Source organism: Miscanthus floridulus, chromosome 13 (genome assembly GCF_019320115.1).
Source record: "Miscanthus floridulus cultivar M001 chromosome 13, ASM1932011v1, whole genome shotgun sequence".
In the NCBI taxonomy this organism is placed as follows: Eukaryota; Viridiplantae; Streptophyta; class Magnoliopsida; order Poales; family Poaceae; genus Miscanthus; species Miscanthus floridulus.
This window is the reverse complement of record NC_089592.1, coordinates 74,426,181-74,485,730: the sequence shown is the minus strand read 5'-3', so window position 1 is coordinate 74,485,730 and position 59,550 is coordinate 74,426,181. Positions and strand designations below refer to the sequence as shown.

The following is a 59,550-nucleotide window of genomic DNA, read 5'->3' as shown; positions in this document are numbered from 1 at the left end:
AGTGTTATCGTTCTTGTTTGCTACTCGTGTCCAATTGAGACTTGCGGGATAAGGCTATAAGAGCCGAACCCCTTCGTTCTTCCTTCTTGGGGCTCGACTTCCAATCCCCATCAAGTCAATGACACCGGATCGAAAGAACGTGAGCCGTGATGTTTGCTATGAATGAGCTCTGGCTTAAACCGTTTATCGTAAAGTCGTACTGGCTTGGCCATGGCATAAGCTTGTGCATAAGCAAACCATCACTTGTGTTTATTGGCCCAAGGAAATCAGACAACCGCCGAGAGGGCTAAGCTGTGAATCCTTTAGTGTGCCGTTGGTGTTATTGGATCTTCTTGCGTCTTGTCATCTTTTTGAGTGTGGTGTGTTCTCTAGCCTTGCGTGTCGCTTCACGGAGTAGCTAGTGATCGGATCAAGAGAACAGAAACAACGGCAAGGACTGTGGACTAGAGTCGACTCAGGAGGAGATGACCTCGCTGATTGAGCACCAACAGATGGAGAAATGTACCACTACTACCTCTACATCGCAGGTGTCATGGCAGCACCCTCTTTTAGAGAATCCTATTAGACATTGCATAATATCTAGAACTGCTAGCGCTTATAATTATTCCTTTGATAGTACTTTTATGCATGCTACTACCTGAGCCATTATTACCCTGATGCAACCCACTCTACCACATCACCCTGCTTTGCGCATTCGCTCGCTTATATATGCTTACTTGCCTGCTTGCTTGCATATTACACCACTATACTTATTATTAACTCCACTTCGCATTATATCTGGGATGTGATGCTGGTGGTGAACCCTGGGAATGGTTTGGCTATGGGTGCCGGACTTGGTGGTGTGAGCGTGCTGTGTGTGTCTTGGGTGCGTGGAGAGTGAGGGTTGTGTCGACCGAGCTGGAATAATGACGAGCCTAGGGCGAGTCTTGCCATGTGGTGCTACCTGGGCACTTGGATGTGGAATACCTGTGGTGGGTAAATGGTAATTGAAGGTGTCCTTGGGTGTGAACCTCGGAGAGGTGGAGCCCGGGGTAGAGGTGCTGTGGTGGCACGTAAAATGGAAACCCTGATGGAGACAATCTGGCTTGGTCAAACCCTAAGGACTTACTAGTACTCAGACTCACCGGGAATCCTTTACATCCCACTCGCCCTATATGGTGCAGGACGGTCGGACTACTTGGTAGAACAATGCCACTACTGCTAGGCGAACGTGTGCAAGGAGGTACGGGGCGCGCGGTTTCCCCCACACCCTTCAGAGACTTTAGGAGGCCTTGTGGACATGGCTCTTGACATCCGGAGGGCCCTGGCTCTGTCTACGACTCACAGTATCAGCCATCCCAGACTAGACTTGGGATGTACCTGGGCTGAGAGGTAGGGTGGCATCGTTCTAGGCTAGCAAGCGGCCGGAATCTGCCTAGACGAGGCACCGTCGAGGATGGCTATCTTGTGGGTATGTAAAACCTCTGCAGAGTGTTTAGTTGATCGATCGATACATATGCCGACTTGTCGGCTATGGACCTTTCCTGGGTTTCGCTTAAACTAGATAGGGGATGAGTCCTTCTTTCCTCCCTCCAGGGTTTGGGGTATTTTCCGGCCGTGAGCCAGGGGCTACGGGCCGTTGAGACAAGTGCCGAGAGGGAGTCGGCCTGTTGACCTGAGTGTGTGAGGTGAGATGTGGTGATGGTGGTGTGGTTATGGTTGGGATGGGATGGTGGATGGATATGGATGGATGTGGATGTGTGTGGCCGGGAATGTGTTAAAAAAACTGGATATTATTATTACATTACTACTGTTACTTACTTCTCATGCGCTAAGGATGCAAACCACAGCCAAATGTTAGGATCGCCAGATCCTCTTATGTTATCTTTTCCACTAAAGCTCATCGGTGCTGACCATGGCCTGCACACATCTGGCGGTGTGCAGATTTTCCTGCTTCTCAGAGATGCTGACTTTAGAGGGATTAGGAGGTCTCGTGCCTACGCTCAAGTTTGGTTCGGAGATGGAATCTACGCTGCGCTACGCCAATTCTGATGATGACCCGTGAAGGAGGAGCCTTCACTCGACAGTCCTCCGCTAGATTAACTCTGTAATAGATGTGTTCCCTAGTGATGTAATATCTTGTATTCTTGTAATCTTACGATGTTTGACTGTGATATCGACTGATATATGATAATATGATGGAATCAACTATTGGTTTCATCATATTATAATTCATTCTGTGGATTTTTCCTTCGCGGAAAATTGAGGATGTTTCATGCGTATGCCCTCCAAGTAGGCCTCGACGAGAGTGCTAAGAGACAGTTCTGGGAAGACTTAGATGGCCTGATTAGAGTTGTACCTAGCAGTGAGAAGCTTTTTATAGAAGGGGATCTTAATGGGCATGTAGGTACTACAAGCGCAGGTTTCGAGGTAGTTCATGAAGGTTTTGGGTATGGTAGTAGGAATCAGGAGGGGGAGGAAGTTCTGGACTTTGCGGTAGCTTTTGACCTGATGATAGCCAACGCTTTCTTTAGAAAGAGATAATCTCATCTAGTGACCTTCAGTAGCGGACAACACTCTAGCCAGATTGACTTTGTCCTCGTAAGAAGAAAGGACAAACGAGTATGCTTGGGTTGCAAGGTGATATCAGGGGAGTGTGTTGTTTCTCAACATAAGCTTTTGGTGGTAGACTATCATTTTCAGGTGCGTGCCCATAGGGATAAATAAGCTAAGATTGAAAGAACAAAGTGGTGGAAACTGAAAGGGGAGACGTTAGAGGTATTTAGGGAAATGGTTATCAAAGAGGGCTCTTGGAAGGAAGAAGAGAACATAAACAACATGTGAGAGAAGATGGCAACCAACATTCAGAAGGTGGCCTCAGAGGTGTGTGGAGTAACCAAAGGAAGTGGAGGCGAGGCTAAAGATACTTGGTGGTAGAACAAGGAAGTCCAAAGGGCTATTAAGGAGAAGAAAGAATGCTATAGACGCTTGTACCATGACAGGAGTCTGGACAACATAGAGAAGTACAAGGCTGCAAAGAAGACTACAAAGCGAGCTATAAGTGTGGCAAAGGGTAAAGCGTACAATGATCTTTACCAACATTTGAGTATGAAGGAAGGAGAGAAGGATATTTATAGGATGGCTAGGGTTCGTGAGAGAAAGACAAGGGACTTCAACCATGTTAAGTGCATTAAGGATGAAAGGGAGCATCTCTTGGTGAAGGAGGATGAGATCCGACATCGATGGCAAGAGTATTTTGATAAATTGTTCAATGGTGAGAATACGGACATAACCTTTTAGTTGGATGACCCTTTTGATGACATCAATAGGCGATTTGTGCGGAGAATCCAAGAATCTGAGGTAAGAGAGGCGTTGAAAAGGATGAAAGGAGGTAAGACGATGGGACCAGATGGTATCCCAATCGAGGTGTGGAGATGCCTCGGGGACATAGCTATAGTATGGCTAACCAAGCTGTTCAACCATATTTTTTGATCGAACAAGATGCCTTATGAGTAGAGGAGAAGTATATTGGTACCGATCTACAAGAATAAAGGAGATATTCAAAGTTGTACTAATTACCGAGGAATTAAGTTGATGAGCCATACTGTGAAGCTATGGGAGAGAGTTATCGAGCATCGCTTGAGAGCAATAACACGGGTCTCTATGAACCAATTTGGTTTTATGCCCGGAAGATCAACCATGGAAGCCATTTTTTTAATAAGACAAGTTATGGAGCGGTATAGGGAGAAGAAGAAGAAGAAGGACCTACATATGGTTTTTATTGACTTGGAGAAGGCTTATGTCGGTGTTTCAAAAAACACTGACTAGTAAATTTATATTTGTTACGCGTTAGGCCTGGATGGTGTACTAAATGACACAAGGTTTATACTAGTTTGGGCAGAATGTCCCTACGTCCAGTTTGCTGCTGCTCGTGTTATTAGCACCAAAAAAGATTCATAGTAGGAGGTACAAATGGTCGAGAGAGGGATAGGTCCTAAGTCTCTGATAGAATGGTCGAAAGGATGCCAACAGCTCGGTTGCTGCTTGGTTGTGTGTTATGTGTTGTGTGTGGAATCGATATGTCCCCTTAGTGGGGTGCCCTGCCCTGCCTTTTATAGACCAAGGGGAGCAGGGATTATAGATGGGAGAAAGAGGAAAAAACCAGAGGTAGAGAAGGTCCTTCGAAGGTGTCGGGTCTTTCTTTTCCCTTGAGCCTGCTCCACTGACATGGCAGACGGTGCCAGGGATAGCACGTTCGTCGATCCTGATAGGGTCGTGCTCTGGCTTCATTCAGCAAGTGGTCACGTCCCATCCTACTCTGACGGACGGTGCGGCGTGCCAGGGTGCCGAGCCATGACCCAACGGCGAGCAAACGGAGAAGTGACCATACGTCCGTTATTGTAGATGATGTGAGTTCCCTCCTAGATTATAGTGGTTGTCGTATGCTTATTTTAGGGTCCACGTCCGAGGGCAGATGGCGGCGCCCACAACACTGTAAGGCAAAAGTCGACGCCTACAACACTGTTCAGGCTCTATCATGCCTGGAAGGGCTTAAAGTGCTCGTCCCGTCGTATCCTAACGGTACCTTCCCGTAGTCGTGCAGGGTATGGTCCTCGGTACTACGGTTGACCTAAGTGTCCTGTCTTACCCTGTGCTCATCATTATGAAGGAGCAGGGTGTAGACGTCGGTCGAAGCAGAGCCTGTCCTCAGACATCGGGCGAGGCGGAGCTAGCTCTAGGACATCGGGTGAAGCGGAGCCAGCCTTCGAACGTCGAGCGAGGCAGAGCCAGTCCCGGGACGTCGAGCGAAGCGGAGCCTACCCTCGGATGTCGGGTGAGGCGGAGCCAGCCCTCAACCGTCGGACGAGGCGGACCCAGTCCTCGGATGTCGGGCGAGGCAGAGCCAGCCCCTAGACGTCGGGTGAGGCAGAGCCAGCCCTCAGCCATCGGGCACGGCGGAGTTTGGCCCCAAACGTCAGACGAGGCGGAGTTAACCCCGGGACATCGGGCGAGGCAGAGCCAGCCCCAAGAAGTCGGGCGAGGCGGAGCCTGCCCTTGGACATCGGGTGAGGTAGAGTCTAGCCCTCGGAGGTTGGGCGAGGTGGAGCCAACCCTTAGGGGTCGGACGAGGCGCAGCCAATCTTCGGTCGTATGGGTAAGAATTGTAGATGCTCTCTCATCTGTTCGGAAATATTAGTGTTTGATGGTTATTAGCTCCCCCTCATTGGGTACCCCAGTATTAGGTCCCCGAGAGTGGCCCCCCGAGTGATTCAGATAGAATCGTCTGGGGTGATTTGACTTGCCGGAGGGTGCGCACGAGCGCACCCAATGGGTGTAGCCCCGAGCCCCCGGGTGATTCGGATAGAATCGCCCGGGGGGTATTTTGATTCGCTAGAGGGTGCGTGCGAGCGCACCCGATGGGTATAGCCCCTGAGCCCCTAGGTGATTCGGATAGAATTGCCCGAGAGGTATTTTCATTCGCCAGAGGGTGCGCTCACGTCGGGTGTAGCCCCTGAGCCCTCGGGTGATTCGGATAGAATCGCCTGGGGATAGTTTGGACCCTTCGTGGGTATGGCTGTGAGATTTGGTGTTTGACAACTGGATAGTTTAAATGGAACCCTGGTATCCCGTTCGTAGGGATTCATCCAGGCCTAGCCCGGTTGAGACTCGATTGTGGATCGAGACTCTCTTGAGGCTCGTGCGCCTGAGTTTTGGCTGCTCATGGGCCCATCCCTCGTTGGGATGGCCGTCGAAACTATTGGGCCAGCCCTCTAACTCCTAGGCCTAGGCGGGCCAGAGAAATGCTTTTTTGACCCGTATCCCCTTTGCAGGAAAAGAGTCCTGGTCTGCCCAGGAAGGCGAAACGTCCGGTGTGACTTTGGTGGGAAAGGATAGGGATCACAGGCACATATCCCGCGATGTGACATGGTGGTGTATCGTGGTAGGCACGGAGATCTAGGCGGATGGTTGCCCTTCTCACATCCGTCGCCAAAACCAAGGGGTTCACCCCCAGGGTTTCGTACTTTGCCTCCTCGCCTTTGCATCTACAACCTCCGCCGCCAATCACCTAAGCCTCCCGCACCCATGTCGTAGCCATCGTCAAGCTCGCATCCAACCACCCCCATCATCTAATGGAGCAGTGGTGTAGATCCGACGTCAGCCTCCAGCGCCTAGAGGGCCTCGTTCATCGTGGCCTTCTTTGCGCGCGGACTGCCACCGAGGAGTGGCGGCTGCCCGGCAATGAAGACGCGTCGTCGCCGCCCGAAGGCTACGTTGTGTCCTTCGCTCACTTTCACGAGTAGGGATTCGCCACCCCCGCCCACAAGTTCCTACAAGGTGGAACTGCAGCATCGTACTCCCAATGGGGTCTTGCACATTGCGGCGTTCGTTGCCCTATGTGAGGGGTTCTTGGGGATTAGTCCCCACTTCGACCTATGGCGGCATCTCTTCGCCGTCACCCTCTTGAAGAAGCGAGAGCTGAGCGTGCCGATGGGATGCGCCGGCATCTCGCTCCGCAACAATCGGGTCAATGAGTACCCTATAAGGAAAATGGACCCTAGGCCCATTTACTTTGTATTTTAGTGTTTGATGACCAACACAACCAAGTTGGACTAATGAATTTACAAGTGATTGTTTTGTAGTTCAATAGGGTGCAAGGCGTGGCTTGGACAAAGGCGACATGATGATCTGATGATCAATACCATAAGCAAGACCCTAGGAGCACAAGAGAAGACCCAAGATATCAAACGAAGTCCAAGCACGAAGATAGAAACCAAGCCGTACGCAAGATCGCAAAAAAACGAGCTCACAAAGGTGACCGGACGCTGGCGAAAAGTGACCAGACGCTCCGATCAAGAGGCTTGGCAACAGCAAGCGTCAGCAGCAGCGACCGGACGCTGAGTACTGAAATCGACCGGATGCATTGATGGTATTGTTCATCATCACCAGCAATATATTCAGTACTAACTGGACGCTGGAGGTAAATTGACCGTACACAGGACTACAGCGTCCGATCAAGTATAGAAAGGTTTCAGAGCAGCGAAATTGCGACCGGACACGTTCGGTGGCATGTGACCAGACGCTGGCAGCGTCCGATTAGTTGATCGCAGCTCTAACGATCGGGCGACCGGACGCGTCCGGTCAGGACGTGATCAGCGTTCAGTCAGTAGCAGAAAAGCGGGATTTCATCTCCAACGGCTACTTTTTCAGAGGGACTTATAAATACAACCCCCAACCGGCCAAATGAAGGGTGTGGAGCCGAGAAAACATATCAAGTGTGTTGATACACTATTTTAGTGATCTCCACTTGCATAGTGCTTAGTGATTTATTAGGTGATTAGCGTATGTGCTTTGCGAAGTGCTTAGGTTGATTAGACCATCACTTATGTGCTAGCTCTAGGTTTAGGCCTAGTGTTTAGTGAGATTTGTATATCTCTTACCACTCGGTGCTTGCGCACCATTGTTGTACATCGAAGGGGTTTGTAGTCTTACGAGATCACACCAACCGTATTTGTGGTGTGGCCGCCACCGTGTACCAGAGGGAACAAGCTTGATAGTGAAGACGGCGGGGAGCATCTGGGAGAGGCTTGCCAAAAGACACGTCGGAGACCCACTTGCTCGTGGGGAAGGCCTGAGGCTTTCCACGGAGTCACTTGACCGGGAGCTTGGCCCTTGCGAGCGATTCCTTGCGAGGGGCTCCAACGAGGACTAGGGGGAAGCTTGCGCGCTTCTTGATACCTTGGTAAAAATACCTGAGTCATCGACGGGAGTTTGCATATCTCTACCTTGCTCTTTAGCTTCTGTATTTACATTGATTGTATTACTCCTTTTGCATTGGTTCTACGTCAAGAACGACGCAGCCGCCCTCTTGCCAGCGTTCACCGGACGCCTCATCGAAGAGGTCCCGGAATCATGGAGGATGTGGGGGTACCAGATAATGACAAGAAGAAAATCTAGGACCGTCTCGCCGCCCTCCAAATTCTAAAGGAGAGGGGCGTGAAGGGGTCAGAGATCATCGGCGCCTACCATACGCGGAGGGTGGCGTCGCTGATGAGTCACGCGCTTTCCCTGTACCTGATGGTGCCCGGAGTGTCCCTCGATGGGAGAGCGCTCTCCCCCTCAGAAGTGGCGTAGCGCATCAAGGAGGCGATGGAGCCTTCGAAGGATGACGTCGACGTCGTTCTTGATTTCGTGTATCCGGTGCCGGGGCATCCCCCAATGCGGCCGGAACCGGGGTACATCGACTTCATAAGTTCTCTTTCCCCATGCCTCCTTTTTACTTGAATTCCTGACCCCTTGATGCTGACCTTGGGATAGCAGGACTAGCCGAAGAGACTCGTCTTCATGGATAGCTCGGCTCCACTACCGAAGGACCCACTCGTGGCGGCGGCGAATCGCACTGTGGCCGAGTGGGAGAAGAAGACGAAGGAGTTCAAGAGGAAGAAGAAGCAGCAGAAACAACAGGCATGGGAGCGAGGAGAGGAGACAGACAGCGATGACGATGATGAGGAAAATGACGAGGTATTCGCAGACATCGAGTGGGGTGACCTGGGAGGCGAGGACGCGCTGACAGGTACCCACTCATCAATGTAGGGACCCTTCTCGTTCCATGCGAGGGAAGGTACGGCCGTGAGGCCAGAGGAGGAGGTGGGCTGGACCGTCGGCCCATCCTTAGCACCATCAGGGGTGGGCGGATCTGTCGCCACGCCTGAGGTGCCAGCAGGAGCGGGCAAACCTGTCGCCATGCCCTAAGAGCCAGCGGGGCTGGGCGGATCTCTGTCGCGCCCGAGGTGCCGAGAGAGGGGGTTGGCTCCACCGCCATGCCACTAGAAATGAGGGAGGTGAGCCCCTCAGCCCAGGAGTAGGGGATGGCCTCAAAACGGTCCCGCCCCAATGAAGTGGAGCAGGGAACTAGGGGTTCGTCCCCTAAACGTCTCCACCGCGCAACAGCGCCGACATAAGTTGTCGATTCCTTTGTTTTTCTCTATTTTTCATAGTGACTCATGCCTTTTGTTTCTTCTATAGCGTCGGGAGACGGGTCAGATGGGGCACTTCCATAGCGCTGGCGCCCAAGAAGAACGTCGCCCCTCAGGCAAGGCGGGGGCCGCTGCTAGACATCGCTCCCATTTCGGGCGATAGCGGAGCCGGTGTCACAGCCTCGTCGGCCGGTCTAGCATCGCCTGCGGTGGTGCCCATGCCCTTGATGGGTCAAGCTGTCAGCGAGGCTGAGGAGGCGCCCTCAGAGGTCGCCGCTCAATTAGCAATGGAAGTGATGCCACTGCCAACGTCGGGTCGGGTGGAGCTGTCGGCCGCACCCATTGCGTCGACCACGGCAGGCGCGGCACAGCCGGACAAGGTCCCACCGACGGAGGTGGAGGTGATGGTGGCTACGATAGACGGGTCGTAGCCAGAAGCTATGGTGGTGATGCCTGAGGCAGCGGCGCGTCCCGTGCTACCGGTAGCCCCAGAGACGACGTCGACCGTGGGCAAGACGAGCGGGTCATGGCCCAAGGTCCCTCGGACACCGCGGCGGTTGCTAAGGAGACTAGCAGGGAGTTGTCCCTGGTCCTACCATCGGAGGGCCAACACCTGCTCCGGTGGGTGAGTCCGTGGGACCCATCGTCGAAACTCTTCACCCTCGACGATGCCGCCGAGGGCATGGAGCAGGAGAAGCTTAGTGAGGGGTTCACGGCCACGCTGGAAGCTCTGAACTAGGACAGTGGTGCCCTTTGAGATGTAATCTTTCCCACCGGTCGGGTATTCACTTGGTCTTGCCTCTCGATCTCTTTTTTCTTCATCAATTTTTGTTTTCTGACCTCCGTCTTTTTTTTAGTCTCTTATTGCTCGCAACCGGGAGAAATCATGGTTCCTTCGTTATCACAGGGAGGATTCGGACCGCCTCGTCGATGAGGCATGGCTGCATTGGGATGTGACCACCTAGCTCTGCTAGAGGGTGGCTGAGTTGACTCCCCTTGCCGCAAAGGCGGACGATCTTCGACGGTGGGCGGCCGAGGCCCACCGGGATGCTGAGGACACCGAGAAGTCTTTTGATGAACTGACGGAGAGGGTACGGCGGGATTAGGAGGAGGCCACCAAAGTGCGAAGGGAGTGGGACGAGCTGCTCCAGTGGGATGCCAAGACCCGCTAGTAGGTCATCGACCTCCTAGCTGAGGCCAAGAGGGAGCGGGATCTTAGGCTGGTGGCCGAGGAGAGGTCCGTGGCCCAGCAGAGGGCGAAACTAGACATCGAGATGGTCGCCCGGCTATGCACAGAGCAAGATGAGCTACGCCATACTACAGAGAGGCTCCGCTCGGAGCATGGCACGGCCTACGGGGAGCATGACCAGGCCGTCCGAGAGCGCGACGAGACGCAACAGAGGATCAACTCCCTCTAGGCTGAGCTAGAGACCGCGAGAGCCTAGAAGCTAGAGGACGAGGGAGCCGCTGCCAGACTGGCCATGGATCTCGCTGAGGCGAGGAGTCTTCTTCGGGTGGACAGCAACGAGCTCGATATCCTGAAGGTTGCCTTTGGCGTAGTCTGCGATGACCTACAGGTGGTGTAGGCGGAGGGGACTAGCTCGCTCACGGCCCATGCCACAGATATCATGGCACGAGTACGCCAGCTGGAGAAGGAAGCTCTTCCCTCAGGGATCACCCAAGCCTTCGCCATCGCCCGCTCACATTACGACGACAACATGGATTTTGAGGTGATGAGCCTCGGTTTCGCGCCTGGTTATGAACCCTCCGAGCTGGATGACATAGAAGCGACGGTGACTCCTTTTGCGAAAACCCTAGCGAGCAGAATTGAAGATATGGTTCTCCCCGAGAGGGGGTAGTTAGTCGAATGAGTCTGAGGGACATTTATCTGTAATCTATGGACAAGTGTCGGCACTTTCATTTTTTCAAAATAGATTCATAACTTTGTTTCGTTAAACAAATTCACAATTTCGTTTCGTTTGATTGAACTTGCTTTATTCCCTTTTTTGCATTAAAAAAAAGGTGCTCATGCAATCCGACCTTTCCGTTTGTTAAGGCCATAGGGCCCGAGGTGTATAAGAGGGGAATTTTGATTATGCTGGTGAGCAAACTTACCATAGCCCGGGTCATGGGTTTTTTTGCAGTCTTACCAGGTATGCTCGGTTATTTGTTCCCACAAACCTTGCCGCTAACCTTAACGTGAGGAAGAGGTCCGACGCAACGACTGTTTCAAAAAAAGGAGGTATTTATACCTTTATCAGCCCCCGAGTGAGATCCGACCCCTTGCGGTCACTGGGGCCAGATGTTACTGGAGACCGAAGCGAGGGAAGTGAACTTACTCTTGTATTCACACGTACCCCTTACTTAGGATTTTACCTATTGTTCTGTGACCGTGCGTTCGGTCTCATTGCAAGTCCAGCCTTCCCCGAGCCCCCGCGCGTGGCGGAGAATCGGTCAAGGGTCAGCTCATTTTGTGACTGTCGCCCCGTCTGTGGTTTTTGCAACTAGAGAGGTTGAGGTGACGTCACTTGCCTCGACGGCTCGAGTGACGTGCTTGATGAGCTCACTAACGGGAATGTTCGAACAGAATCCAGTCCCATCGCTCATGACATGGTCGGCAAAGCCCTTGGGTGGCATTCCGTTGCTCCTTAACCCGCCTTCCAATAGATTCCCCCTCAATGGGGATTCTATGGGCTCGGCTAGAGGCTAGATTGAACTAGAAGGTTGAGATGACCCTATCCGCCTCTATGCGGGTTGGGCGAAGGCCGCAGAGGCTCATCTGCGTTTGCTCCCCTAGCCCTTGTTCGACGCGAGGCGGCCTCGGGTCCTTCGCGGGCCGGCCTTCGAACCTCGGTCTCTCGATCTAGGATCGGACGGCTCGAGCCCTCGAGCCCCTTGGGGTCTGATAGGGCTCGGCCATGTTTCACACATCACCCCGTCCTCGGTTTCCGCAGTAGGAGGTGCTGAGCAAACGATACTTGCCTCGACGGCTCGAGTATCGCGCTCAATGAGCTCGCTAACAGGCATGTTTGTGTGGGATCTGGGTCCGTCATCCGCTGACGGGGTCGGCAGAGCCCTCATGTGGCAATCCACTACTTCTTAACCCGCCTCCTAGCAGATGCCCGAGCCATTTGATAGGCTCAGGTGGCCCATTGGCCTCTCCTCGACGGAGATTATGTGGGTTTGGCTTGAGGTTAGAATCGATCGAGAAAGGTCGAGATGTCCCTGTCCGCTTCTAAGCAGGGTCGGGCAAGGCCGCTGGGGCTCATCTCGGTTTTTCTCCCTGGCTCTGTTTGACATGAGGTGGCCTCGAGCCCTTCGTGGGCCGGCCTTCGAACCTCAGTCAGTTGCCGCTCATATCGAATGAGGTGACTACCGCTTCATGACGCGATGTGTAGCGTTGAGATGCAGCAATTACATATGCAACGTTTGGATGTATGGGATTAATGTATGATTTAATGGAAACAAAAGCGGGGATTGGTGATGTTACCTCAGTGGCATGAGTGACGGGAAGTTCTTACCGGACATGTCCATATGAGGTTCGGGTCCGACGTTTGCGACGCGGCCAGCGTAACCTGCACGAGCATCGCAATTTTTTTGTTTCTGTCTCTCGGCGGCGATCCAAGCCGTTAGATTGACTTAGGCGGCCTGACAGCTTCTCCTTGAAGGAGATTCCGTAGGCAGACCTCTCTAAACCCTTCTCGAGAAGGCGGGTGCTAAAGCTTAGGGTGCGAGGAACTATGAATTTGATTATGCTGGTGAACAAAAATGTCCTAGCCGCTGGGGCGTAGGGTCTAGTGGTTCGTCCAGTTTTACTTAAAGTTTTACACCCGCACACCGCGCCTCCGGTTTTTAATCGTAAGAAGGGGTCGGGGGAAGAGAATGTCTAAATAAGTAGACACTCTCGGTAGCCCTCGAGCGATGTCCGCGCCTCTGTCGTTGCAGGGGTCGGTGGCTCGGTAGTAAAATTGACACGAAAAGTAAGTAAACAAAGGTGCTTATCTTTCGGCGGCCGTTCATTCGGCGTTCACCTGGGCCGTTCGATTGACCCAGGAGGCCCATTTGGCTCCCCTTGATGGAGGTTCCGTCATTGGGTCCTTCCAGGTCCTACCTGGGAAAGTGGAGAGTCGCCTGCATGCGGATGCACATTATTTCTCGCACCCGACGTGCGGTAGTGGTGGGCCATGCCCAAGCTATATCCCGTTTGACCAGACGCCATCTCATTGAGCAGGGCGCGTCTCGTCGGTCTAGACATGTCCCCTCGAATTCCCATCAGCATCGAATTCCCATCTGCATTGAATAGGGGAAGAGAGTTTTTTGTCCCAACCTTTTGCCTTTCTCCAATTGTTGCACCTCCTCCTTAAATAGTGGAAGGGAGAGGGTTCTCGTCCCATTCCTCTGCCTATTCCTGGGCTGCTGCCTCCCCTCCTTCTTCCTTTTCACCGAATGCATTCATGCATCGCAGCGGTTCCTAAGTGAGAGAGGGTAATGCCAGGGAGAGGAAAACTCATAGATCCGCTCATGAATCCGAAGCGCGATATCAAGCTAGAGGTCATCCAACGTAGATGAGATGGTGCCGGTCGCCTTCGCCGAGAAGGGGCCGCTTCTGCTGAAGGAGGAGGTGCACTGGAGGGTGCTGAGCGTCGTTAGCTTTGTCGTCGTCCGTGAGGCCTTCGTCGGGATAGAGCCGTGCGGGGACCTCTTCCGGCAAATCTTCTTCGGGCGAGCTTTGTCGGTGGAAAAGCCGCCTAGGACTGCTTCGATGGGGGGCTTTGCCCTTGCAGCTGCTCAGATCAGCCAGTTCATGAAGTTTGATGAGATGTCAGAGACATCCATCAGCCATGGCGGCCATTCTTCGGCGGGCAGCGCCCCCCGTTCAGGTGCTGTTGTTAGGGTTGCGGCTGATCACGATGGCGTAGTCTCTAGACACCCTGGCGAAGACACCATGGTCACCGACGTGGTGCTCGACGTTGCAGACGATGGCACCCTCAAGGATCCCGTGGAGCGGTAGGACGTTGCCGATGGAGATCGTGGCACGGCGATCGTAGTAGTATTTAGAGTAGAACTGGTCAGAAAATATAATCGTTTAAGTTGTGGGGGGAGCCCCCCATGGGAACAGTTTTTTGTTTTGAAGAATACATTAGTCCCTTTTCATGATGAAATCACTTTGTAAGCAACGGATTTGGGAAAAAATGAATAAGTTCTCAAATTTCTTTACGGCAAATAGCTTTTCAGCTCTCCTCCATCTTTTTATGAAAGAGGTTCAGTGCCTTCCGACCCTTCCCACAGTTAAGGTCGCAAAAAGCTCGGAGTGCGGGCGAGCCAATTCTGATCATCCTGGTGAGCAAGGAGACCATAGCCGTTGGGGCGTGGGTTTCCCACAGTCCTACCAGTTATACTCAGAGTTTGTTCCCAAAATCCTAGCCCTTAGGACTTACCATGGGAAAAGAGGGAAAACACAGAGAATGTTTGTAAGATAAATGTACTCATACCAGCCCCCGAGTGAGGTCAGAGTACTTCCGTGATGACGTACGGCCCCTCCTAGGGCGAAGAGAGCTTGTGGGGGGTCTTTGTTGCTCTACACGAGGTGGAGAACTAGGTCCCCAACGTTGAAGGGTTGGTCCCACACCCGTCGGCTGTGGTACCGATGCAGCGCCTGCTAGTACTTGGCTGAGCGGAGGAGGGCGATATCGCGAGCTTTGTCTAACTGGTCCATGGCATCTTCATGGGATGCCTCGGCTCCCTGTTTGTCGTATGCTCTGATCCTTGGTGCTCCTTAATCAAGGCCGGTTGGGAGGACGGCCTCGGAACCATAGACCATAAAGAAAGGTCTGTAGCCGATGGCTCGACTAGGAGTTGTCCTTAGGCTCCAGAGCACTGCGGGGAGCTCAACGACCCAGCGTGCGCCAAATTTGTTCAACTGGTTGAAGATCCTAGGCTCGAGGCCCTGTAGGAGCATGCCGTTTGCGCGCTCGACCTGCCCATTTGTTCGGGGGTGCGCGATGGCGGCCCAATCAACCCGGATGTGGTTTTCATCATAGAATCGAAGGAACTTCTTACTAGTGAATTGTGTGCCGTTGTCTGTAATGATGGAGTTCGGTACTCCAAAGCGATGTATGATGTCGAGGAAGAACAACACGGCTTGCTCGGATTTGATCACGGAGATCGGCCGAGCTTCGATCCATTTTGTGAACTTGTCTATGATGACAAGCAAGTGGGTGTATCCTCTGGGTGCCTTTTTGAGAGGCCCAACAAGATTGAGCCCCCAGACCGTGAAGAGCCACGTGATGGGGATCATCTGGAGTGCCTGGGCCAGGAGGCGAGTTTGCCGAGCGTAATACTGACACCCTTCGTAGGTGCGCACGATCTACTCGGCGTCGGCTACTGCAGTGGGCCAGTACAAGCCCTGTCGGAATGTGTTCCCAAACAAGGTTCTAGGCATGGTATGGTGACCACAGACTCCACTATGGATATCACCCAGCAAATGCTTCCCCTGTTCGATGGGGATGCAGAGCTGTAGGCTTCCGGTGTGGCTTCGTTTGTAGAGTTCTCCCTCTATAAGAACGAAGGACTTGACGCGACGTGCGAGCCATCGAGCTTCCATCTTGTTCGTCGGTAGTGTGTCACGGAGGAGGTAGTCGAGGCAGAGTGTTCTCTAGTCGACCAGAGGGTTGAGCTCTGTCGCTGGATCCTCTTCAAGGTCCATGACCTCGGGGCCGGATGGAGCCATCGGTAGGTTAGCCCTCGAGGCTGGATCGGGCAAACCATCGTCGGCCTCGTTCTGACCCTTCATAGCACACCGAGGGCTTGTGTTGGTTGCTGGCGAAGACACCTGTTGGCATAGGCTCTCAGCCAGATGCCACCTTCACAAGCACGTCGGCCGCCTCGTTGAGGCACCTTGGGATGTGATTTAGTTCGAGGCCGTCGAATTTATCCTCCAGTCATCGGACTTCTTGGCAGTACGCAACCATCTTGGCGTCGTGATAGCTTGACTCCTTCATGACTTGGTTGACAACCAGCTGGGAGTCGCCTCAGATGTCGAGGCATGCCCAACTCAATGGCAATGCGTAGGCCGTTGATGAGCGCTTCATATTCAGCCACATTATTGGATGAGGGGAAATAGAGATGGACCATGTACCTCATGCGTACCCCAAGGGGCGATACGAAGACTAGTCCCACGCCGGCGCCCTTCTTCATCAGTGATCCATCGAAGTACATCGTCCAATACTCTTGATCGACGACCGCCGGTGGTGTTTGGACCTCGATCCATTCCGCGATGAAGTCAGCCAACACCTAGGACTTGATCGCCATTTGGGAGGCATACGTAATGCCCTGATCCATCAACTCGAGCGTCCACTTTGCGGTTCTTCCTGTGGCATCCTAGCTTTGGATGACCTCACCGAGGGGGAACGACGTCACGACCGTCACCGGGTGTGACTCGAAGTAGAGGCGTAGCTTCCTCTTGGTGATAAGGACAGCGTACAGGAGCTTCTAGATTTGGGAATAGTGGGTTTTAGAGTCAGATAGTACCTCACTGATAAAGTATATAGGGCGCTGCACCTTGAGGGCGTGCCCCTCCTCCCACTCCACTACCAGGGTGGCGCTAACCACTTGCATGGTGGCCGCTATGTATAGCAGAAGGGATTCTCCATTGGTTGGAGGAACCAAGATCGGGGCCTTTGTCAGAAGCAGTTTGACCATGTCAAGTGCCTCCTGGGCCTCGGATGTCCACTCGAAGCAGTCGGCTTTCTTTAGGAAGCGATAAAGGGGGAGACCTTGTTTGCCGAGGCGCGAGATGAATCGGCTGAGTGCGGCGAGGCACCCTGTGACTCGCTGAACCCCCTTTATGTTCTGAATCGGGCCCATCCTTGGAATGGCTAAGATTTTCTCCGGGTTGGCTTCGATGCTACACTCAAAGACAATGAAGCCGAGCAGCATGCCCCTCAGGACCCCAAAAACACACTTCTCAGGATTGAGTTTGATGCCATTCGCTTAGAATTTCACAAAGGTCTGCTCAAGATCGCAATGAGGTGGTCAGCCCGTTTGGACTTAACTACGATGTCATCACCGTAGGCCTCAATGGTCTGCCCGATGAGGTCCCCGAAGCATTTGAGCATACAACGCTGGTATGTAGCCCCAGTGTTCTTCAGACTGAATGATATAGAAACATAGTAGAATGATTCGATGGGGGTGATGAAAGATGTCATGAGCTGGTCGGACTCTTTCATCATGATTTGATTGTACCCAGAGTAAACATCAAGGAAGCAGAGGATTTCGCACCTCGAGATAGAGTCGACTATTTGGTCTATGCACGGTAAAGGAAACAGATCCTTTGGGCATGCCTTGTTGAGACCCGTATAGTCTACACACATCCTCCATTTCCCACTCTTCTTTCATACAAGAATAGGATTGGCTAACCACTCTAGGTGGTATACTTCCTTGATGAATCCGGTAGCCGATAGTTTTGCTATCTCTTCACTGATGGCCCTGCACTTCTCGTTGAAGCGATGCAGGCATTGCTTCACCGACTTGGAGCCTAGGTGGATCTTCAAGGTATGCTCGGTGACCTGCCTCGAAATGCCTGGCATATCCGAGGGTTTCCACGCAAAGATGTCTTTGTTGTCACGGATGAAGTCGATGAGCGCGCTTTCCTATTCGGAGGAAAGCATGGTACCAATGCGTACCGTTTTGCCCTCGGTGCTCCCGGGGTCTATGAGGACTTCTTTAAAGCCTTCTGCTGACTCGAACGACCTAGTCGACTTCTTGGCATCGGGCACTTCTTCGGTGACCTTCTCCTTGAGGGTGGCGAGCTCTCCGGAGGCGACGATTGTTGCGGCGTGCCCGCAGCACTCGACCTCGCACTCATAGGCGCGCTGGAAGGAGGTGCCAACGGTGATGACCTCGTGGGGGCCCGTCATCTTTAGCTTGAGGTATGTATAGTTAGGGATGGCCATGAACTTCGCATAGCATGGATGTCCTAGGATGGTGTGGAAGGTTCCGGGGAACCCAACCACCTCGAAGGTGAGGGTTTCAGTCCTGTAATTGAACTGATCCTCAAAGGTAACGGGCAGAACGATCTGCTCGATTGGCATGGCTTGCTTCCTAGGCATGATGCCATGGAAAGGTGCTCGGGTTGGGCGGAGACGTGTCCGGTCGATGCCCATCTCGTTGAGCGTCTTGGCGTACATGATGTTGAGGCCGCTGCCTCCATCCATTAGTACTTTGGTGAGTTGCTTTGGGCCGACGATCGGGTCAACCACAAGCGGATATCTCCCCGGGTATGGGACACTATCCGGATGGTCGGTCCGATCGAAGTTTATGGTGTACTCTGACCACCAAAGGAAGGGAGGTGTCGCCGGTTCGGCCGTGTAGACCTCACGGTGTGTGACCTTCTGACGATGTTTGGAGTCGTATGACGCTGATCCTCCGAAGATCATAAGGCAATCATCCGGCGTCGAAAAGTCATCGTCCTTCTCCTCGGCATCGTCCATGGTGGGGGCAGGGTTCTTTCTGTGCTCCCCTTTGTTGGAGCCTCCGGACAAGAACCACCGCATGAGGCTACAGTCCATGAGCAGATGCTTAACCGAGAAGGTGTGGTTCAGGCATGGCCCCTCGAGTAATTTTTTGAAGTGGTTTGGAGTGCCCTCCGTGGGCTTTCAACAACCCTTGCGGTCAGCAACGGCCACGAGCGAGTCCTCATGCCGTTGCTTCTCGTTCTTCCTTTTGGCGGAACGATTGGAGGTGCCTTTGCCGGCGCCCTCGTCCTGCCTTGCCTTGCCCTCGAGACGATCGAAGATTGCTCCGACCGCCTCTTCTCCCGAGGCGTGGCTGGTGGCGATGTCCAGGAGTTCCTTGGTGGTTCGCGGGCCCTTGCATCCTAGTTTATAAACCAAAGACTCACAGGTAGTCCTAGATAGGAAGGCTCCTATAACATCGGCGCCGATGACGTTAGGGAGCTCATTGCACTATCGGGAGAAGCGCCAGATGTACCCTCGAAGGGTCTCACCGGCCTTCTGACGGCAGTTCTTGAGATCCCATGGGTTCTCAGGGCGCTTGTATGTGCCCTGGAAGTTTCCCACAAAGATCTCCTTCAGATCCGCCCAACTCTGGATCGCGTTGGACGACAGGTGTTCCAACCACGCTCGTGTCGAATCAGCTAAGAATAGTGGAAGGTTGCGGATAATGAAGTCATCATTATCTACACCACCGGCTTGGCAGGCAAGCCGATAGTCTTCGAGCCAAAGTCCGGGGTTTGTCTCCCCAGAGTACTTCGGGATATTGGTAGGTGGTCGGTACCTTAGTGGGAAAGCAGCGTTGAGGGTGTGCCGGCCCAAGGCCTGAGGGCCCGGCAGGCCAGGGATCGAGCTCCGGTCCTCGCCGCTGTTGTAGCATCTATCGTGACGAGGATGATAGTCGTGGCACGCGCCTTCTCTTGGGTCACCGTAGGTGCGTCTGCGGGTATCGAGGGTCCTGCGTGCATCGCGGTTGCGGCCAAGACGCTGATGCACCAGGACCGCGGTGCGCTGCCTGCCGCCCAGTGGTGTCTAGTGGACTGACGCATCCCTGGCAGGGCACGCTGAGGTTGTGCGCTGACTAGCGTCAAGCTTGTGTCATCGAGACAATGAGCTCTCGGCCTGCTGCGCCATCGCACGCTCGAGTAGTGTGCGGATCTCATGGGGGCTGACAATCCTCGAGCGTCGCGGCCTCTGGAAGGCCATGGAGCAAGGCCATCGCAGCGATGATGTTCTGGCTTGCTCGGGCGAAGCGAGGAAGGGCTTCATCGTCGACGATGATCCTTCGGTTTACATCGTGGGCCATGGCACATGCGCGCTCGCCGTCTCCAGTCTCTCGATTGAGCTTCGCACACTCCTGCACAAGCTGGATTCTGGCTTCCTCGATCTCTCACTTTCGGGCTTTCAACTACTCTACCCCCATACGAGGTGGGGCCGCTATCTCCCCTTTGGTTTCGTCGCCGAGGTTGCCCACCAGGGTAGCCTCCTCCGCGGAGATGCTTTCGACGTGTCCCTCGGGGGTACCCATCATGAAGCATTCCCGGGAGGGGTGATGGCTTCCCTTGCTAGAGTCAGAGCCAGAGGACGACCCTGGCCCTCTGTGAGGATGTTGTGGAGGGATTCCATGACATATTCGATCACCCCCACGAACTCGTTGTTCGCGGGCAAAAAGACCATGCGTCGTGCCACAAGGTGGCTAACGGTTGCCGCAGCATTGCGGAGACCGAACGAAAGCGCTATCAGGGCGCTTCGTATGTGGTGTTCCGGAGAGAGGGACCCTCCTCTGAAAAACCATGCCATGTCATTGGCGTCGAAAAGGGTGAGGCGGCGTTGGTCCTCTCTGGACTGCTGGGTCCAAGAGAGACACCGAGCTGGCACTCAAGCCTCTCATGGTTGAGGCCGATGGAGGGGAGAGATTGGATGGCGACGTGAGCTAATGCCAACTCTCCTTCCACCGTGATGATGAAGCCTAGGCTCCCGAAGCGCATGTGTGCGCTTGGGATCCAACTGATGTCATGGCTAGCCATCTGTGACCTGATGTTTATCATCGAAACGCGTAAAGGTCCCCTACCTAGCGCGTCAACTATCGGTGTTTCGAATAAACACCAACTAGTAAATTTATATTTGTTGCGCATTAGGTCCGGATGGTGTACTAAAGGACATAAGGTTTATACTGATTTAGGCAGAATGTCCCTACGTCTAGTTTGCTCCTGCTTGTGTTATTAGCACCGAAAACGGTTCGTAGTAGGGGGTACAAACGGTCGAGAGAGGGACATGACCCAAGTCTCTGAGGGAATAGTCGAAAGGATGCCAAGAGCTCGGTTGCTGCTTGGCTGTGTTATGTGATGTGTTGTGTGTGGAATCGATCCGTCCCCTTAGTGGGGTGCCCTACCCTCCCTTTTATAGACCAAGGGGGAGCAGGGATTATAGATGAGAGAAAGAGGAAAAAACCCAGAGGTAAAGAAGGTCCTTCTGATGAGGACATAACACCCATGCATATGACCATGTTTGGCGCATGGTATGGAGGGGTAGGAGGCCAGCAAGGGTGTCCAAGTCAAGAAGGAGGTCTAAGGCTAATTCGGTTCGAATTCCCGAGATGGAGGCCCAAAACAACTCAAGTTCGAGTCTGCCTCGGCCTGCAGGATTAGTCTGCCTTAAACTGGTCACCCATGACGCATCCGGACTCCATTTTCGACGATCCACATATGGTTGGAAAGCTAATTTGATAAGGAAGCCAATCCAAGTGGTCTTACATCAAAAGACCTTCGGAATCAACAGGAATCATCGAAACAAGTCAGCGTCCAGAATCTACCAGGGTGCTGCGACACCGTCTTTTGGTCCGTTGGACCATGTATCGTGTTTGGGGCCATTAGGGGGCGCGTCCAGGGGGTGATGCCCAAGACTCTATAAATAGCAGCCATCGCTCTCCTTAGGGTTTGGGTTTTGTTTAGTTCTTGATTTCCTCGTGAAACAGACATTGTTTTGCTGCAACTATGCCGCCAAGGCTACTTGCTGTGAACTAGGGCCCCAGTTCTCGATCTTGTTCGCCTATGGCGATTAGTGCTTTCGAATAAAGACTTGAACTCCTTCTCATTATCATAAGCCTCATATTTATTTGCGATTTCAGATTGCATTTATCTCGTCCTTGTTTGTGTTCTCGATTCGCTTGTAGGAAAGCCTTCTCGGCGAGGTCAATCGTGTTCGCGTGGTTGATAACCAACGGAGCAGTGGTGTAACGGTTGTGGAGGTCCGAATCAGTCTTGGTTCGAAGCCTAGATCGTGAACGTCGAGTCTCCACAATCGACGCTATCATACCTATCGGAAGATCGGGCCTAATCTACATCAAGTGGTATCAGAGACCTTGTTACCTATTAGGTATAACTTCATTTTCCCCTTTAGACTGTTACTGTTTTTGCATTACCTATTGTCCACAAAAAGCCAAAAAAATATACACCACCACATATTCCCTGTCCTATAGCCTCGTTGTGCCTTTGCAAATTTTTTTAATTTTAGTTTGCCTTATTGAACTGTCGTCCCTCACCGCGTCTTAGTGTTCATTGTGTTCTGATCTTGTTCTTGGTCTAGTGTCAAGTCTTGTCTTCCAGTGTAGTGATAGCTTGTTCCTTTTGCCAAATCTTGCATCCCTGTTGGTTGTTACGTGAGCAAATTGAGGGAAAAGAATAAGTCAAGTTGAGAGAGACATATAGTACAAATCTTTATCCTGATCCTTATTTCCACGTTTAAAAAGGATATCTCATCTAATCTCTAGGGTTGTAGCTGGTGGATTATTCTTGCGCACAGTTAGAAAGAAAGGAAAGCATTAATTGGCAGTTATAGTCTCCTTTGAAAATAATATGCACACAAGATTTTCTACTGTTGGTTAGTTGTGATCCTTGTTGGGCATTTCTTTGGTTTTTCCTTGTGCTAATCCAAAAGGAAAGTTCCTGTCAGGGTGTCCACGCCTAGGTAGTCCTACTGCTGATATTGTTTGCTAGCCAAGAGTTTAGATCATGCTACAGTGCAGCTTCTTGATATTTTTATTTACAATTATTTTTGCAGCACTTTTCTAAGTAAAAAAGAAAGAGTTAAAGGCAAAGAGGTGCAAAAATCAAAAGAAGGGGAAAAAAAGCCGCACCTAAAAAAAGAGAGAAAAAAATAAAGAAGGAAAGAAAAAGAAAGTGAAAAAAAAAGTTCAGAAATGCTTTCATCCTTTTGAGTCCTTGTGCTGAGTTGTATTGTATTGCTTGCTTGAACTAGGTCCAGAACGAGTTTAGGCCAGCGACATAGACTAGCTTGGGACTACTTTTCAATCTTGTAATTTCTGAATTAAATTATTGCTATTCCTTGCTACTATATTGTGCATGTCCAAGCTCCACCTTCTTCTAATCAAGTATAAGTTCGCCTTGCAACTGTTACACTCAAGCTACAACGGTATCACAGTCACCGACCGATTACATCGCCTGTTGCTTTGGTAAGAACACTTGTAAGACCGTAGTAAGACGCTTGAGAGTTGAGTGTCTTGTTTTTCCTTGTCCACAACCGAAGTAGTTGATAGGGATAATACTTTTGTGTTATCTTTTGATGTCTTCTAACAATGACAGGTTGTTCGTATCCATCGACTTATGATGGTATAGGTGCTGATGAGTACATGGAGTGGGAAATTGTCATAGATAACATATTTGCTACTCGCTTTATGTGTCCAAGGAGGAAGGTAAAAATGCAGCTAGTGTTTTGCGACATTCTGCTTTATTTTGGTGGGAGTCTTTAGATCCTTCTGATAAACCTCAAACTTGGAATAGTATGAAACTTCTTATGCGAGAAACCTTTGTTAATCTACCTCCTGTTTTGACTTCATATGATGAGGTGCACCATTTAGAGGAAGAGTCTGTTGTTATTCCTCTTCCTATGACTAACCTTCTACAGGATAATGTACATAAGCGTGAGGATGATATAGAAGAAAATGAGGAGCTCACAACCTCATATGCAAATTCAGAACCATCACTTCACAATGCGCCTATTACTACTGCTGAGAACACATGTAATGCCCATGGTGCTACACTCACGGAAGGTGAGAATTGTTTTAATGTACTAAATTTTTCCACAAACCATGCTATCATAGAGCAATTGTTAGTGGAACCCTCTCTTAGTTTATCTCTGTCCCATGATAATTTATTTGAAATTCCTTGTGATAAAGATGAATTGGTTGATGATGCTTCAATTTTACATGTTTTGAAACCAGTCACTTGTGCTGAAAATAAACATATTATTCATATTGCTACTAAAACTGATGAGTTCAAACTGTTGTCTTCTTTACATACTTTGGGTTACATTGAATTTGATATTTTGTGTAACCTAGATTGTTTGGAGAAGAGCCTTTTTAAATATGCTAATTTACCTTGGTTTTCTAAACACACATATCATGTTATTAACAAATATAACAACAAGAGACAATATATGATACATCGAGTATACATTCGTAGTAATATGAATTCTCCTTTTGTTGTACAAGATTATGATCGTTTAGAGGGCAGCCATAATAATACAAATATTTTCTCATATTCCTCAAATAAACAAGTTCACTTCCAAGAAGGGGAGCATTGTTGGTTGCTACCTATGTCTGCTAGACCATCTATTCCTACATTGTCTTTGGTTAGTTCTAATCTTTTGCAGGATAGTGTTGACATACATCGTGTGCATTCGGATCATGGAGTCTACATGCTTGCTGAAATTTTTATGCGAGATGACATGCTAGAAACTTGGAAACATGGTCATGTTTCTTCTCATAATTATTTCAGTTCCCTTTGTCTTCGCAACCCCGTTCTCCTTTATGTTGTGCAGGATCAGTTTCAAGCACAATCGACGTCGAGGACGGCTTTTCGTCAAGAAGGGGAGGATGATGAGGACATGACACTCATGCATATGACCATGTTTGGCGCATGGTATGGAGGAGTAGGAGGCCAGCAAGGGTGTCCAAGTCAAGAAGGAGGCCCGAGACTAATTCGGTTCGAATCCCCGAGGTGGAGGCCCAAAGCAACTCAAGTTCGAGTCTGCCTCGGCCTCCAGAACCAGTCTGCCTTAGACTGGTCACCCATGACGCATCCAGACTTCGTTTTTGACGATCCACATATGGTTGGAAAGCTAATTTGATAAGGAAGCCAATCCAAGTGGTCTCACGTCAAAAGACCTTCGGAATCAACGGGAATCGTCGAAATAAGTCAGCATCCAGAATCTGCTAGGGTGCTGCGACACCGTCTTTTGGTCCGTTGGACCGTGTATCGTGTTTGGGCCCATTAGGGGGCGCGTCCAGGGGGGTGACGCCCAAGACTATAAATAGTAGTCATCGCTCTCCTTAGGGTTTGGGTTTTGTTTAGTTCTTGATTTCCTCGTGAAACAGACATCGTTTTGCTACAACTGTGCCGCCAAGGCTGCTTGCTGTGAACCAGGGCCCCAGTTCTTGATCTTGTTCGCCTGTGGCGATTAGTCCTTTCCAATAAAGACTTGAACTCCTTCTCATTATCATAATCCTCATATTTATTTGTAATTTCAGATTGCGTTTATCTCGTTCTTGCTTGTGTTCTCTATTCGTTTGTAGGAAAGCCTTCTCGGCGAGGTCAATCACGTTCGCGTGGTTGATAACCAACGGAGCTGTGGTGTAATGGTTGTGGGGGTCCGAATTAGTCTTGGTTCGAAGCCTAGATCGTGAACGTCGAGTCTCCAGCAATCGACGCTATCATACCTATCGAAAGATCGGGCCTAGTCTACATCACCTTCGAAGGTGTTGGGTCTTCATTTTCCCTTGAGCCTGCCCTGCTGACATGGCAGACAGTGCCAGGGATAGCACGTTCGTCGATCCTGATAGGGCCGTGCTCTGGCTTCGTTCAGCAAGTGGTCGCGTCCCATCCTACTTCGGCGGACGGTGCGGCATGCCAGGGTGCCGAACCGTGACCCAACGGGGAGCAGACGGGGAAGTGACCATACATCCGTTACTGTAGATGATGTGAGTTCCCTCCTGGATTGTAGTGATTGTTGTATGCTTATGTCAGGGTCTGTGTCCGAGGGCTGATGGCGGTGCCCATAACACTGTAAGGCAAAAGTCGGCGCCTACAACACTGTTCGGGCTCTGTCATGCCTGGAAGGGCTTAAAGCGCCTGTCCCATCATATCCTGATGGTACCTTCCCATAGTCATGCAGGGTATGGTCCTCGGTACTGCGGTTGACCTGAGTGTCCTGTCTTACCCTGTGCTCGTCATTATGAAGGAGCAGGGTGTAGACGTCGGGCGAAGCGGAGCCCGCCCTCGGACGTCGGGCGAGACGGAGCCAGCCTCGGGACGTCGGGCAAAGCGGAGCCTGCCCTCGGACATCGGGCGAGGCGAAGCCAGCCCCAAGACGTTGGGCGAAGCGGAGCCTGCCATCGGACGTCGAGCGAGGCGGAGCCAGCCCTCAGCCGTCGGGCGAGGCGGAGCCAGTCCTCGGATGTCGGGCGAGGCGGAGCCTACTCTTGGACGTCGGGCGAGGCGGAGCCAGCCCCCAGACATCGGGCGAGGCAGAGCCAGCCCTTAGCCGTCGGGCGCGGCGGAGTTTGGCCCCAAACGTCGGACGAGGCGGAGCCTGTCTTGGGACGTCAAGCGAGGTGGAGCCAGACCTCGGACGTCGGGCGAGGCAGAGCCTGCCCTCGGACGTCGGGCGAGGCGGAGTCCAGCCCTCGAGGGTCAGGCGAGGAGGAGCTCACCCTTAGGGGTCGGGCGAGGCGCAGCCAATCTTCGATCGTATGGTCAAGAAGTGTAGATGCGCTCTCGTCTGTTTGGAAGTATCAGCGTTTGATGGTTATTAGCTCCCCCTCATTGGGTACCCCAGTATTAGGTCCCCGACAGATTATGATAAAATACCAAGGAATGTTATGTGGTGGGCTTTGGACAAACATAAAGTCCCAACGAAGTACGTCGGGCTCATTAAGGACATATACAACAATATTATGACTATTGTTCGAACAAGTGATGGAAACACGGATGACTTCCCGATTAGGATAGGACTACATCAAGGGTCAGCTTTGAGCCCTTATCTGTTTGCCTTAGTAATGGATGAGGTCATAAGGGACATACAAGGGGACATCTCTTATGTATGCTTTTCGCGGACAATGTAGTGCTAGTTGATGAAAGTCAGACAGGAGTGAATCAGAAACTGGAGTTATGACGGGAGACTTTGGAGTCCAAAGGCTTTAGACTCAGTAGAACTAAAACTGAGTATATGAGATGTGACTTCAGCACTACTACTCGAGAGGAGGAAGATATTAGTTTAGAAGGCCAAGTAGTGCCTAGGAAAGATACATTTTGATATTTAGGATCAATGCTACAAAGAGACGGGGATATTGATGAAGATGTTAGTCATAGAATTAAAGCAGGGTGGATGAAGTGACGCCAAGCATCTGGCGTCCTATGTAACAAAAGGGCAACACATAAGCTAAAAGGCAAGTTTTATAGGACGACGATTAGACCTGCTATGTTGTATGGTGTAGAATATTGGCCTACAAAAAGACGACATGTTCAACAGATAAGTGTCGCGGAAATGCGTATGTTGCGTTGGATTTGTGATCATACAAGAAGGGATCGAGTTCAGAACGATGATATACGTGATAGATTAGGGGTAGCACCAATTGAAGAAAAGCTTGTCCAACACCGGTTGAGATGGTTTGGACATGTCCAACGGAGACCTCTAGAGGCACCGGTGCGTAGTAGAATCCTAAGCCAGGATAGTAATGTGAAGAGAGGCAGAGGAAGACCGAAGTTGACTTAGGTAGAGGCAATAAAAGGAGACTTGAAAGGATGGAATATACCCAAAGACTTAGCCTTAGATAGAAGTGCTTGGAAAACAGCTATTCACGTGCCTGAACCTTGATTGCTTCTGTTGGGTTTCAACTCTAGCCTACCCCAACTTGTTTGTGACTTAAAGGCTTTGTTGTTGTTGTGGTGGTGGTGGTGTATACTATTGTGAGCAAAAAGCAAATATTCTAATAGAGTGTAGCATAATTATTTGATTTTTCAAATAGGCATGTTGTCTCATCATCTGTTTCACAATGTAATTTCAACACCATTTTGAGGTGGATCTGACCTTACGCATGGATACACCAGCTCCACCATGAAAGGCATATAAACTTATAGTTAGCACACAGCTGATCTAACAGACAGCCAATCTGTCAATAATTTCCTGAAAACAGGCTGCATCACATGTATCACAAAAGAAATAGATTCCATTAAAAGTTCACAAGTAATAAGCTACACACTTATTTGGATTCTTTTCTGCAGTAAAGCAGGAAATGAACATACAAAGCTCATGGCTCTGTTCAACATTTCAATGAAAAATGACATGACAAAAAATCTGATGAATAAGCATAAAACAAATCAGGAGGCCAAATAGTAGGGCATTGTGTTTGCTATTGGAAACTGGCTATGGCCTAATTTTCTTCCTGTTCATAACAGATACCAAGACCATTTCCAGTTCATGGAATAGGTGTGTGTGGGTGTTTGTACAGGTTATTACCCTTGTGGCCTTGTTACTCTTCTTCTTTAATACCCCCTCCGTTCCAAATTGTAAGTCGTTTTCGCTTTTCTAGAATCCTAGTTTCTATTATGTATCTAGAAATAATGTATATATCTAGGTGCATAACAAAAAGTGATGTACCTAGAAAAGTCAAAGTGACCTTACAATTTGGAACGGAGAGAGTATAATCGTACATGGCTCTCCAGCATGTTTGAAAAAAGAAAACTTCAGCTCACAGGTAGACCTTCTAAAAACGGGCCAAGATAAATATAAGAGATGTTGAGGCAACAATAACAATAAGCCTTTTAGTCCCAAGCAAGTAGGGATAGGCTAGAGCTGAAACCCATTATCCATTACATAAGAAATATAACATGCATGTATGCAAGGCTCAGCTGTAGGCTAAACAACCATACTAATTATTGGTGCCAATAGCTGGAACATGAAAATGTGTCCACTTGCCTTGCTACATGTACCACACTAGGATTTTGAATAGCATGTCGGTGATCTCTTACAATTCCCAGGAGAGACTGAATAAGTATGCCATTTTGAATAAACTTATAATATCAAATGTTGGTGAACATGAAGAGGCAGGAATTCTCTTCCATTTTCTTAAAAATTGTGGTTCTATATTTTCATTGAACATACAATAAATGTGCATAAATTTGAACATACTAATATACAGTCATGAATGCTAATCATCCACCAGAGCCTATACCTTTGTTGAGTGGTGGTGCAAAGCAGAGTTGCAGACATGCAAGGAGAAATGCAAAGGCTTCAACTCTCTGATGGTATTGGGATCCTGGTCATTTTGGAAGCAGAGGAATGACTGCGTCTACAACAATGTTTCGCCCTCAGTAGAGCGCCTCCTGCAGACACTGGAGAGTTGGGGACTGAGGTCCATCTATGAAGCCTCGCAGGTGCAAAGGGAAGTTACCTGACTGCATTTGCAGGGTAGTGCATATGGCCTGGTCGTGTGTTCTTTTGTAACAGGTGTGGATATAACTAAAAAAACATGTGCTGTTCCTTGTAACAAACTATTCTCCTTCTTAATGCAATGACAAGCAGTTCTCCTGTGTGTTTGAATTTTTGAAAAGGATGCATATATTTCAGTCAACTCCGCCTATGGTGGGGCGCCTTTGGTGTCCCAGCATAGCAGGTCCCAAGCCCTGGTAAAGGAGGAGGGTTGTGTTAGGCGTGGCGAGCCAATGTAAAAACTTAGCCACTTAAATGGAGATGAAACCCGAAAGCGAGTATCGCTTGAGAGCAATTACGCGGGTCTCTATGAACCAATTTGGTTTCATGCCCGGAAGGTCAACCATGGAAGCCATTTTCTTAATAAGACAAGTTATGGAGCGGTATAGGGAGAAGAAGGACCTACACATGGTTTTTATTGACTTGGAGAAGGCTTATGATAAAATACCAAGGAATGTTATGTGGTGGGCGTTGGACAAACATAAAGTCCCAACGAAGTACGTCGGGCTCATTAAGGACATGTACAGCAATGTTGTGACTAGAGTTCGAACAAGTGATGGAGACACGGATGACTTCCCGATTAGGATAGGACTACATCAAGGGTCAGCTTTGAGCCCTTATTTGTTTGCTTTAGTGATGGATGAGGTCACAAGGGACATACAAGGGGACATCCCTTGGTGTATGCTTTTCGCGGACGATGTAGTGCTAGTTGATGAAAGCCGGACAGGAGTGAATCAGAAACTGGAGTTATGGCGGGAGACTTTGGAGTCCAAAGGTTTTAGACTTAGTAGAACTAAAACTGAGTATATGAGATGTGACTTCGGCACTACTACTCGGGAGGAGGAAGATGTTAGTTTGGAAGGTCAAGTAGTGCCTAGGAAGGATACCTTTCGATATTTAGGATCAATGCTACAGAGGGACGGGGATATTGATGAAGATGTTAGCCATAGAATCAATGCAGGGTGGATGAAGTGGCGGCAAGCGTCTGGTGTCCTATGTGACAAAAGGGTATCACAGAAGCTAAAAGGCAAGTTTTATAGGACGGCGATTAGACCTGCTATGTTGTATGGTGCAGAATGTTGGCCTACGAAAAGACGACATATTCAACAGCTAAGTGTCGCGGAAATGCGTATGTTGCGTTGGATTTGCGGTCATACAAGAAGGGATCGAGTTCAGAACGATGATATACGTGAGAGATTAGGGGTAGCGCCAATTGAAGAAAAGCTTGTCCAACACCGGTTGAGATGGTTTGGACATGTGCAACGGAGACCTCCAGATGCATCGGTGCGTAGTGGAATCCTAAGTCAGGATAGTAACGTGAAGAGAGGCAGAGGAAGACCGAAGTTGACTTGGGTAGAGGCAATAAAAGGAGACTTGAAAGGATGGAATATACCCAAAGACTTAGCCTTAGATAGGAGTGCTTGGAAGACAGCTATTCACATGCCTGAACCTTGATTGCTTCTGTTGGGTTTCAACTCTAGCCTACCCCAACTTGTTTGGGACTTAAAGGCTTTGTTGTTGTTGTTGTATACATATATTTCAGTCAGAATCAAACTTCTTCACGAATTGTTTGATTTTCTTCAGGCATGTCTTCATTATTAAGTATGCAGATATTCTTTCCAGACATACAGATCAAATGAAGCATAATTATTTGATCTTTTTTCCCAATAGAAATGTTACCTCGGTGAGTCGGCATCTATTGGAAAATGTAATTGGCAAGATTCTTGTGAAGCGGATCTGGTCCAATATACAACAGATCCATACCACAAGGTATAAACTTATAGTTAACACATGACAGATCCTAGCAGAAACCTTATTTTTTGTAAATAATTGCATGAGAACAGGCTATATGATTACATCACATGTATCGAGAAGGAAAAGATTCAATCAAAATCTCTCTAAAGGATGAGCAAAACAATTATTAGGATTCTTGCTACGAACAAATTGGACCGTCACAAGAGCAATTAACAAACATGAACTCATCAAACAGATAACAAAAGAAAAGAAAATGTGGACCTCATAGTTTTTTTGACGCTTCACTTAATCAGTCACATCGAAGCAAAATAGGGGAAATCAAATAGTAAGGTTCCGTGTTTGCCATTTGAAACTTGCTATGGTTTCATTCTCTTCCAGTTCATAGGAAGGCCTTCTTGAATGGATCAACAATGAACAAAAGTTGCTTATTTCTTATGGTAGAGAATGAATCATTAATAACAAATTTATTCTTGTTTCATTCAATTCAAAACTAATCTTTTTTTTTCTCTTTTCTTTTTGATCAGTCATGCTAGAACCCATGAGGCCATGAGTTTAGAATAATGTAAGTTGACGTGAAACCATAGACTTTATGCTGTTTTGCACAAACTTCGGAACTTTGATAGCTCAAAATGTTAAGATTCTATACACATCATCTAATAGCACAGAACATTCTTGCACATGCAAAAATGCAAATATACAGGAAAAAAATTGTGCTCACTCATCTGTCATTTGAGGCACAGATCTGTAAATTATGTCCCTAGGTCACAGAAATCCTTCTTATCAAAAGAATATGTCGGTTTGCTTGGATTGTGCCTTGAGATCCTTTAACTTCTTCAAAATGTTGGTAAAATAATCTTGTAAATATTTCTCTAAGCTGAGGATGTCATTCCCATCCACCCCGAGAAGCTGGTAGGTCTCATTCATTGGAGCAGAGAAAACTGTATCACTTGAGAGCACCTGGTTTAAAGAAATGTTCTATTAGTTTTCACAAGCTATGATACAAGTTACCATTATATGGACACATGTAAACTGAACAGAAAGGACAACATGGTAACCTCTGAAAATGCCAGTCTGTCAGCCACATCATTTGTCCATTGGAAGAACCGTGTCAACTGACGAGTAAATCTCAATACCGCAACAGGGACAGTGGTTACATTGGCATCTTGCCCAGCTAACCTCTCACACAAAGTAATCACCTGAAGAGGCAAAAGAAAGAAAAAAAGATGAAGTACAATATACAAACAATAAACATAATTCTCGGAAGCATCATTTACAATATCTAGCATCACAAACAAAATGAACTGCATAACATTTTGAAAGATAACAGTGATACAAACTTAATGATCTATGAAGATAGATTTATTGATCAAAACTTTTCTGGACATACTACATAATTAATTTCCTTCAAAAAGACTCTGCAGTTTATTACCTCTTGAGTTGTCCAAGCTCGTGGGCCAGCAAAAGTCATGAGTTTCTTGTTGGCCTTCTCATTCCGCATAGCTATAAACGTTAGTCGAGCTACGTCCTATAATTTAACCAGAATGTGTTGAAGGAAAGCTGAAGGAGAGGTTCAAAAAGATAGCGGTGATCCCATTTTCAAATGGACAAGGGGAAATATAAACCTGGGTATCGATGTAAGCAATCCGAGTTGGAGCATCAGTTCCCCAGACAGACTTCTCTTCTAGTATAGGCACAGCATATTGCCCAATAAGACCCTATTGCAAACAATGTTAGACAGGAATTTAGTTCTGGATAAACAAGCAAATATGACAGTGGCAGTACGTATCAACTCGAGGTCATATCACGACTTGATCTTTTAATAGTACAGTTTCACTAACAAGGAACTGCCTTTTGTAACCTATCATCATTGTACTTCACTAGGATCATTGACACTAAGAAAGCAGTTTTCTAACCAAAGACTCAGAATCACAGGGAGAGGATCAAATCTACCTGCATGAAACCACACAAACGGATGATGATATAATCCAGACCACTGTCCTGAATAAACTTCTCAGTACAATACTTGATTTCCATCAAGGGAACCTCAGGATGCTTGTCACAGTTGTGGATGGAATAGAACACATACTTTTGAATTCCCATAGCCTTTGCACACTGTATTAGAGCAACTTTTCCTTCCCAATCTACCTAAATGGAATAACCATCAGCAAGTCTAAACAAATGATCCATGGCATATATGTTAGTACAATAAACCATGCTTACAAAAACAAACAATGCAGCTAGATGAAATTCTTCGCTACTAAGAGCAATAAAATTAGCTTGAGCAACAACCAGCAAAACTGCATTGATGCAAGAATAATATTCAGGACAACAGAGAAGCGTAATCATTTGTTACTGTATTCACAGAAATGGTCGTAGCATACCGTCCCGATGGGCTCTTCTGGCCGTCCTGTCGCACAGTCAATGACGGTATGAATACCAACAAGTGTCGCAGGTACGGTCTCCGGCTTGCTGAGGTCGGCCTAATCAGCTCCAATGCAAAGCACACAAAATTACCACCAATAGCAAAAGCAAGTACAACTGCACAGATTGAATAGTGCAGTAGCAATGGCAGCCCGATGTAACCGTACATTGACGACAGTGGCGCCCCAGTCCCGGAGGAAATCTGCCGGCGCCGGGCGCGGCCTGACGAGGCACCTGACGTCGTAGCCCTCGTCCAGCGCCCTCCTGACCACCTGCCGCCCCAGCGTCCCCGTGGCGCCCACCACCAGTATGCTCGTCGGCCGGACGGGCGTCCCCTGCGCAATGCTGGTCGGCGCCACCGCCTGCGCGTTGCAGGTCACCGCCAGCCTGCATCGCGATCCAACTGCAGAAGCAAACACGCACCCTGTTACTCGGGATCGGGAGGCAGCGCACGACTCGCAGGCGGCTCTCGGGACGGGAAGCAAAAATGGCCGGGGTACCTTTGGTTGCGCAGTGGAGGAGGAGATTCGAGCGGCTAGCAGAGGAGAGGGCGGCGCGGCGGCGCAGGCGGCCCGGGGAAGCGAGCTGCGATGGCAGCGCGGCGAGGCCGGTCGACGCCATGGCGTGGGCGGGGGGGCGGTTAGTGGCGTGGCCCGCCACGGGCCTTCTGGGGTGGGGAGGAGTGGTGGAGAGGGGATGCGGAGCAGCCGATGCCCGTTGCGCCACGTCCACATGACCACAGCCGTAGCCCCCCGTCATCCGTTTCCTCCTCCACGTCACCATCCGCTTCGTCTTCCCCTGCTATTATTACGCCACCTGCTCTCTAAACACGTCTGCCACAGTATAATACGCTTTCAGTGTGCCAAAACGTATTTGTGCTTCGTCTAAAGGAGTGTGGAAGGCCGAAGGCGGCTGCCTGCTCCGCGCGGTCTCTTCCGTCTCGGAGCGAGCGATCAGCGGCGTCACCGCGCGGATCCGAAGCGCGCGCGAGAATGCAGGGCGGATCCAGCGGCATCGTCTACGGCGGCCTCAAGTACCAGGCAAGCAAGCAGCAGCAGCAGCGCCTGCTGGAACCTTCTAGAACAACTTGTCTTAACCTCTTCCTCCTTTCTCTGCTCTTGCAGGCGCGGTGTATCGCCGACGTGCGCGCGGACGCCGGCTCGACCACCTTCCTTGCCGGCACCCTCAGCCTCAAGGAGGAGAACGAGGTGCGTGTCTCGCGGCCATGAAGGCGCGTCGCGTCTGGTGGGATTGCGATTCGAGTAGTACTTTTCTGTCAGGGGAAATGGCGTGGGATTTGATTTGGATCTCGATTCCTCTGAGTGCGTCCAAGTAGGTGCACCTAATCCGGCTTTCGCCGGCGGAGAGCGAGCTGGTGTGCGATGGCCTCTTCTACCACCCCAACGAGATCTGGGACCTCAAATCATGCCCCTTCGATCACAGGGTCTTCTCCACAGTCTACACGTCTGGTAAAGAACGGAAAAGTTGCCTCTCTGTTCGTGAACATTGCAATTTGCAAATCTGTAGTGTGTGATTTTCTTGTAATTTGGAAAAGTCGTGATGTGAATGCCAGGTGAGGGCTACGGTGCGTCAGTTTGGAAAATCCCAGAGGTTAATGGGCAATCAAACTCACCTCAACTTGAGCAGCTCTTTGAGCTTAGTGGGCATACGGGCAAGACTAGACGGTGAACTCCTGTTTCTGTTGATTTTTGGTTGCTCTAGAGATGTTTGATCTACTTACTGTACTAGATTCTTCCTATGCTTTGAATTTCAGACTGTGTCCAACTTTGGTGGCTGAAATGCAAGTGTGGGGTTAATGTTCCTTCCTGAACCGCATGGTGTTTATTTGTAGCTAGATTATTTTGGCCTCATTTTTGTGACTACATCACTTGTTCACTGCACATGAACATTGAGATAAGAGTATAGTTACTAAGAAAGATGCAATGAACATTCTGTCCTGTCTAGCATGCTGCACGTGTTTCACATTATGAGCCCCATTTAAGCAATACAAAGATTATTTCCCACAGTGTTCGCGAAGGACATAATAGATGAGAATATTTTATTTCAACTTTCTGTATGAATCTTTTAAACTAGTCTCACTTGCTTCATATATTCTTAAAAGCTTCTTGTGATATGTGTGTCATCTTTATTCATGGTTCTTGACACCTCTAAGCTGGTTATTTTGCAGTGTGATTTGGTGGCCACTTGGAAAGCATGATAAACTAATTAGCATCGATGACCGAAATATTTTTCTTTGGAACATAGACACGTCAAATAAATCAGCTAAGGTGTGCCATCATCCTTCTGTTTATCAATATATCATCAGCATACTTGCAAAATACTTTCTCTGTTTTCAAACATTAACTTAAGTACCAGATTATGAATTGTCAAGAATCTACACGCCATCTGTTTATATACTTCATATTTCACAATGGTGTTAATTTGAATTCATACATTGCAGGTGATCTCACAGGGATCAGCTGACATGCTTCCAAATTTACGTGGTGGAGCTTGGGATCCACACAATCATAATTCAATTGCTGCAATATCTGATTCATCACTTCAGTTGTGGGATCTACGTTCTATGGAGTTAATACTTTATCTTGACCTTCTATTATTTACTATGCTTCTATCTGTAGTTCAGTTATTGAAATGTTGCAGTTATGTTTATCTTTAAATGTACCATTCTCAGAAAATCAACTGCAATTGAACATGCACATATACGGGATGTGGATTATAACCCCAAGAAGCAAAACATTATTGTGAGTTCGACACTTACTTTCTTGTTTCCCATATCAAGCAATACTTCATATATATTTGCAGCAAACGAACATTCTTATGAATTAGCTTTCTGTAGTAACATTGAAGACAACAACTTTGTATTACCTTCTGTTTCTTGGTTACATTTCAACTTTATTTTGTTATATTTTGATCATGGAGTTTGCATATTTTTTCTTGCTTCAGTAGTTAAGCATCATGTTCGCACTGGGGTATGACATGAGTTGTTGCTTCGTTATTATTAAATAATTGATTAGAACTCTTGACAGAGTTTTACCAACAAATTCATTTTTTATTGGTTCATAATTGTATTAATTTAATCTAGCTAGGGCGGGCCTGGTGCAAGCGGTAGAGTCTTACCGCCTGTGACCGGAAGGTCCCAGGTTCGAGTCGCGGTCTCCTCGCATTGCATAGGCGAGGGTAAGGCTTGCCACTAACACCCTTCCCCAGACCCCGCACAAAGCGGGAGCTCTCTGCACTGGGTACGCCCTTTTTTTAAGCCTCAATCCAATTTCGTAGAGCCTGCCTAATTAAGTTGATGAGCCACACTATGAAGTTATGGGAGAGAGTCATCGAGCAGCGTCTGCGAGGAACGACGCAGATATCAACAAACCAATTTAGTTTCATGCCCGGAAGGTCAACCACAGAAGCAATCTTCTTAATAAGACAGGTTATGGAGCGGTTTAGAGAGCAGAAGAAGGACCTCCACTTGGTTTTCATTGACCTAGAGAAGGCTTATGACAAGATACCAAGAAATGTTATGTGGTGGTCTTTGGACAAACATAAAGTCCCATCAAAGTACGTGACCCTTATCAAGGACATGTACAACAATGATGTGACTAGTGTTCGAACAAACGATGGTAACACATATTACTTCTCGATTAAAATTGGACTTCATCAAGGGTCAGCCTTAAGCCCGTATCTCTTTGCCTTGGTAATGGATGAGGTTATCAGGAACATACAAGGGGAAATCCCTTGGTGTATGTTGTTCGCTGATGATGTAGTGTTAGTGGACGAAAGTCAGACGGGAGTAAATAGGAAACTAGAGTTATGGCGGCAGACCCTTGAGTCTAAAGGTTTTAGATTGAGCAGAACTAAAACCGAATACATGAGATGCGACTTTGGTGGAGTTGTACAGGAGGAGGGAGATGTGAGTTTGGAAGGTCAAGTAGTGCTTAAGAAGGATACCTTTCGGTATCTGGGATCGATGCTATAGAGGGATGGAGATATTGATGCTGTCGTTAGCCATAGAATCAAAGCAGGGTTGATCAAGTGGCGATAAGCTTCTGGCATTCTCTGTGACAAGAGGGTACCACAAAAGCTAAAAGGCAAGTTCTATAGAACGGCGATTAGACCGGCTATGTTGTATGGAGCAGAATGTTGGCCTACAAAGATTCGACATGTTTAACAACTGATTGTTGTAGAAATGCGTATGTTGCGATGGATTTGCGATCACACCAGAATGGACCGAGTTTGGAACGATGATATACGTGATCGCCTAGAGGTAGCACCAATTGAAGAAAAGCTTGTCCAACATCGGTTGAGATGGTTTGACCATGTCCAAAGTAGACCTCTAGAGGCACCAGTGCATTGTGGAGTCCTAAGCCAAGCTAATAATATGAGGAGAGGTAGAGAAAGACCGAAATTGACATGGGGGGAGGCAATAAAAAAATATTTGAAAGCTTGGAATATACCTAGAGATCTATGTTTGAATAGGAGTACTTGGAAAGCAGCTATTAAAGTGCCTGAACCGTGACTTGGGGCTCTTGGTGGGTTTCAACTCTAGCCTACCTCAACTTGCTTGGGACTGAAATGCTATGTTGTTGTTGCCTAATTGGACACCCGTGTTCAAGTTCAGTAACAATGACAGCTATTACTGGTTCATTATTGAATTGTTATCAACTTATTTATACTCCTGCACCCAAATAAAATATTTGCTTCTGATTAGTAATCGATTATACACTTCAGGCAACAGCAGAAGACGAATTTGGAATTCGCTTGTGGGATCTCAGAATGCTTAAGCATCCTCTAAAAGATCTCCCTGGGCACTCACATTGGTATGTACTGTGTAATAATATACTCAAACCAGAATCTTTCACTGCAATCTTTAAATGTTCTCAATCTGTTGTGTTTGCATATATGCTGTGAATGCGTATGGTTTGACCTTACCTTCTATCGAACAAGAGCAAACTTCATCCTTTTCAGAATTAGATTTCTGGAAATGCTTCGGTCACTAACACGTGTGACTACACGGGCCTGTTTTGACTTTCTTATCTAGCAAATATCGAGTATTTTTTATGGTCTCATTATTTTTACAGGACATGGGCTGTTCGGCACAATCCTGAGTATGACGAGCTGCTTCTGGTTTGTCTCACTCCTCCCTCCACATGCAACTTTTTTGGGGGATTAAAGTAATGATATATTGGTTTTATTGTGTACTGATGACATTGAATCTTTTGTAGAGTGCTGGAACAGATTCAACTGTAAATTTATGGTTGGCTAAAGTTAGCAGTGACGATTCTGAATCTGATAGGTCTCTATTTTTTTTTTCTTGTGCTTGTTAGATCATTTTGTTTAAATTTGGGATATTGATGCCTGGTCATTTTTCCACAGCCCTTCTGGTTCACCCAATAGGCAAGAAGAACCATTACTGAACTCATATACTGACTACGAAGACAGCATCTATGGTATCCTCCAACCTTCATACTTTGCTTATCAATTAGAACTTTGACAAGGAATCACAGGGTTAATTAAAATTGTAGGTATTGCATGGAGCTCCCATGATCCATCATTATTCGCTTCTTTGTCTTATGATGGAAGGGTATGTGCTTGCATCGTTTATTGCCTTGTGGAACTTTGCCTTACATGTCCTAAACATTCATGAGATTCTCTGATGGTCAGATTGTCTTGGAATCAGTCAAGCCCTACTTGCAGAGAAAATGAATCTTGCTCGTCTATCAATTTTGAATCGTAAGGCGTAAAATATGATTCCTCATTTCCTTTATCTTGTCATTATTACCGGATTTACCTCATGTCCTAATAAACTGTTCTCTCCCTGCAACCTGCAGGCTTGTTTGTTCATATTTGAAGCCGTGTAGCTTTGCCTTGCCATTCTGTACCCTCTTAACAAGCCGTGTAGCAATGGCAGAAATATCAATAACAAGATTGATGCAGAAATCATCTTGGCTGACATCAGGTCTTCAGCCCACTTTATTAAAGCCAGCAATGGTTGCAAAAAATCAGATCTAGCTTCAGTTGGAGATAGTACAACACAGTTGAGGCTGTCAGCAGTTTCCTTTCCTGTATCTTCAAATTTTGTCTGCTAGGATTTGATGTTCAGTTGCTAGAAACTTGGCTGTGAAGATCTGATCTGTATGTTAATAACCGTTGTCCGTCTGTCTGAAATATTGTTCCTTACTTGATTAGTAGGATGTTGTATATTTGAAAAGTGTTCATGAAAAGGTCCTGCGTTATATGATGAGGTGGAGTTGGACTGAATTTGTAAAACCATTCAGAATTTCAGATTACTAGGATTAGCTTGTTTTTTTTATTTAACTCTTCTGTTTGGCATTCAAAATTTCGTCCTTTGCAGGTAGAGTTGAACTGAATTTGGTAAAACCATTCAGATTAACAGGAATAACTTATTTTATGAACTAGTACTATGTTCTGTATTCAAATTTTTTTCTTCTTTGGTTCACAGTAGTTGCCCATCTTCTTTGCTGAGTTACATGTTCCTATAGTTGGTCCATGCCCAAAAATGTGCTTAACTAGTCGATTGGTGCGCGATTCCACGCGCTCGTGCGGTAGCACGTTCAGAGGTTATACAGGTCTATTGAAATATATTACAGGGATAAGTATTTTATTGCGGAAAAGCTATACACGGTAGTTGATCTCTAAGCCGGTGTACACAAATAGTTGTCTTCGGTGGTAGTAGCGCTGCTGATGTGTGGTGGTGCTGGTGAAGGTCTGGTGATAGGCGATGCATGATGGTGCCGATGTAAATAGGAAGTTCTCTTAGCAAGCTGTGATCAGTGGGTACGTTAAATTATTGATGAATGGCTGCCAATACTGAAACGCAAAAAATAGGACTCAGTACTATTATTTGTTTGCAAACTAAATTGAAGAATAATGTGTGTACGGTAAACCTAGATTGTAATAAAATATCATATCATGGTGAAATCATGTTAACAGTGGGTAAAGCTAGGCATAGTTAAATGTACCTATTATCCTAAACTCAGTTGATATATATTCCTCTTAAATCTAAAAAATAGAACACAAGGAAAAGCGTTGAATCTAAAAAAAAATATAGGAATCGAATCCTAACACGGATCATGATACATTTCTCAATCTCTTATTGGATGAGGCAGTCAAAGAATTGTGATATGGTATGTTTGTGGAAGAACCATTGAAAAACTCAAATTGGCAGAGCACTTGTCCATGAAAAGGATCATGGCGCTATATGTAAGATTAATAAAAAGAAATGAGCATGTACTATGAGAACCTAACATCAAAGAAACAGGATACCTTAGAATGAGCTACAAATATCATCAACCCGAGATCCTGATAAGGGAAAGAACCTGCATATCAGCAGCCATGAATAGGATCAGGCCACTATATTTAGTCTAGGGAACACAGTTGTTAATGCACCATTTAATGGTACAAATTTGATGGAAATGCATACCGCTTTTTATCTGTACAGGTACCTTTAGTTACCTAATAGAAAGCAGAGGTAGAACCATAATGTAATTATTCCATAGAAGCACACACACGTTTCATTTCAGGACTTTTCAATTTGATACCGACAAAACCTCCAGCACCACCTTGCTCTAAAAAAACTACACCCTGAATTCTCTTTAGCCCCAATGTATTAAAGGCATATAATAATCAATGGAGGATATGACAGCTGTAGCATTAGGAGGGAAGACATTAGAAAAAAGATTCATAGATACCTGAGGTCTCCATCAGCTTCCTGACTGCCTCTTGTTTCTCTGAAAAAATAGAGTGTACCACCATGTTAACAAATTACTGGAAGCAAGATACAAGGCGCGCGAGAGGAAACAAAGCTTTTAGGCTAGCGTTACAGGGGCTGTATGAGGAAGGAATACGTAAAAGTTTGTTGCTACGTTTTTTTTATGCGAACAGTATAGTCTACGCGCCCAGATAGGTGACCATTGAGGTTTCATGAGTGGGTTCTGTGTGAAGTGAAACAATTTGCGAGATAATTCACATGAACATTACAGTCAAGGTTCATAGTTCTAATTATACATAGGCCGCGCCCCCACGCGCGAGCGCAAATGAATATGTTTAGGTTTATAAGATACAGTCAGTTGCAATTATATTGTACTATATAAATTGCAAATCAACTTCCAGATAGAAGATGCACCTCAGCAGATATTGTCATTCAAAGACACTGTGCAACAGGTTACAATTTCCAAACACTTGAACCAGCAGATCGGAACAGTGATCCAAGTGTTTAATGTAAAGTACAGGTTCATGATGCTAAAAAGAAGCAGCAAATTCAGCTTGCAGCAAAAAAAACTCCGAAAAGCCATTTAGGCTATTAACAGCAGCAACTTTCTTGAATGGGTCAGTCTATTGACTGCAAAGCAGTTTAGAGAATCATAGTTGTGGCAAAGGTCACACACATATAGCAGCTCAAAAGGTAATGAGAGTTTCTCATGCCAATAACGCATTGAGGTTGTTCTCCAAAGTACAGTGCGGCAGCTTTGCAAATAATTCTGCTTGTGTCTCCATTATTTTTACTGCGAAGGGAGAAACAAGCCATCTTAGTGCAACACAGCTGCACGACTGAGCTGTTGTTGTAGGTCTTTTAGAAACATGGTTACCTGTTGTGCAGGGACCTGCTGTGGTGGCTGTTGCTTGTAATTTCCATCTCCTGGATATCTTGTGTAAGCGTACATGGCAGGATCTTGAGGGGGCCGAGCATAAAGTCATGGATCAAAATAGCTACCATTCCACTGTGTCAGCTCTTAGGAAGGGTGGAACATAATTTCATCAAAGGGGATGTCAACTCAAGCACTAATTAAAGGGCACACAAATTAGAGGTAAAAACTTATGTGTGAGTGTACGATCCCATGCCTCCATTTAGCACCCTTACTGTCTCCTCAACTGTTGTCCTGAAGAAGCAGTTTTATTAAGCAAGATAAAATCCATCAGTTTTATTAAGCAAGATAAAATCCATACAATAGTATTTGTTTGCGAAAGTTGTGGAAGCATTTTTTTCAGGTATACTAAGCAATTGTTCCGGATATACAATAAATTTCATGTAATATGTAAATTAAGCAATTGTGCAAGTAGACAAGATAGCTACTTTGAAAGGCACAAACTGAGACTATAAGCAAGGGTACCATCCTACTGATTTTGCATAGTAGCTAATCAGGTATAACAAATAGATTTCAGGCTTATTAATTATGCCCAAGCATGAGATGTAAACTCGTGGTCTTTTTTGCAATAAAAAATAGCTACAAAATTCCTACTGTAAATGGATAGCAAGGCAGCTGCAAACCTGTAAATAAACCAGGCGAAGTTTGCTGTAGAATAGAGCTTTGCTTATGGCAGCCTACATAATAATTGCTGAAAAAATCATTTAATGGGGTAGTTGATCCATAGGACATCATGTAATGGAATAGAAATTCGCTTATAGCAGTCTATAGAAGCAAATGAGCTCACCAGTTCACTTTCTAATCTAGTTGCTCCACAGGACCTTAGTTGAAGTTGTTTCAGACCTGCAAGAAAGTAGACAGAGATGAATAGAAATAGATACATCAATAGATACATCATCAGGTTTGGGGTGTGGTCAGTAATAGAACGACCAACAAATCATGTGAAGACATCATTTTTCAGTCATAGGATTGTGAAAACAGAATTGATTTTAAAATGGCTCCCTCAATATTCTTGGACCAGTTTCGCTGTACAAATACGCTGCAAGTAGAACACCTAGCAAATCCGAACCCCATTAGCAAAATATTTTGTACTGGCTCTCATTATTAAGTGGACCATTTTTTCATATACTATTTATACCTAGACATTGTCAACCAATGTCGTTGCATATACATGAGAACAATGGGAGATGACAACACTAAACTTTAAAAACACTGATTTGAAGACATCAGCTTTAATGTGGTAACAAACTTATTATTTTCGAACAGAGCAACGACAGGCATCATATACCAGCTGAAGGCTTCTTCTATGTCTGAATGGACTATTAATGATGCACAAACCCGAAATCATTCTTTTATAATTTCCATCCAACTTTGGCCATGACGAAAAATTAAGTTAATTGTGAGCAACCTAAATCATGCATTGAATCCTTGCTGCTGCTGAACTAAAAAAAATTGAATTATGGTTTGTAACCGTTACAGTATCAGTCATTAAAAAAACTCTATATTTCGAATCTGATAAAGATCTGACATCATGTTTGTTGGCTCAGCAATGAACTGGATAAGCAGGAAATCTAACTGAACAAAAAAAGGCTAAAAAATAGGTAGAAGTAATTAAGTGAGTTTAATTTCTAACAAATCCACATAGAAATAATTGAGGAATTTGTAATGGATTTTACCAAGCACCAACTGGCCATGGACATAGTCAAATCACTAAATTTCATTGATCCGTTCTATTCTATCTCAACAACTAAACGCATTTAAGATCTGAGACCATTGCTTTATAAAGGAATCAAGCTTTGACATCATTGCATATAAAATAATTGTACTCTAAAAATAGAGCACCATTATTCGGAGGTAGCATCGTACCTTCTATGGAGTAGGAGACCGTACGAAACATGGCAACGTTAGTGTTTATACACTGGGCTTCAACAAATAAAGCAAAATTCTGAAACAATATGATTCATTTTACAAATCAGGAGATAGGAGAATTTACATAAGAATCCATTCAGCTGGTTTCTAATCTGATTGCAGTGGACAGAATGTGCAAACACTTCACAAGCAGAGTCACAAGAACTGACCAAAATGATATCTCAAAAATTAGCCGAACCCCTCCTCTTTCTTCAGGACCTCAGGAGGCCGAACCGGCAATTGGACAATATATAGCTAGGGTTAGTGTATATAGCATGATTAACAATACAGGTATTTAGCAAAGGTTAACCAATATACATGTCTATCAGCATGACTAAAAGCACAAGCGGTAGGTATCATTGTAGTAAGTGAACCTTACACCATCATGGTAGAACCGAGGTCTGAAAGATTGGTAAGCCCAAGATGCGATGATAAATGTTAGGCAGTGGCAAATTTGATGTGATTGTCATCAAACCAGTTCAGTTGTGATGGTGAACTGAATCATCAAAGAGGTAGAAGTGTGTACTGGCGGTCTAAGCCATGGTTCAAACAAGGAATTTGTGCAAAAGAAAATGGAAAAGGAAATGTATAAATATCGGCTTGCCAACCTCTTTTGGGAGGGGATAATTATATATAGTAAGTAAGTAGGCAATCATACACTGGTATTAGAAACTATAATAAATTAGCAGGCAATCATGTAATGATATTGATATTAATTCTTAACATAATAAATTTCTGCAATTACTTGAGCAAAATGCTCAAATAATATAGTGACTGCTACCTAGAACACTACCTTTAAGAGTTTTTTTTTTCCAGAGCAGCAACCCTACGTATAATAAAAATAATTACGTACCCAGAAAAAATGAATTAAAGGGATCAGAGGCATAATCAAATAAAAATCTTAGGGAGGAAGAAATAGAACAGAGCATTGTATTTACAGAGCTGTTTTCCATTTACAGATGTATGGATATGGAAAACAAATATGGAGATGGGGATGGGGATTAATGGGAACAATCAGGTGATCAAATTTACGGAAAGAACAACATATTTTGGCAATCGAAGACACACATGTGTTCCCATTGCAAGAAAACGAATGGATCTGTTATGGACAATATATAGTGTGCAGCTTTCCCATTTAAAAAGAACAATGAATTTAGTGGAATCAGGTGGAATAAGTTCATGTTCATTAGGTTAATCTAAAATGACTTATCGGAGTGTCATTGCTTTGATGGATAGCCAAAAAAAACTGAATCTAATATGAAGAAAGCTACAGACTATATAGTAGTGTCTCAATCTACATGCATGATAGTCTCAAATTTGGATCTGGAGCGCATGACCTAGAGCAAGCATAGAAAGAAAATGAGTGTGCAGGGATAAAAATTGGAGAGTACCTGTACCCCCTATTGTTGCAGTCTGCTATCAGTCCAAAGGATTGCAAGAGGATCGATAGTTACCTCAGAAAGGATAAGGTGAAGACGCAAAGTGGATACATTGGCCCATGGTGTTTGAAGAGCAATACTCTGAGGCACCCAGCTAGTTTATAGAGGTTGTGAATGCATCCATTCAGTGCAGCATTCTGTTATGTATTCACAAATTAAATTGCAGCCTGTAAAATCAAAGAGATGCCAAGCAAAATAATGAGAAAAGCACCCAAATTTTGTAAGGACAAATTCGACACGAACATACTAAAAGTTTGGCTGTGCAGGAAACATACATTAAGCACCCAATGATTGGAAGAAGTAACATATGCATGCCTGAACGCAGCGAGCATGAGAACAAAGTAATGCTCCAGTTCAAATCAAGTAGACTAAGTTGGAACTATTGAAGATGTAGTTGTAAGGAATATATATAGTTTTTTTTTCTACTTGTAACCACAAAGACGTAGTTCTAAATAAATAGCAATAATTGTCTAGAATATATCAAAAATAGAGTATGGAAAAAATTGATGCATGTGTTTGTTGCACTCATATCACTATTAGAAATTAACACATTCCTTTTTAAGCAAATATGGCTATATATCTCTTTAGCGGTAAAAACATGCATGTATGAAGTGGTGGTCTGTGAACATATGTAAACTGAAACTTCGAAGAACGCACCGTACGAATCTAACATGTTCATAGGAGTGCACCGTATTCATAGCAGCAAAAACCTGAGGATAAGAAAGCGATGGTATAATTCTTCACTATTTGCTATTCAGGACCATTGTCATCTAGCGATATGTATTCTCTGTTTAGCACAACATGTGAGAAAACCTTACATAACAACAGATAATGCGACGACTCGGTGAAAATGAACCCAAAACTAATCATAAATCCAAAACTATATCAAATTAGTAACCCTGATGTAGCAGGAAAAAATCAATTGCACAGAGCTGCACAAATGAATAGGATCAAACTCAGGCTATTTTTTTTGACAAAGCATTTATATAACAGCGTCACAGAATGTGTAAGTGCATTATTGCTGATCTCTGCTAGGAGAAAACTAATTAGTAGATCAGTCTACTCTTCATAAGCATGGATAAATAAATTTGTTATAGCCCATGCTAACCATATATTCTAAAAAATTTGTACCATATGCGGAGAGCTTTTAGCTCACCCAAAAATATTAGGCTTGACACACCAACAGGAAAATAGAACTTTCACTGAGACGACAACACAACAATAGATGTGGCCAATTTCATTGAATGAAACTGAAAGCTATATAAAATCAAGTCAGTACTGCAAATCAGTTACATGTGTAGATCATCAAACCCTTAGATGGTTAGGCATGTGTGTCCAGCTCCATGCGTGCACCACGGGCCTGAAGCATCTCTTGCTCATTCACCTGCACAAAGGAGAAGATGGAATGAAGGAGGAACTGGAGGAGGCACATAAAGCACAGGCACAACCATAAAGGCGAAAAAACAGGGTGCAAGGCAATGGCCCCAGATAATATCATGAAGGAAACCTTTACAAATTTTAGAGGCCTCAGAAATATATGAACCATCATTTAACCATGATCATGGGCACAGGCACAACCACAAAGACGAAAAACAGGGTGCAAGGCAAAGGCCGCAGATAATATGATGAAGGAAACCTTGGCAAACTGTAGCGGCCTAACAAATCTATGAATCATCATTTAACCATGATCCTGGAGTATGAAGGCACGAAAGTAAATGGAAAATGGCAAGTCTCTCACAGGATCTTGATGGGCAAGGTGTACCAATCAGGAAAGCAGGTGGTGACATGTCGCTGAAGCGGTCCAATGAAAGAATTCTAGGAGACGTGGATGGGCTGGCCGCCGAGTTCATTTTCATCACAGGCCATACGGGGAAAAAATATTTCCATCACGTGCATAGAGCACCAGGCTAAAAACAGTAGCTTCAACATAAACGAAACAAAATATCTCAAATCCCAGGGAGGGCTTCGCATCTGTAAGGTTAAAGAAGAGTTCATTTTCATCACAGGCCATACAGCAAAAAAAAATCTTTCCATCACGTGCACCGAGCATCAGGGTAAAAATAGATGTATATATAAGCGAAAACAAATTCCAAGGACAGATAGCAGGTTTGATATACTGTAAGCAGACAAACATCACAGCAGTAGGCATAGGCCAAACCCTAGAGAATGTATTCATGGCAATATGGTGAGAAATCATGGAGACAAAAGCAAAATTAGAGAATAAGAGGAAACGGGAACACCTGAGTGTGCTGCGTGCTAACCGCGGCACCGCCAAGGCCGACCAGCACCTGGGGCGCCCACCATAGGAAGCCGCATCGGGAGAAGAGAGAGGGTGCGCAAAGGAGAGCGCACCGGCTGCTCCCAGCAGCGAGGCCCGGCCGACGGCGGCAACGAAGCTGGGGAGGCTCGACGCCGGCATGGGTAGGGCGTGACGCCATGGCCGGCCGGTCTCGCCTCGCCCGCCGCTAGGGCCCATGGACGCGCGCGACGCAGATAAGCTGGCGCGGTCGGGGCCTGCTGTAGCGCTGGCACCCCAGGAGAGAGAGGGAGAGGGAGAGGAAGAGAGGAAGAAGAGGTACGCCGCAGCCGGCAGCGGCCGTGAAGAGGCAGCTAGGGTTTCGCGTGGAGGGCGCCGACGCCGCAGCCACCGCGCGATGACGAGGCCGAAGTCTGACCCGTCCAGCACGCCGCAACGCTGGAGGAGAGGGAAGGAGAGAGGGGAAGGGCGGCCGTGGGCGGCACCGCCGCCGCAGGTACCGCCGCGTCGGGTGCCGGGAGGAGCGACGGGGTGGGGAGGAGAGACGAGCGGATTGTTTTTTTGGTTTTTTTCTGCTGAGAAGGGAGGGGCCAATTTATTGGAAAGGTAATGGTTTTGGGGCGACGCGGCCCATCTGGCCATCCGGGAGCCCCCCGCCGTTCGTAGCTGATCGGACGGACGAGGCTATTTTGGGCGACGTGGATGGCGCCCCTGCTGGAGGAGTTGGCCATCTTTGTTTGTTTTGAATGGCTCAAATAGTTCATCACATATGTGCATTCCTCAATTTAGGGAAAAAAAGTGAGCTTCATTTCCAACACCCGTGTAACAGCTACGCAATCCAAGTTCTTTGAATTAATAAGTGAACCATAACCTAAGATTCTTCTATAGTTGTCCAGGTTGTACATATATAGGGTCTGCTGCATTAGCTTGTAAGTCAGATTTGATTGTATTAGACAATGTAGGCACATAAAAGTTGTCACCCCCACATACCTCTACTAGAAAAATAAGATCTCAACTAGAACATGAAGGTGACTATATTTAACAAAAGGGGATGCAAACAACCAAATACAATTTTATCAAGCGCGGCGTACCTATGTAGGATAACCAAACACCAAGACGTTGTTTATGTTTACAATTGTTTGAGTTGTGGTACATAATGTATAATACAGAATGTAACCAACTAATTAAACCTATAGCATCCCTTGTATAGTACATTTTATTCTCTCGGGTCACACTTTAGGGTAGGGTGGGTTCCACATGCGTTGGTGTCTCCTCCAAATCTCCAATGAATATATCGAAGGATCCAAGCCATCTAAAGCAATGATGAACACAATTTTCCACAATTATAAAACATATATCCGAATCATCACGTATATCATTATTTTGAACTAAATACTTCCTTACAATTGAGCAGAAAAAAATCGTAAAATATATCAGTTCATTGTTTGATGTTTCCAACTAACCTAAACAAAATTTTCGTTTGAACACATCTTGTTACCAACAGCAAACCGCATCAATTGCAGGAGAAATCTACATCTACTACCTCTATAATGTGTTTTTCAATCTTTGGCGAGCAGCAGATTTTTGGAGGAAGGAATCGACCTCAAATGACCTCTTTGTATTTATTATTTTTGTTGGTCGTTTGTGCGTCTAAGTGTCCTATTTTTCTTAATATATTTCAGATCTTTGAGACACTTTCTAGCTCCTCTTTCAGAATTTTTTTAAATAGGAGAACCATTTTAACCAAACAGTAAAATTAATTAGGATATATTATAGTGATAGCAAAATAATTCTAATAAACCATAATTAATTTTTAAAAGAGACAGTAAAATGTGCCCCATATCTGATAAAAGTTAAAGCATATAATTTGGTCATGAATAGGGCTCTTGTTTTATTCTCAACAAAATGCTTTTTTTTTTTTGTCTGCATTGCTAAGGGGAAAAGGGGCGAGCAGAGAACCCGTATTTAACGACAACACACTCGCCGTACTGTGCTGTGTGCTGTAGTAGTGTAGTACCACCGTCCCTTTCCTCCGGAGTTCAAACAACTACTGATCCAGAGGCGGGCGGCCCATGCCGCCACCGCCGCTTCCAGGACCACCTCGCCAGCGCCGTCGCAGCGGCGCCCCCTCGCAGCTCCCCTGAGGCACGCCCTCTGGCCGCGGGACATGGTCCAGTCGCGGCGGCGCGGCGGCAACTACCGGTGCCCGCTCCGCGCCGCACTGCCGGCGGCGGCCCTCCTGCTCTTCCTCCTCGCCGCCGTCGCGCTGCTCTACGTCTCCCCGCCTCCGCTCGCCGACCACCCCGTGGTCGCCTCCTCCCGCCGCCGCCGCTCGCCCCATGCCCTGGTATTGCATCGCACTAGTGACCTAGCCGCATTTGCTTTTTTCTCCACATTTCCGATCTAACTTGTCTTGCTTTATGCGTGTGTGCTCTTGCTCGCGCAGCTGAACAGCTCCGGCGGCGGTGGCATGGAGGAGTCCGAGCGCCGCGAGATTTCTCGTGCTCCGGTAATTATGCGCTTCTCCGGTTAGACTGAGCGCAGCAGATCATCACTAGTTTTTATCCTGTTTATTAGTAGAGTTGTGAGTTCAATTCTCTGAAATACCTCCTGCTCGTGTGACTTGTTGATTAGTTTGGGTGATGTTTGCTGTAATTAGTAGGTAAATGAATTGGGTTCCACTTCATGTTCCATTTTTCAGCAAATTAGATTGTGGCAAGCTATTGGATTATTATTTTGGTGTTATTTTATTCTACACGAGTGAAATTTACTTGCTCTAGTAGATGTTTGAGCTTAGCTGGATTTTATTTATGTTGCCATAAAATTATTTTGAAATGCACGCCTTTATCTTCAGAGCTCCTACATCATAATTTGGTTTCATTTTCCCTAAGGCATGTGAAGTTTGAGTTTTACTTTTATAATTGACGAGTTCATTACAACATTCTTTAAAATGTAGACGAATGGTTCGACCGTCAGGGATGACCTTTGGGGTTCAAAGCTTGCTAGCAAATTTTATGGGTGCAGCAACTCAAGCAGCAAGTTCCTTGGTAGGCAAACTTTTTGAAATCCACTGTTGGTCGAAATTTGGTGAAGCTGCATTGGACATTTTGTTTGTTCCACAGTTCTACAAGGCCACCAATGCTAGGTGTTTAGTTGTAACTAATGGTTTTGAAATTCTGGAAATAGTTTTGACTGATCTCTTAATTCATTTTACCTGAAGTAGTTATTGTTTCAAAATTGTGTAGATTCAAACATTACTACCCAACCAGACCGCTATTTGATGATTGTTACAAGTGGAGGCCTGAATCAACAGAGAACAGGGGTAAGCGTGTGCTACATTGTTTTTTTTTCCCATAAATAATTTTGCACATGGATGGGTAGGGGTGTAGGACAAAGCATGTGTTACAACCTTGTTATACATGTTTATGCACTGTTTTACGGTCTCATTGTTTTCTAATTATAGTAAACCATAAAGCTCTTGAATTTGTACTAAAATCTGCACCAAATGCTATGATTCTTTTCCGATGTTTCCCTGTGCTGAGTATCCAGACTCTGAAGTAATGCAACAAATATATTGTCAAGTGGCTAAACTAATACTAGATTCATCTAATGCACAAAGAAGCTAATGTTCTGTATCCTATGGTCTGCCAACTTTCCTTTATTTATATAATTTGGAAGGATGTTTTTTTTCCAGGCAAAGCATGATACATACAATCAATATGAATATGTAATGGCCCATATCCATAAACAGAATTAACTGTGTAAACTTGGATCATCCTTTTATGGATTATGTAGTCCTTAACTTAAAACATACTCCTTCCGATCCCAAATATAACTTCATCTAGCCTTGCCCTAACTGCACCAAATGTAAGTCAATGATAACTTCAATGCATCTATTTGCTTCATTCTTCCATGTCTACCCCTCCTCAGGTGAACACTAATCAGTGCAATACACTTACCACCCATCTAAACTCTAGCAATGATTGATGGGCAATATAGTCATTGTAATTCACCTTAATTCTTGTGCCCCAGTCCAAATGGACTTATATTTGAAATCAAAGGAAGTTTAGAACCTCAATGTATATATATAAACATTAGAAATCATCAGCTGATACTTATAATATCCATACTGTTGCTTAAAAGTATATAGTGTCAATCCTCCTGAGTCCTGACTAGTGCCCGGGAACATGTTGAAGACTTGAAATTTGAGGCCTGCCTGTACTACTAAGTTCTAATAAGAGTCTCCAGGAGTGATTTTTTATGCTTTAGTGATAACTTGTAATACTTATATGCCTTTTGGTTCCATGCTTGTTGTTATCTTTATAGACCTAATTAACATGTGCAGTGCTCTTTCAGATAATTGATGCTGTTGTTGCTGCACGTATTTTAAATGCCACACTTGTTGTTCCCAAACTAGACCAAACATCCTTCTGGAAAGATTCAAGGTTAGTTTGGAGTGCAAAGCATTTCTATGCCAGAATCTTCTAAGGCTTCTTGTGTTTCTAAGATGACTTCAGTGCATTTGGGTTGTACTTAATATAACTTTTGCTGCAGCAATTTTTCGGATATTTTTGACACCAACTGGTTCATCTCATCTCTATCAAAGGATGTAAAGATTGTGAAAGAGCTTCCACATATAGGAGGTAAACTTTGGGCTCCTCACAGGATGCGTGTTCCCCGAAAATGTACTGAGCGGTGTTACTTGAACCGTGTGTTGCCTGCACTCCTTAAGAAACATGTAAGTCATTGTATTGTAGCTGTGTTTGTTAATTTGTTACCAAGATACATAAGTTTTATATATGCTGTTATCTTGTGACTTAACCAATTTCATCCACTTGTGTATATATTCCTCGAGCTATATATATGAGATATTTACTCATTAAGCTCCACAAATATATGAGGCTTTTTCTGTGACTATTTTAGATTCTTTTACTTTCTTATTTTGAGAAGGGCGAGCCTGGTGCAAGCGGTAGAGTCTTACCGCCTGTGACCGGAAGGCCCCAGGTTCGAGTCGCGGTCTCCTCGCATTGCACAGGCGAGGGTAAGGCTTGCCACTGACACCCTTCCCCAGACCCCGCACAGAGCGGGAGCTCTCTGCACTGGGTACGCCCTTTTACTTTCTTATTTTGAGTATTAAGATATCAGTTCTTTCACTTGATGCAGGTTATCCGATTGACGAAGTTTGATTATAGATTAGCAAACAGGTTACAAACTGACTTGCAAAAGTTGAGATGTAGAGTCAACTATCATGCATTGAGATTTACTGCTCCAATTCAAGAGATGGGTGAAAAACTAATACAAAGAATGAGGGAGAGGAGCAAGTATTTTATTGCTCTTCATTTGAGGTGCACTCATATAAAATTCTCATGTTTCAGATCACATATATCATTTCCTTTTTATACTAATAATTGAGAGGATGGGCATAATGCAAATAACATAGTTTCTTAATTTCTTTGTATAAGCAGATTAGACTTGAAACCATTTAGAGATTAGAAGCTAGAACATTGGGAGCGCTTTCATCACCTGAGCTAGGGTGTGCTGGATGTTGGTCTCCCTCTAGTGTCAATGTGGCCTCGGCCTCTTGATTCGGATTGTGGTAGGGTAGCACATATCATGAAGTTAGAGGGACAACTTAAGGAGGGTCCTCAACTTCTGCCTTGGCAGTTTGTCTTATCAAGGAAGACGTGTATTCTGTAGAATGGTATTGTGTGGACACAATAAATGTTAATGCAATGATAACCTTTGATTCATAGATACCTAGCATTATTTGGCCAATAGGACCAGTATGGTAGAAGAGCATGTGTGATCACGTGATCTTATAGTCTGAAGTTGCAGGATTTTATATTTTTTATGACTAAATCTAAATCTTACAAATACATTTTCCCAGTTCATGTAAGTTTCCTTTACAGCTCGTAATGATATTGATCTTTTTCTTGTCCCTTCCCTAAACATTATTCCTTTTGCAATGTCAGATTCGAACCTGATATGCTTGCCTTTTCGGGGTGCTATTATGGTGGTGGAGAGAAAGAGAGGAGAGAACTTGGTGCTATAAGGAAGAGGTGGAAAGGCTTGCATGTATGTATGCTACTGTGCTATCATATGGCAGGTACCTTGGAAAACCATGATCGAATTTCCTAATGCAACATCCGCTGTTCTGTATTTCAGCTTAACCCAGAGAAGGGAAGAAGGCAAGGTAGATGCCCTCTAACTCCTGAAGAGGTGGGTCTGATGTTGAGAGCCCTGGGCTACAGAAAGGATGTCCACATCTATGTAGCTTCTGGAGAGATATATGGAGGTGCAAGGACTCTGGCACCTCTTAAAGCTCTCTTCCCCAATCTCCACACAAAAGAAACAATATCTAGCAAAGAGGAGCTGGCTCCATTCTCTAAACATTCCTCTCGCATGGCTGCACTTGATTTCATTGTCTGTGATGAAAGTGATGCTTTTGTGGCTAACAACAACGGCAACATGGCTAAAATTTTGGCTGGACGAAGGTATCCGTTGCTGTGCTCTTTTTGTATAACTATGTCATTGGTGGTTTATTACTTGCCCTGACCATATTTCGTGCCCTCTGCAGGAGATACTTTGGGCACAAGAGAACGATCCGACTAAATGCCAAAAGGCTCTATCCCTTATTTTTGAACAGAGGAAACATGTCATGGGATGCATTCTCCTCAAAAGTACACATGGTTCAGAAAGGATTTATGGGGGAGCCCAAAGAACTGAGGCCAGGGAGGGGGGAGTTTCATGAGAACCCCTCTACCTGCATCTGTGAAAGGACTGATGGCAAAGCAGTAGCCAGGGCCAAATCTCAAGATGATCAAGTATTGAATAGTGGTGCTGATCGAGGCAAAGGCATTGGCGAGCCAGCTGTTCCTAATCATACTGATGAAGAGGTGGGCGAACCTGATGATGACGAAGATGCCCCTGCAGAGAGAGAGACCGTTGATGTTGAAATGGACGACAATGTGTTGGTCGGACCAGAGGATCCTGAGCTAGAACAGATTCTTTCAGACTAGTATCCGGCATCAAAGATGTTTGCACAAACCAATTTTTGGCTGAGTGATTGACGAATTTTGCCCATCCCCTCTAAATTGTACATATTTTTTGCGATGTAAATGTACGTATACATCCGATCTACTCTAGCTTAGCTCGCAGCCTCCTTACTCAGTAGCCCCTTTGTAACATTTGTGCATTGTTATAGCTTGTATCATGGGTTTTGCTTTTGTGTAGCAACTCTTTGATGCCCTTTTTGTGTAAGCATCTTAGGGCATGTAGAATGTAAGGTGCTTACACACGGACAATTAAGGAGAGAATGTTGTTATACCATTAATAATTGATATATAAGTTAATTGCCTAGATAGACTTAGTCATCTTGTTAACACACATTAAGCATTGGTCTTAAGGACCATTTGAGTTTTATATTTTAGTAGCTATTCTTTAAGAGCAACTCTAAGAGATTTAGTAAAATTAGATGCTAAATTATGAGATTTAGCCATTATGTAAAATAGAAAGTCTATCTAAAATGTAGAGTTTTACAACAGCCTAGCTAAATTGGAAAACACAGATAGCTAGCAGGACTCGCTAGGGAAATATAGCCAGCGAGAATTGGAAAAATAGAAAACAATATAGACAAGTTGTTGGAATACTTTTTTAGAGCACAATAGCTATAAATAGCTTCACGAATACATTTACCTAGTCTGTTGGAGTTGATCAACGCCTAAAAAATATGATATGATACTGAACATCTTATCCATCTTCTAAGTATCAGTTGTGAATAGTCTAGTGAAGAAAATACGGTTATACATGCTCTTCAGGAACAATTGTGTAGCCAAATGGCGTTGCCTCAGGCCCGTGAACCAGCATTTCTATTTCTATTCTATTCTATTCTATTTTCTATACATCAAAGCAGGTTGGTTTAGCCGCCTCTCGTGGTGTCCATGTCGCCTCGAATTTCCTCATCCGTTCGATCTTGGGTCCTGCAATCCAGATCTCTTGAATCAGATTTCATCTGAAGCGGCTCCTTGTACTTCTCCTTACCTTATCCGGCTTTTTCATTGTTTCTTGTCGGATTCTCCGGCTTCTCCACCGAATCCACAAAAGCAATTATATACTCCCCGTGCAGGACCCGTGGAGTACTCAGCTTCCGCTTCTGTTTCCTGAATCTTCTCGTCGCCCCCTCCTCTCTCTCCCCATCGCTCTCTCCTTCGCGTCGCGACGACCGCCGCTGCCCCTTCCTCCCTCTCTGCTTCCCTCCTCGCCTCGCGGCATCACCGGCGGCTCGAGGCGCCACCCGCGCGCGGCACGCGCAGCGGCCGGTGCCTCGCTGTCCCCGTGCAGGACCCGAGCGCACAATCCGCCGAAACCCTAGGTATCGCGGGCGCCGTGCTCAGGGTCCCCTCACCTGTGGCCTTCCTGAGTTCGTGCCTCAGGTGGGATCCTTTGCCAGCTCCACGCGCCGGGGGCCAGGACCTGCGTTTTGGTCTGCTGGTCCGTCTTCGAAGGCTCTCCGATCCAGCATCGCCCCTGCCTCGTGTTCCTCATTGCCGGCCCCTGGTAATTTCCCCACGCTTCTCATCCTTCGTTTTGATTCAGGCTTTATTCCATGCTGTACTCCCACGTATCTATCCCTGTGGTCATCAGCTAGATTATACCGGCGGCGGCTGACACTATGTGTTCTTCCTCTTTACTGTTCGTGCACGCATCGTGTTTGATTACTACTAATAGTTTAGCATTTGGATGTGTTACCAGCTCAATTTAGGTTCTATGTAGACCTGTGAAATTACTCAGTGCCCTCTCTATTATATACATAGATTGGATTGTTCTTAGATTTCTCATATTTTCTTTTTTTTAGAGGATATATGTTTTTGCCGTGCTATGTAAATTGATACAGGTGCCCTTGCCTTTATGGGGATCCACGTAAATATGAGATATTTGGCTTAGTAAGCTAATGCTTAAATGTGGATGAGTTCTTACTATGCCACCACTTTGCAAGGGTATGAATGCTTCTCAAAATAAATAACCAGCATGGCCACTGCAACTATGATTAGCATGTCTTTTCTTATTTTCCTTACCTCCTCTCTTCTATTTTACAATGAATTTTATTTAGTTGCACATGATGTATCATATTGAGCCATGATTCCCATTGTTTTCTAACTGTATTTTACTTGGCCTAATACTTCCGTTTGTTTTTATGGCCAGCATATGCGACTGGGAAAAGTATAATTGAGTGCTTCAGTTCTCATTTAGCAGGCAATGTAACATCCAATTCATATTCCTCCTCTATATCCCCCATTATACTTTTCTCTTTATATTCACTCTTCAAGCACAAGATTAACTACTTGGTTCCGAGAGCATTGCTGTCATAGGTGTTGTTACATTATCTTAGTGACTTCCTACATGTTTGTGTTGTGCTGTTATTTATTCATGATAGCAGGGATGGTTTGCAATTTTTTTTATTTGGTTAGGTTCCTCGCATGTTCTTAATGTCACTACTTACATTACATTGCCAGAGAGCATGGGATTTGGAATTCTTCGTGCACTTCACTTTGAAATGAATGATCCAAATTAAAGTTATTTTATCAGATATTGTAGATAGTATAGGGCACATTTGTTTGAGATAGCGTGAGCACATTAGGTTAGTTGTATTCCTAAAAATTACAGTACTTCTGAAATTAATACAGGTTCCATACGTTGTCGGTAAATATGCAGGTGCTGGAGCAGCTGCCAGTAAAAGAAGAAATAGTCATATGTGTTGCCATGAATTTTGTCAATGCTCTCAGGTCTCAGGGGTGGAGGACGCCCAGATGGTCCCTCGAATGGCGGTGCCGTGGACCTACATCAGCCCCGTCATCACATCTCCTCCCCTGAACGGCGTCGATGGCCACCTATGCTGCCACCTCCTTTCCCTCTTGCCCTCGCCCTTTCTAGCTCAGCCAGCCTCAGGTATGGTAACCATCCATGTGACCGACATTTGATTCCCCAATTTTACTCCCTTTTCCGGCTAGGATAAGTGATTGATTGACAACCCCACTTGCTCCTATTGTGTGTAGGTCCAAGAACCCACAGAGGACTGCCTCACTCTGATCTTTTGGCTCATGAATGAATCTGAAACCTATTTGCACATGCAGGTTGAGTAGTTTGAGGTCTCGTTTTTTTTACCAAAGTATATATGCACATATAAACTTTTGTAACCAATATCGTTCTTTGCATTCGTCTTGAATTGTATAGGCTGGTGCAAAATAGCACCGCTGTGGTGCGGTGCCACGGCATGATCACGTCTTCCATAAAATTCAGGTGTACGTCTGCTCCATGTGTAACTCTCTATCCTTTTCCGTGCGTCAAATGAGCCTGCAGGTTGTTTGGCCGGCCTGTTTAAATGTAGCTTTTGTTTAGCGTTTGCACATTACTGCAGGCTGTATAGTGAGGATCGATGCCATGTGTTAATTTTCAGTCAACATTTGTGGGACCTCTTGACCTATCCAATTTTGTAATGCCCTCTTTCTTGCTTAATCTAACGAGCTACGACTGTGCTATGCATATTGTTGCCATCTGCTTCCTGTCCTCTTTTTTGTTTATTCGCGCGTTCTATTTTTAGAATAAAGACCCGTATGTACAGCAGTTGTTCCTCCTTAGTTTGTAATCCATTTCACAAATCTATAGGTATTTTTAGGATGTGTAAAATAGATATGGCGCAGACGCGCTGTTCAAGCTTGCATATGATACCTGCCTTACATCACATGTTGTAAAACAGAAATGGAGGAAGTACGCCTTCATTTTACCTGTAAATTCAGATGCTCTCTGAAAATCACATGTCAATCAGTAGACGTTGTACGAGCTGGTACAACAGATGCATCCATTCTGATGCTTTCACCACCTACTGTTGGTTATCAAGAGTTTGTGCAGCTTGACAACATCTAAATGGTCATAAAGTTTTTTTATCTGCAAATTGATTGAAGAAAGAATAGGCACAAAGTCATATTCAACAGGCTACAAAAGATCTTGCCTACTTCATGCATACATGCTTAATTTACATTTTACCTGAAATTTATTATATATCGATCACTGCAACTTCTAGAAATTATCGGGACTACATGGCCGCCTAACTTTTACGATCTAATCACCTGCTATATCCTATGAGGTTTATGCAGCATGACAACTTCTAGATGCTTCCTGAGCTTCATCTTAGCTAAAAAATTGTTCCAGTCTAGTTCCTATTCCATCTCGCCTGTGCATGCCTTCTGGTGGTCTAAATGGTGGTGGTTCAATAATGGTGTTGCCTGTCATTGGCTATCTTCGACATTTATTGGTGAAATACAGATGCTGATCAAGTACCATCACACAGTTAAAGAGAGGTACATTATCTGTTTTCGTATTAAGGAAGGTGCATAATTAACAATTGCAACTACAAGTTCCTCAGCTATTTCAATTACCTGATGATCAGCACAAACAAATTTATGCTGCATCCATTCTTTGATATGTATGCACTGCATGCAAAGATTAAACATATTTTTTACCTACGCTTTAACCAGGTGATTTGTCGGCGCGCGTGAGGGCACGCGTAATGGACTAGTAATAAATGCTTCTCCCGTTGAATGCTCTGGCTGTTGGCTACCTACCTAGCAAACAACAATTGTGTAGCCAAATGGCGTTGCCTCAGGCCCGTGAAAATGCTTCTCCCGTTGAATGCTTGGTTGTTGGCTACATACCTAGCAAACAGTAATGCCCGTTGAGAAACTGGCAAAAAGAGAAGACCAATGAACCAGCATAACCCCGTTGGGAAACTGTCAAAGAATAATCATGAAATCAAGTTGTCTATTACAATGTAAACAATATTGACCTCCTCGTCTGGTCATTGCCAAACTACAACTATATTTGTCCAATTGTCCTCCTTGTCTATACTTCACTGGACTACAACTATGTTTATCTCTATATTGGTAGACCCATATAGGTATGAGGAAAATTAGGGATAAGCAATATGAGCTGAAAAGTTACAATGCAACACACAGCGACCAATATGACGTGAAGCAACCATATTCTCCACGTTCAACCCCCTCTTGCTGGCCGGAGGCACACAGGGTACTTCCTGTTAAGCATCATCACATTGTTAGCTTGTTA

At 46.0% G+C, this 59,550-nt stretch overlaps 4 protein-coding genes and 2 long non-coding RNA genes across 8 annotated transcripts; 3 read left to right on the top strand and 3 right to left on the bottom strand.

Annotated features, from left to right (window-relative positions):
* Window positions 1-17,605: 17,605 nt before the first annotated feature.
* LOC136500036 (uncharacterized) lies at window positions 17,606-18,046 on the bottom strand. The gene has a single exon (XM_066495475.1). The coding sequence runs from the start codon at window positions 18,044-18,046 to the stop codon at window positions 17,606-17,608; it is 441 nt and encodes a 146-aa protein (XP_066351572.1).
* Window positions 18,047-31,322: 13,276 nt separating this feature from the next.
* On the bottom strand, window positions 31,323-33,834 carry LOC136501617 (protein HIGH CHLOROPHYLL FLUORESCENCE PHENOTYPE 244, chloroplastic-like). The gene is made up of 8 exons (XM_066497135.1): window positions 33,649-33,834; window positions 33,316-33,551; window positions 33,109-33,207; window positions 32,678-32,872; window positions 32,350-32,442; window positions 32,157-32,252; window positions 31,783-31,923; window positions 31,323-31,684 (listed from the first exon to the last, which is right to left on the bottom strand). The coding sequence occupies exons 1-8, from the start codon at window positions 33,767-33,769 to the stop codon at window positions 31,508-31,510; spliced, it is 1,158 nt and encodes a 385-aa protein (XP_066353232.1). The 5' UTR covers window positions 33,770-33,834; the 3' UTR covers window positions 31,323-31,507.
* Window positions 33,835-34,030: 196 nt separating this feature from the next.
* LOC136500560 (WD repeat-containing protein DWA2-like) lies at window positions 34,031-39,433 on the top strand. The gene is made up of 14 exons (XM_066495931.1): window positions 34,031-34,188; window positions 34,273-34,356; window positions 34,485-34,617; window positions 34,722-34,833; window positions 35,337-35,436; window positions 35,610-35,737; window positions 35,841-35,910; window positions 37,895-37,983; window positions 38,245-38,290; window positions 38,389-38,459; window positions 38,540-38,613; window positions 38,689-38,747; window positions 38,828-38,896; window positions 38,995-39,433. The coding sequence occupies exons 1-13, from the start codon at window positions 34,141-34,143 to the stop codon at window positions 38,867-38,869; spliced, it is 1,056 nt and encodes a 351-aa protein (XP_066352028.1). The 5' UTR covers window positions 34,031-34,140; the 3' UTR covers window positions 38,870-38,896; window positions 38,995-39,433.
* Window positions 39,434-41,605: 2,172 nt separating this feature from the next.
* LOC136498940 (uncharacterized) lies at window positions 41,606-43,713 on the bottom strand. Its single transcript, XR_010769843.1, has 5 exons — window positions 43,696-43,713; window positions 42,617-42,672; window positions 42,453-42,506; window positions 41,773-42,063; window positions 41,606-41,688 (listed from the first exon to the last, which is right to left on the bottom strand). It is a non-coding gene; the product is annotated as an uncharacterized lncRNA (long non-coding RNA).
* Window positions 43,714-49,459: 5,746 nt separating this feature from the next.
* LOC136500554 (O-fucosyltransferase 6-like) lies at window positions 49,460-54,792 on the top strand. The gene is made up of 10 exons (XM_066495928.1): window positions 49,460-49,780; window positions 49,880-49,942; window positions 50,390-50,480; window positions 50,679-50,755; window positions 51,790-51,878; window positions 51,988-52,171; window positions 52,597-52,778; window positions 53,406-53,508; window positions 53,599-53,927; window positions 54,011-54,792. Exons 1-10 carry the CDS (start codon window positions 49,601-49,603, stop codon window positions 54,450-54,452), a joined length of 1,740 nt encoding a protein of 579 aa, XP_066352025.1. The 5' UTR covers window positions 49,460-49,600; the 3' UTR covers window positions 54,453-54,792.
* A 791-nt stretch (window positions 54,793-55,583) lies between these two features.
* LOC136501153 (uncharacterized) lies at window positions 55,584-59,348 on the top strand. Of its 3 annotated transcripts, none has more exons than XR_010770185.1 (6): window positions 55,584-55,989; window positions 56,635-56,685; window positions 57,216-57,378; window positions 57,486-57,563; window positions 57,664-58,787; window positions 58,965-59,348. It is a non-coding gene; the product is annotated as an uncharacterized lncRNA (long non-coding RNA). The 3 variants fall into 3 exon arrangements; XR_010770184.1 differs by having other exon boundaries at window positions 56,635-56,690; window positions 57,145-57,378; window positions 58,965-59,347; XR_010770183.1 differs by having other exon boundaries at window positions 57,145-57,378; window positions 58,965-59,344.
* Window positions 59,349-59,550: the final 202 nt, after the last annotated feature.

Excerpts from the sequence above, each read along its gene's own strand:
- LOC136500560 (XM_066495931.1), top strand. The coding sequence starts at position 34,141 with ATGCAGGGCGGATCCAGCGGCATCGTCTACGGCGGCCTCAAGTACCAG. Across the intron at positions 34,189-34,272 it reads ACGGCGGCCTCAAGTACCAG|GCGCGGTGTATCGCCGACGT; the intron begins GCAAGCAAGCAG and ends CTGCTCTTGCAG. Across the intron at positions 38,291-38,388 it reads AGTATGACGAGCTGCTTCTG|AGTGCTGGAACAGATTCAAC; the intron begins GTTTGTCTCACT and ends AATCTTTTGTAG.
- LOC136500036 (XM_066495475.1), bottom strand. The coding sequence starts at position 18,046 with ATGCCAATCGAGCAGATCGTTCTGCCCGTTACCTTTGAGGATCAGTTC.
- LOC136501617 (XM_066497135.1), bottom strand. The coding sequence starts at position 33,769 with ATGGCGTCGACCGGCCTCGCCGCGCTGCCATCGCAGCTCGCTTCCCCG. Across the intron at positions 33,208-33,315 it reads GGGGCGCCACTGTCGTCAAT|GCCGACCTCAGCAAGCCGGA; the intron begins GTACGGTTACAT and ends GGAGCTGATTAG. Across the intron at positions 32,253-32,349 it reads TTGCTTACATCGATACCCAG|GACGTAGCTCGACTAACGTT; the intron begins GTTTATATTTCC and ends GTTAAATTATAG.
- LOC136500554 (XM_066495928.1), top strand. The coding sequence starts at position 49,601 with ATGGTCCAGTCGCGGCGGCGCGGCGGCAACTACCGGTGCCCGCTCCGC. Across the intron at positions 49,781-49,879 it reads GCCGCTCGCCCCATGCCCTG|CTGAACAGCTCCGGCGGCGG; the intron begins GTATTGCATCGC and ends TTGCTCGCGCAG. Across the intron at positions 53,928-54,010 it reads AAAATTTTGGCTGGACGAAG|GAGATACTTTGGGCACAAGA; the intron begins GTATCCGTTGCT and ends TGCCCTCTGCAG.